Source organism: Orcinus orca, chromosome 4 (assembly GCF_937001465.1).
Source record: "Orcinus orca chromosome 4, mOrcOrc1.1, whole genome shotgun sequence".
NCBI lineage: Eukaryota > Metazoa > Chordata > Mammalia > Artiodactyla > Delphinidae > Orcinus > Orcinus orca.
The window spans coordinates 63,973,629-64,045,717 of NC_064562.1; positions in this window are offsets into that span (position 1 = coordinate 63,973,629).

Genomic DNA, 72,089 nt, shown 5'->3' on the forward strand with positions numbered 1-72,089 from the left:
CCAAGCAAGCTTGCAAAGCAAATCTGCACTACAATGAAGTCTCACTGCCCCCTGGTCAAAAGGGCCACCTGAAAAAGTGTAAAATCCAGAAAGGCAGCACAGGCCAAGGAGAACTGGGAGCCTTGTTATGCTGATGGGCGGGATGTAAATTGCCAGCAGCCACTCTGGAGAAGTGTATGGTGTTTCCTGAAACATCTAAAAAACAAAGCAACATAGCCTAGGGCACTTCCACTTATGGTCCTATAGCTTAGGGAAATTAAAATCAAAAAGACACAGCCACCCCAAAGTTTGGGACGGCTCTGTTTACAAGAACCTCGTTTACTGTACAAGTTCAATATCACAGAAAGCAAAAAATGGATAAAGAAGTTGTGGTACTTACGTACAATGCAATATCACTCAGCAATGAAATCTATGTCAACAGGCCCATAGCAGCATAATGAGTGGAATCATGTACGATGATTCTAAGTGAAATAAGTCACACAGAAAAAGAAACATCATAAGATATCACTAATACACGGAATGTAAACTTGGCTACACAGGAATTGAATTACAAAACAGAACAGGGTCTCCAATGTAGAAAACCAACTTATGCTTGCTTAAGGGGAAAGGTGAGTTGGGGTGCTGCATAAACCCAGAGATTGAAATTAGCACAGATACTGTTCAATAAGCCAAATATATAATACACAAGAGCTACTCCTTGCTCAACGAAGTGGAGTCAACACCTCATATTAAACCCCTAAGAATATACCTGACTAGTAAGAATCTTAAAACCTATGGATTTATATGTCACCGAAAGAGAATCAAGCGTGTGTACAGCGACATAAACGCAGCAGTGATAGGATTGGTGAGATTCGGTGAGCAAAAGCAGACCCTTTGAAGTCATATTGCATGGTACCCATTCCATGGGTCTCAACTTTCCAGGTTTATGGGATTCTTCCTTCAGCTAAAACATGCATGTGGGACCCAGAGTATGATCCACCGTGTGATCGGGAAACGTGTTCAAATGTGTCTCAGTTTTCGTCCCCTGGTACTCGGGTGCAACATTCCAGACGCTTTACTAACACTCTCCCCGCCTGGAGAGTCAGGGCCTTTAAACTCCTGTTTGGCCCAGTTTGCAATTTCTGCGGAACATGAACAGGAATAGGGAGAACCAATGAGAGACTAGCTGGAGGTATCTGGACGGGTAAATTTAACTCTCATTTCCCACCAGGAAGAGGAATTAACCAAAGGCTCAGCGTCCCATGCCAGAACCACACTAGGGCCTGAAGCAATCCTGCGGTGTTGCGGCCAGCTCACAAGAAAGCGAGTTGAAGAAAGGAGCTCAGGGGCACTGTCATTCACAAACCTGCAGAGTTATAAATGACAGCTACCATCCAAAAATATATTGAAGTAGGGCTGCCAAGAGGACTTGAAAGTGGGGCAGAATTGCAGGAAACCGATTTCAGGAGGTGGACTGGAATTGCATGTAAAGCATAGGAAAAGAGGCAGAACGTCCACAATGATGCACTTGGCCAAAAAGGGCGTATGCGTTTTTTCCTGAATATATTCAGGAAAAAACGCATACGCCCTTTTTGGCCAACCAAGCAAGCTTGCAAAGGAAATCTGCACTACAATGAAGTCTCACTGCCCCCTGGTCAAAAGGGCCATCTGAAACAAGTGTAAAATCCAGAAAGGCAGGACAGGCCATGGAGAACTGGGAGCCTTGTTATGCTGATGGGCGGGATGTAAATTGCCAACAGCCACTCTGGAGAAGTGTATGGTGTTTCCTGAAACATCCAAAAAACAAAGCAACAGAGCCTAGGGCACTTCCACTTATGGTCCTATAGCATAGGGAATTTAAAATCAAAAAGACACAGCCACCCCAAAATTTGGGACGGCTCTGTTTACAAGAACCTCGTTACGGTACAAGTTCAATATCACAGAAAGCGAAAAATGGATAAAGAAGTTGTGGTACTTACGTACAATGCAATATCACTCAGCAATGAAATCTATGTCATCAGGCCCATAGCAGCATAATGTGTGGATTCAGGTACGATGATTCTAAGTGAAATAAGTCACACAGAAAAAGAAACACCATAAGATATCACTAATACATGGAATGTAAACTTGGCTACAGAGGAACTGAATTACAAAACAGAACAGGGTCTCAAATGCAGAAAACCAACTTATGCTTGCTTAAGGGGAAAGGTGAGTTGGGGTGCTGCATAAAACCAGAGATTGAAATTAGCACAGATACCGTTCCATAAGCCAAATATGTAATAGACAAGAGCTACTCCTTGCTCAACGAAGTGGACTCAACACCCCATATTAAAAGCCTAAGAATATACCTGACTAGTAAGAATCTTAAAACCTATGGATTTATATGTCTCCGAAAGAGAATCAAGCGTGTGTACAGCGTCATAAATGCAGCAGTGATAGGCTTGGTGAGGTTCGGTGAGAAAATGCAGACACTTTGAAGTCATATTGCATGGTACCCATTCCATGGGTCTCAACTCTCCAAGTTTAAGGGATTCTTCCTTCAGCTAAAACATGCATGTGGAACCCAGAGTATGATCCACCGTGTGATCGGGAAACGTGTTCAAATGTGTCTCAGTTTTCATCCCCTGGTGCTCGGGTGCAACATTCCAGACGCTTTACTAACACTCTCCCCACTTGGAGAGTCAGTGCCTTTAACCTCCTGTTTGGCCCAGTTTGCAATTTCTGCGGAAAATGAACAGGAATAGGGAGAACCAATGAGAGACTAGCTGGAGGTGTCTGGACGGGCAAATGTAACTCTACTTTCCCACCAGGAAGAGGAATTAACCAAAGGCTCAGCGTGCCATGCCGGAACCACACTAGGGCCTGAAGAAATCCTGCGGTCTTGCGGCCAGCTCACAAGAAAGCGAGTTGAACAAAGGAGCTCAGGGGCACTGTAAATCACAAACGTGCAGAGTTATAACTGACAGCTATCGTCCAAAAATATATTGAAGTAAGGCTGCCAAGAGGACTTGAATGCGGGGCAGAATTGCAGGAAACCGATTTCAGGAGGTAGAGTGGAATTGCATGTAAAGCATAGGAAAAGAGGCAGAACGTCCACAATTATGCACTTGGGGAAAAAGGGCGTATGCGTTTTTTCCTGAATATATTCAGGAAAAAACACATACGCCCTTTTTGGCTTACGAAGCAAGCTTGCAAAGGAAATCTGCACTACAATGAAGTCTCACTGCCCCCCGTTCAAAAGGGCCATCTGAAAAAAGTGTAAAATCCAGAAAGGCAGGACAGGCCATGGAGAACTGGGAGCCTTGTTATGCTGATGGGCAGGATGTAAATTGCCAACTGCCACTCTGGAGAAGTGTATGGTGTTTCCTGAAACATCCAAAAAACAAAGCAACAGAGCCTAGGGCAGTTCCACCTATGGTCCTATAGCTTAGGGAATTTAAAATCAAAAAGACACAGCCACCCCAAAATTTGGGACGGCTCTGTTTACAAGAACCTCGTTTACGGTACAAGTTCAATATCACAGAAAGCGAAAAATGGATAAAGAATTTGTGGTACTTACGTACAATGCAATATCACTCAGCAATGAAATCTATGTCATCAGGCCCGTAGCAACATAATGAGTGGATTCAGGTACGATGATTCTAAGTGAAATAAGTCACACAGAAAAAGAAACACCATAAGATATCACTAATACACGGAATGTAAACTTGGCTAGACAGGAATTGAATTACAAACAGAAGTGTGTCTCAAATGCAGAAAACAAACTTATGCTTGCTTAAGGGGAAAGGTGACTTTGGGTGCTGCATAAAACCAGAGATTGAAATTAGCATAGATACCGTTCCATAAGCCAAATATGTAATAGACAAGAGCTACTCCTTGCTCAAAGAAGTGGACTCAACACCCCATATTAAACGCCTAAGTATATACCTGACTAGTAAGAATCTTAAAACCTATGGATTTATATGTCTCCGAAAGAGAATCAAGCGTGTGTACAGCGGCATAAACGCAGCAGTGATAGGATTGGTGAGGTTCGGTGGGCAAATGCAGACACTTTGAAGTCATATTGCGTGGTACCCATTCCATGGGTCTCAACTCTCCAGGTTTAAGGGATTCTTCCTTCAGCTAAAACATGCATGTGGAACCCAGAGTATGATCCACCGTGTGATCGGGAAACGTGTTCAAATGTGTCTCAGTTTTCGTCCCCTGGTACTCGGGTGCAACATTACAGACGCTTTACTAACACTCTCCCCACTTGGAGAGTCAGTGCCTTTAACCTCCTGTTTGGCCCAGTTTGCAATTTCTGCGGAAAATGAACAGGAATAGGGAGAACCAATGAGAGACTAGCTGGAGGTGTCAGGACGGGCAAATTTAACTCTCATTTCCCACCAGGAAGAGGAATTAACCAAAGGGTCAGCATGCCATGCCGGAACCACACTAGGGCCTGAATCAATCCTGCGGTGTTGCGGCCAGCTCACAAGAAAGCGAGTTGAAGAAAGGAGCTCAGGGGCACTGTAATTCACAAACCTGCAGAGTTATAAATGACAGCTATCGTCCAAAAATATATTGAAGTAAGGCTGCCAAGAGGACTTGAAAGCGGGGCAGAATTGCAGGAAACCGATTTCAGGAGGTAGACTGGAATTGCATGTAAAGCACAGGAAAAGAGGCAGAACGTCCACAGTGATGCACTTGGCCAAAAAGGGCGTATGCATTTTTTCCTGAATATATTCAGGAAAAATTGCATACGCCCTTTTTGGCCAACCAAGCAAGCTTGCAAATGAAATCTGCACTACAATGAAGTCTCACTGCCCCCCTGTCAAAAGGGACATCTGAAAAAAGTGTAAAATTCAGAAAGGCAGGACAGGCCATGGAGAACTGGGAGCCTTGTTATGCTGATGAGTGGGATGTAAATTGCCAACAGCCACTCTGGAGAAGTGTATGGTGTTTCCTGAATCATCTAAAAAGCAAAGCAACAGAGCCTAGGGCACTTCCACTTATGGTCCTTAGGGAAATTAAAATCAAAAACACACAGCCACCCCAAAGTTTGGGACGGCTCTGTTTACAAGAACTTCGTTTATGGGAAAAGTTCAATATCGCAGAAAGCGAAAAATGGATAAAGAAGTTGTGGTACTTACATACAATGCAATATCACTCAGCAATGAAATCTATGTCATCAGACCCATAGCAGCATAATGAGTGGATTCAGGTACGATGATTCTAAGTGAAATAAGTCACACAGAAAAAGAAACATCATACGATATCACTAATACACGGAATGTAAACTTGGCTACACAGGAACTGAATTACAAAACAGAACAGTGTCTCAATTGTAGAAAACCAACTTATGCTTGCTTAAGGGGAAAGGTGAGTTGGGGTGCTGCATAAAACCAGAGATTGAAATTAGCACAGATACCGTTCCATAAGCCAAATATGTAACAGACAAGAGCTACTCCTTGCTCAACGAAATGGACTCAAAACCCCATATTAAACGCCTAATAATATATCTGGCTAGTAAGAATCTTAAAACCTATGGATTTATATGTCTCCGAAAGAGAATCAAGCGTGTGTACAGCGACATAAATGCAGCAGTGATAGGATTGGTGAGGTTCGGTGAGCAAATGCAGACCCTTTGAAGTCATGTTGCATGGTACCCATTCCATGGGTCTCAACTCTCCAGGTTTAAGGGATTCTTCCTTCAGCTAAAACTTGCATGTGGAACCCAGAGTATGATCTACCATGTGATCGGGAAACGTGTTCAAATGTGTCCCAGTTTTCGTCCCCTGGTACTCGGGTGCAACATTCCAGATGCTTTACTAACACTCTCCCCACTTGGAGAGTCAGTGCCTTTAACCTCCTGTTTGGCCCAGTTTGCAATTTCTGCGGAAAATGAACAGGAATAGGGAGAACCCATGAGAGACTATCTGGAGGTGTATGGACGTGCAAATTTAACTCTCATTTCCCACCAGAAAGAGGAATTAACCAAAGGCTCAGAATGCCATTCCGGAACCACACTAGGGCCTGAAGCAGTCCTGTGGTGTTGCGGCCAGCTCACAAGAAACAGAGTTGAAGAAAGGAGCTCAGGAGCACTGTAATTCACAAACCTGCAGAGTTATAAATGACAGCTATCGTCCAAAAATATATTGAAGTAAGGCTTCCAAGAGGGCTTGAAAGTGGGGCAGAATTGCAGGAAACCGATTTCAGGAGGTAGACTGGAATTGCATGTAAAGCATAGGAAAAGAGGCAGAAAGTCCACAATGATGCACTTGGCCAAAAAGGGCGTATGCGTTTATTCCTGAATATATTCAGGAAAAAACGCATACGCCCTTTTTGGACAACCAAGCAAGCTTGCAAAGGAAATCTGCACTAAAATGAAGTCTCACTGCCCCCCGGTCAAAAGGGCCATCTGAAAAAAGTGTAAAATCCAGAAAGACAGGACAGGCCATGGAGAACTGGGAGCCTTGTTATGCTGATGGGCGGGATGTAAATTGCCAACAGCCACTCTGGAGAAGTGTATGGTGTTTCCTGAAACATCCAAAAAACAAAGCAACAGAGCCTAGGGCACTTCCACTTATGGTCCTATAGCTTAGGGAAATTAAAATCAAAAAGACACAGCCACCCCAAAGTTTGGGCCAGCTCTGTTTACAAGAACATCGTTTACGGTACAAGTTCAATATCGCAGAAAGCGAAAAATGGATAAAGACGTTGTGGTACTTACGTACAATGCAATATCACTCAGCAATGAAATCTATGTCATCAGGCCCGTAGCAGCATAATGAGTGGATTCAGGTATGATGATTCTAAGTGAAATAAGTCACACAGAAAAAGAAACATCATAAGATATCACTACTACACGGAATGTTAACTTGGCTACACAGGAACTGAATTACAAAACAGAACAGGGTCTCAAATGTAGAAAAGCAACTTATGCTTGCTTAAAGGGAAAGGTGAGTTGGGGTGCTGCATAAAACCAGAGATTGAAATTAGCACAGATACCGTTCCATAAGCCAAATATGTAATAGACAAGAGCTACTCCTTGCTCAACGAAGTGGACTCAACACCCCATATTAAACGCCTAATAATATACCGGACTAGTAAGAATCTTAAAACCTATGGATTTATATGTCTCCGAAAGAGAATTAAGTGTGTGTACAGCGGCATAAACGCAGCAGTGATAGGATTGGTGAGGTTCGGTGAGCAAATGCAGACCCTTTGAAGTCATATTGCATGGTACCCATTCCATGGGTCTCAACTCTCCAGGTTTAAGGGATTCTTCCTTCAGCTAAAACATGCATGTGGAACCCAGAGTATGATCCACCGTGTGATCGGGAAACGTGTTCAAATGTATCTCATTTTTCGTCCCCTGCTACTCGGTGCAACATTCCAGACGCTTTACTAACACTCTCTCCACTTGGAGAGTCAGTGCCTTTAATCTCCTGTTTGGCCCAGTTTGCAATTTCTTAGGAAGATGAACAGGAATAAGGAGAAGCAATGGGAGACTATCTGTAGGTGCCTGGACGGGCAAATTTAACTCTCATTTCCCACCAGGAAGATGAATGAACCTAAGGCTCCGCGTGCCGTGCTGGAACTAGATTATGGCCTGAAGAGATCCTGTGGTTTTGCGGCCAGCTCATAAGAAAGCGAGTTGAAGAAAGGAGCTCAGGGTCACTGTAATTCACAAAGCTGCGGAGTTATAAATGACAGCTGTCATCCAAAATTATACTGAAGTATGGCTGCGAAGAGGAGTTGAATGCGAGGCGGAATTTTTGGAAACCGATTTCAGAAGGTACACGGGAGTCGCTCTTAAAGCATAGGAAAAGAGACCGAACTTGGAAAATAATGCACTTGGCAAAAATGGGCATATGTGTTTTATACAGAGCTCTCATAACTGAGGGGAGGAGATTCCCAGCAGGCTCCAACTGCCACCTGAGGGTTCACATTGCCAAGGCAACGTGAGCAAGCCAGGCAGGAGTTACCTCACAGCAGAGGTCCCACCTCACAGAAGGGTGAGAAACCCAGCCAACATCAGACTCTCACCAGAGGGCCCACATCACCAAGGAGATGGGAAACAGGCAGGAGTGTCTTCACACCAGTGGGGCCACATCATCGAAAGGTGAGGTACTCAGCACATGTGTCCTCAAACCAGAGGACCCACATCACCAAGGGCCTCGGAGTGAGGCAGGCAGGAGTAGCCTCACAACACTGGGCCCATAGAATAAAAAAGTGAGGAATCCAGCAGTTGGAACCTCCCAGCAGGCGGCCCAGAGCACTGAGGCTATGGGATCCAGGCCACAGTGAACTCACAGAAGAGGGCCCATGTCATGAAACTGAGCAACCCAGCCATTGGGACCTCAGAGCAGGAGGCCCACATCCCCATGGGGATGGAAATCTGGTAGGAGTGTCCTCGCACCACTGAGAACGTATCAGAAAATTTTGGGCGACCAGCAGTTAGGGCCTGATGCCAGAGGACCCTCATCATCAAGGGAAGGAGGCTCCCAGCAGGCTCCAACTGCCACCAGAGGGCTGACGTCGCCAAGGCGATGTGTGCCAACCAGGCACGAATGACCTCACAGCAGAGGGCCCACCTCAGAGAAGTGTGACGAACCCAGTCAGGATCAGACTCGCACCAGAGGACCCACATCACCAAATGGATTGGAACCAGGCAGGAGTGTCCTCACATGAGTAGGGCCACATCATCTAAAAGTGAGGAACCCAGAACATGTGGCTTCAAACCATAGGACACCCATCACCAAGGGGCTGGGAGTGAGGCAGGCAGGAGGAGCCTCATAACAGAGGGCCCAAAAATAAGAAAGGTGAGGAATCCAGCAGTTGGAACCTCCCAGCAGGCGGCCCAGAGCACAGAGGCTAGGGGATCCAGGCCGGAGTGAACTAACACCAGACAGCTCACATCATGAAACTGTGAGCAACCCAGACATTGGGACCTCAGAGCAGAAGGCCCACATCCCCATGGTGATGGGAACATGACAGGAGTGTCCTGGCATTACTGGGCTCACATCAGAAAACGTGGGGTGCTCAGAAGTTAGGGCCTGACGCTAGAGGGCACTCATCACTGAGAGGAGGAGGCTCCCAGCAGGCTCCAGCTGCCACCAGAGGGCCAACGTCGCCAAGGCGATGTGTGCCAGCCCGGCAGGAGTGACCTCACAGCAGAGGGCCCACCTCACAGAAGGGTGAGGAACACAGCCAGGATCAGACTCTCACCAGAGGGCCCACATCACCAAGGGGATGGGAACCAGGCAGGAGTGTCCCCACACCAGTGGGAGAACATCATCGAAAGGTGAGGATCCCAGCACATGTAGCCTCAAACCACAGGAAACACATCACCAAGGGGTTCAGAATGAGGCTGGCAGGACCGGCCTCACAACACAGGGTCCATAGAATATAAAAGTTGAGGAATCCAGCAGTTGGAACCTCCCAGCAAGTGGCCCAGAGCACCGAGGCTATGGGATCCAGGCCGCAGTGAACTCACAGCAGAGGGCCCACATCATGAACCTGTGAGCAGCCCAGCCGTTGGGACCTCAGAACAGAAGGCCCACATCCCCATTGGGATGGGAACCTGGCAGGAGTGGCTTCGCACCACTTAGCACATATCAGAAAATGTTAGGAGCCCAGCAGTTAGGGCCTGACGCCAGGGGGCCCTCATAACTGAGGGGAGGAGACTCCCAGCAGGTTCCAACTGCCAACAGAGGGCCCACGTCTACAAGGTGGCATGTGCCAGCCAGGCAGTAGTGACCTCACAGCAGAGGGCCTATCTCACAGAAGGGTGAGGAACCGAGGCAGGATGAGACTCTCACCAGAGGGCCCACAACACCAAGGGGATGGGAACCAGTCAGGACTGTCCTCCCACCAGTGGGGCCACATCATCGAAAGGTGAGGAACCCAGCACATGTGGCCTCATATCAGAAGACATACATCACAAAGGGGATGGGAGTGAGGCAGGTAGGAGTAGCCTAAAAACAGAGGTCCCAAAGAATAAAAAAGGTGAGGAATCCAGCATTTGGAACCTCCCAGCAGGCGGCCGAGAGCACAGAAGCTATGGGATGCAGGCAGGAGTGAACTAACACCAGAGAGCCCACATCATGAAACTGTGAGCAACCCAGGCATTGGGACCTCAGAGCAGAAAGCCCACATCCCCATGGGGATGGGAACGTGACAGGAGTGTCCTGGCATCACTGGGCTCACATCAGAAAACGTGGGGAGCCCAGCAGTTAGAGCCTGATGCCAGAGGGCCGTCATCACCGAGGGCAGCAGGCTCCCAGCAGGTTCCATGTGCCAACAGAGGGCCCACGTCGCCAAGGTGATGTGTGCAAGTCAGGCAGGATTGACCTCACAGCAGAGGGCCTACCTCACAGAAGAGTGAGGAACCCAGCCAGGATAAGACTGTCACCAGAAGGCCCACATCACCAAGGGGATGGGAACCAGGCAGGAGTGTCCTCACACCAGTGGGGCCACATCATTGAAAGTTGCGGAACCCAGCACATGTGGCCTCAAACCAGAAGACCCACATCACGAAGGGGTTGCGAGTGAGGCAGGCAGGAGGAGCATCACAACACAGGACCCATAGAATACAAAAGTTGAGGAATCGAGCAGTTGGAACCTCCCAGCAGGCGGCCAAGAGCACAGAGGCTATGGGATCCAGGCCACAGTGAACTAACACCAGAGAGCCCACATCATGAAATTGTGATCAACCCAGCCGTTGGAACCTCAGAGCAGAAGGCCCACATCCCCGTGGAGATGGGAACCTAAGAGGAGTGCCCGAGCATCACTGGGCTCACTAAGAAAAGTTGGGGAGCCCAGCAGTTAGGGCCTGACGTCAGAGGGCCCTCACCACAGAGGTGAGGAGGCTCCCAGCAGGGTCCAAGTGCCAGCAGAGGGCTCATGTCAACAAGGCGAGGTGAGCAAGCCAGGCAAGAGTTACCTGATAGTAGAGGGCCCACCTCACAGATGGGTGAGGAACCCAGCCAGGATCAGACTCTCACCAGAGGGCCCACATCACAAAGGGGATGGGAACCAGTCAGGATTATCCTCACACCAGTGGGGCCTCATCATCTTAAGGTGAGGAACCCAGCACATGTGTCCTCAAACCAGAGGACCCACATCACCAAGGGCCTTGGAGTGAGGCAGGCAGGAGTAGCCTCACAACACAGGGCACATAATATAAAAAACGTGAGGATTCCAGCATTGAGACCTTCCAGCAGGCGGCCCAGAACACCGAGGCTATGGGATCCAGGCCACAGTGAACTCACAGCAGAGGGCCCACATCATAAAACTGTGAGCAACCCAGGCGTTGGGACCTCAGCGCAGAAGGCCCACATCCCCATGGGAATGGGAACCTGGCTGGAGTGTCTTCGCACCACTGGGCACACATCAGAAAATGTGGGGAGCCCACCATTTAGGGCCTGAGGCCAGAGGGCCGTCATCACCGAGAGGACGAGGCACCCTGCACGCTCCAACTGCCACCAGAGGGCTCACGTCTCCAAGGTGACGTGTGCCAGCCAGGCAGGAGTGACCTCACAGCAGAGGGCCTACCTCACAGAACGTTGAGGAACCCAGCCAGGATTAGACTCTCGCCAGAGGGCCCACCTCACCAAGGGGATGGGAACCAGGCAGGAGTGTCCTCACACGAGTGGGGCCACATCATCAAAAGGTGAGGAACGCAGCACATGTGGCCTCAAGCCATAGGACAGTCATCACCAAGGGGCTGGCAGTGAGGCAGGCAGGAGGAGCCTCACAACAGAGGGCACATAGAATAAAAAAGTTGAGGAATCCAGCAGTTGGAACCTCCCAGCAGGCAGCTCAGAGCACCGATGATAAGGGATCCTTGCCGGAGTGAACTCACAGCAGAGGGCCCACATCATGGTACTGTGAGCAAGCCAGCCGTTTTGACCTCAGAGCAGAAGGCCCATATCCCCATGGGGATGGGAACCTGGCAAGAGTGTCCTCACTCACTTGGCGCACATCAGAAAATGTGGGGAGCCCAGCAGTTATGGCCTAAGGCAAGAGGGCCCTCATCACCAAGGGGAGGAGGATCCCAGCACACTCCAACTGCCACCAGAGGGCCCACGTCGCCAAGGTGACGTGTGCCAGACAGGCATGATTGACCTCACAGCAGAGGGCCCACCTCACAGAAGGGTGAGGAACCCAGCCAGGATCAGACGCTCACCTGAGGGCCCACATCAGCAAGGGGATGGGAACCAGTCAGGACTGTCTTCCCTCCAGTGGGGACACATCATCGAAAGGTGTGGAACCCAGCACATGTGGCCTCAAATCAGAGGACACATATCACAAAGGGAATGGGAGTGAGGCAGGCAGGAGTAGCCTAAAAACAGAGGGCCCAAAGAATAAGAAAGGTGAGGAATCCAGCAGTTGGAACCTCCCAGCAGGCGGCCGAGAGCACAGAAGCTATGGGATACAGACAGGAGTGAACTAACAGCAGAGAGCCCACATCATGAAACTGTGAGCAACCCAGGCGTTGGGACCTCAGAGCAGAAGGCCCACATCCCAATGGGGATGTGAACCTGGCTGGAGTGTCCTCGCACCACTGGGCGCACATCACAAAATGTGGGGAGCCCAGCAGTTAGGGCCTGACGCCAGAGGGCCCTCATCACCGAGGGGAGGAGGCTCCCAGCAGGCTCCAAGTGCCACCAGAGGGCTCATGTCCACAAGGCGAGGTGAGCAAGCCAGGCAGGAGTGACCTCACAGCAGACGGCCCACCTCACAGATGGGTGAGGAACCCAGCCAGGATCAGACTCTCAACAGAGGGCCCACATCACCAAGGGGATGTGAACCAGGCAGGAGTCTCCTAAGACCATTGGTCCCACATCATTGAAAGGTGAGGAACCCAGCACATGTAGCCTGAAACCAGACGACACACATCACGAAGGGGCTGGGAGTGAGGCAGGCAGGAGGATCCTCACAACAGAGGGCCCAAAAAATTAAAAAAGTGAGGAATCCGGCAGTTGGAACCTCCCAGCAGGCGGCCAAGAGCACAGAGGTTATGGGATCCAGGCCTCTGTGAACTAACACCAGAGAGCCCACATCATGAAAATGTGAACAACCCAGCCGTTGGGACCTCAGAGCAGAAGGCCCACATCCCCATGGAGATGGGATCCTAAGAAGGGTGCCAAAGCATCACTGGGCTCACTAAGAAAAGTTGGTGAGCCCAGCAGTTAGGGCCTGACGCAAGAGGGCCCTCATCACCGGGGGGAGGAGATTCCCAGCACGCTCCAACTGCCACCACACGGCTGACTTCACCAAGGCAATGTGTGCCAGCCATGCAGGAGTGACCTATCAGCAGAGGGTCTCCCTCACAGAAGGGTGAGGAACACAGCCAGGAACAGACTCTCACCAGGGGGTCCACATAACCACGTGGATGAGAACCAGGCAGGAGTGTCCTCACACTAGTGGGGCCACATCATCGAAAGGTGAGGAACCCAGCAAAGGTGGCCACAAACCAGAGGACCCACATCACCAAGGGGTTGAGAGTGAGGTAGGTGTCTGGACGGGCATATTTAACACTCATTTCCCACCAGGAAGAGGAATTAACCAAAGGCTCAGCGTGCCCTGCCAGAAGCAGATTAAGGCCTGAAGCAGTCTTGCGGGTTTGCGGCCAGCTCACAAGAAAGCGAGTTGAAGAAAGGAGCTCAGGGGCCCTGTAATTCACAAACGTGCAGAGTTATAAATGACAGATAACGTCCAAAAATATATTGAAGTAAGGCTGCGAAGAGGACTTGAAAGCGGGGCAGAATTTCAGGAAACCGATTTCAGGAGGTAGACTGGATTTGCATTTAAAGCATAGGAAAAGAGGCAGAACATCGACAATGATGCACTTGGCAAAAAAGGGCGTATGAGTTTGTTCCTGAATATATTCAGGAAAAAACACATACGCCCTTTTTGGCAAACCAAGCAAGCTTGCAATGGAAATCCGAACTACTATGAAGTGTCAGTTCCCCCCGGTCTAAAGGGCCATCTGAGAAAAGTGTAAAATCCAGAAAGGCAAGACAGGCCATGGGGAAAAAGGAGCCTTGTTATGCTGATGGGCGGGATGTCAATTGCCAACAGCCACTCTGGAGAAGTGTATGGTGTTTCCTGGTACATCTGAAAAACAAAGCAACAGAGTCTAGGGCATTTCCACTTATGGTCCTATAGCTTAGGGAAATTAAAATCAAAAAGACACAGCCACCCCAAAATTTGGGACGGCTCTGTTTACAGGAACCTCTTCTACAGTACAAGTTAAATATCCCAGAGAACAAATAATTGATAAAGAAGTTGTGGTACTTACGTACAACAGAATACCACTCAGCAATGAAATCTGTGTCACCAGGCCTGTACCAGCATAATGAGTGGATTGAGGCACGATTATTCTAAGTGTAATAAGTCACACAAAAAAGAAACATCATAAGGTATCACTAATGCACGGAATGTAAACTTGGCTACACAGGAACTGAATTACAAAACAGAACAGGGTCTCAAGTTTAGAAAACCAACTTATGCTTGCTTAAGGGGAAAGGTGAGTTGGGGTGCTGCATAAAACCAGAGTTTGAAATTAGCACAGATACCGTTCCATAAGCCAAATATGTAATAGACAAGACCTACCCCTTGCTCAACGAAATGGACTCAACAATGAGGTATCACCTCACACCTGTTAGAATGGGCATCATCTGAAAATCTACAAACAACAAATGCTGGAAAGGGTGTGGAGAAAAGGAAGCCTCTTCCACTATTGTTGGGAATATAAATTTTACAGTCACTGTGGAGAATATGGAGTTTCTTAAGAAACTAATAATAGAATTACCATATGATACAGCAATCCCAGTACTGGACATATACCCAGACAAAACCATAAATCAAAAAGAGACATTCACCGCAATGTTCATTGCATCACTATTTACAATATCGAGGTAATGGAAGCAACCTAAATGCCCACAGACAGACGAATGCATAAAGATGTGGTACATATATAAAATGGAATATTACTAAGCCATGAAAGGAATGAAATTGGGTCATTTGTAGAGACGTCGATGGATCTAGAGACTGTCATACAGAGTGAAGTAAGTCAGAAAGAGAAAAACAAATCTTGTATATTCATGCATATATGTGGAACCTAGAAAAACTGTACAGATTAACCGTTTTGCAAGACATAAATAGAGCAACAGATGCAGACAACAATCGTATGGACAAGGGGGGAAAGCTCTTGGGGGGGTGGTGGTGGGAGGAGTTGAGAGATTGGGATTGGCATGTAAACATTTATATGTATAAAATAGATAACCAATAAGAACCTGCTGTATAAAAATATAAAATAAAATTCAAAATTAAAAAGAAATAAAATTTAAAAAATAAAACGGAAAAAACAATTATTCCCTTCACATACATGTATTTATATGAATAAATTATTTCCATGCTTATATCTGTAAATGCAAAAAAGAGGAATAAAATCTTCCTTGAACCAAAAACGAAAAAGAGAAAAAAAGAACAGAACCCACCAGTTACACAGAGGAAAACCGTATCAGGGCACTTGCTCCAGTTGTAAACAATTCTGAAGTTGGCCAGTGGTGGGGAATCGTCTCCCATTCAGCCAGCAGCCCCCACACAACAAGCGTCCTCATTGCAAAGCTGGGGCACCGTGCCGAGGCATCTGTGAGTAAACGTGAGCTGAGCCCCAGGCCAGTTGCTGCTGAACTGTTCCCACCCTTCCCAGGTAAAACACCTGAATATATACAAGGACTTGAAAGCCTAGAGGAAGGGCCATGGAGCCACACGAGTGACAGCATGCCAGCTGACTTGGTGCCTGCAGGCCAGCCAGGATGGTCCTGGCCCTGGGTGCTCTTCTGGAAGATTTCCATTTCCCTGCCTGAGATACCCGTCCTGTCCCTGCCCCCACTGCTTTTTTCCTTCCTCACCTCTGCCCAGGGAGAAATTCCAGCAGCAGGTATGGGTGACACATCCTCTTCTTTAGCAGGTGGCAGCCTGGCAACTGCTGCAGAAAGTCCAGCAGAGCCCCACTCACACTGGGCCACCCACAAAGCCGTGGCCTCTCACTCCCTCCCACCAGCCCAGGCCCGAGACTGCTGACAGGGCAGAGAAAATGGCGTCAGGCACAGCTGCAGGGGCTCTTGCTGCCTGGAGTGGTATTTATATTGATCTCAACCCAGGCACACCTGGGGAGGGCTGGCCGGCACGGTAAGGCTGCCCAGGTCAGCCAATCATCACCCCTCAGGGGCTCACAGTTGCAGAAAAGGGAACTTGCTGAACCGGCCAGGTCCAAGGAACAGGTGTGGGCTCCTGAGAGTCAGGATAGACAAGGGGCTGCAGCTTTGGCTTGTTTTCTAATCATTTTATCTGGCCCATGAGTGGGAGACAACTTCAAGAAAACCCTCTCCTAATGAGAGGAACCCAGGAGTCAGGGAGAGGAGGGGTGGGTGGTGGTTGGAGACAGAGGCCTGGTGCCCTGGGTGCAGTGGAAGTCTCTGGAAGACCAGGTGGAGGGAGGCCACACAGAGTGATGCCCAGGGTCACAGACCTGTCGGAGCTGCTGTTTGTTAGTCCAAGTCCTGCTCTGAGGTGCTCTGTGTCAGCTCTGAGCGACAGGTGAGCTGGGGGTGCTCTTCAATGAGGGCTATGTGCACGGTTCCTATGTGCCCAGCCCTGCCACGGTACCTGCAAGGGTAGCTCTGTATCCTGGGAGGGGCCTGACCATGAGAGCCCCGTGGGCTGGGTTGGGGGTGGGGTACCTGCCCAGGAGAGCTCCATATCCTGGGATTGGCCTGACCACGAGAGCCCCATGGGCTGCTGCGGACCTGGTAAAGGATGTCAGGACAGTCAGTGAAGCCACCGAGGATATACCTCCAGTTGCTCCTGATTCCTACACCCTGCTGGTCATTCTACCAACCACCAGGACATGGTATTCTGTATTAGTCTTCAATGATGCCTTCTTTTGTATTCCATTAGTCCCAGAGTCACAAGAAATTTTGGCTTGTGAGTGGCAGGACTCAACATACAACTAAAACAATACTTCCGGGCCGTCTTGCCCCAAGGGTTCAAAAATTCCCACACCATCTTTGGGGAAAGATTAGCTAAAGACTGAAAAGTTCTACCTCTGGAAAAGGAAACCCTCCTTCAATATGCAGATGACATTCTGATCACCAGCCCTACTAAGGAGGCCTCTGAACTACCAAGCCAATAAAGGATAGAAGTTGTCCAAGAAAAAGCTCAAATATCACAGACTGCGGTGACCTGCCTGGGCTTCATTCTCACACAAGGTCAGAGAAGCCCATCCCAGGAAAGGGAAGAAACCATTTGCAGCCTTACCCCTTTCTAAAACTAGAAGACAGCTTAGGGGTTCCTGGGGAGGCCAGGGTTTGCTGCTTCTGGATCCCTAACTACAGTCTACTAGCTGGGCCTCTATATGAAACACTGAAAGGAAAAGATGATGATCCTTTTGAACAGAATCCAGAAGTGGCCTTTCAAGAATGGAAAGAGCAGTCAATTCAGACCCTTGCCCTGGACCTCCCTAATTGAGCTAAACCCTTTGACCTTTCCATTCCCGGTGAAAGGTGAATCGCCATTGGAACATTAGTGCAAAAACTGGGACCACTTGAAATGGAACAACGCAAGAATGCCATCCAGGTAGGATAAACTACAGTCACCAAGGGGCTTGGCCCACTGCCACATCTGGCCAAGATACTGGCGGTATCTAAAAACCTGGAAATCAGCAGCCCAAAAGGCCACCTCCCTCCTAAGGGAAAAGGACCCCACGTGGTGATCCTAATCACCAACCATGCCCTGAAGTTGCAGGGTTCGCTCCGTGGGCACACCGACCTCGAGTGAGGAGGCCCTCCAACTCCAACATCCAGAGAGATAACCGGGGGCAACAGGGCACCATGACGACTCGTGTGAACATCACTTGACCTGGAGTTTCTCTCATAAAACAACAATAGTGTGTCCCGAAGGAGTAGACTACTGCTTGCAGGACTTACTGCACCCGGAGGGGAGCTAATAATCTTAGCGGGGGAACCGTATATCACACTGTCACCATAGAAAAGCCTACAGACACCGTGATGATGGTGGCCAATAAGACCGGCTGGACTCCTGTTTACTTCAAAAGGCTGTTGACTCAGTGGCCATCATGGTCCTTGATCACCACTGACCCTGGACTGTCTGGGAGTTGAGCGGGCAGGGCTCTGACACCTGGTGCTGTTTTTACGTTAATTCAGGGGCCTAATTGAAGAAAGAGCAGACTACTGGTCAGAGCATCTAGGCTGGCAGAAATGGTCAGCCTAAGGTGGCCGAACAAATGTGGGGCGGGTTGAAACCGGCCTCCACAGCGTCTCTGCACATCTCTTTCCTGGACCCTTAAAGGTCATTAGAATCTATAACACTTCCAATGCTGGTGCTCAGGCGGACGAGCAGGGAGGCAGGGGTCCTGGGGCCAATCAACGTCACCTGGAGGCTGCTGGGGAGAAGTTCTGACCCTCGTCCCCTGGTATGAGGGCTCCCAACTCAGCACTCAGCAGTTACAGAAGAAGGGTCTGCACCCTCAGCACTCCAAGAATGAGGAACGGGACAAAAGGCAGAGGAGGGGTTTGTCCCCAGCAAAGCCCATTAAAAATCCCTGGGAGATAAAAATAGAATCTGGGCAATAAAGTCAAGTCTGACCTTTTATATCCTTTGTGCTTTGTCTAATTTCACGTGCTCCTAGGGTCCCGCATGCAGAGGTTCCACACCCGGCACTTCAGACCAGATTTCCTAGTGCAGAATGGCTGGGTCGACACCTCAGCTCCTGGGGCCCAGTGCAGACTCCGAGATATAGAGCCTGAGCTGCAGCCAACCCGGCCCTCGAGAGCTCCGCCCCCTCCCTCCCACTGACTCTCACAGGATCTCTACACAGCAGCCCAGCCCACAGCCCACGGGGTAGTGCATGCTCTCACCTCTCCATTCTCTGATCAAAATATAAAGTTTCCTTTGCTTGTGAACCAAACTCAGTCTTGATCTGTTGGCCCCAATGACACTGGGCAGGGGGACACTTGTTGGGGTCCACTCTGGAGGATCAGTAACAGAAATTGAGACTATTGTAACTTCAATGAACAGATGTGTGAGCCAAACTGTAGTTAACATAGAACAGTGTATAAGGCTCGGGTAAAATAAGATGTTTCTAACACTTCCATTTGATATTTCCATCACTTTATTATAAGCAAGTTCAGTGAAAAGGTTTGTCTTATTTGTCAGGTCAATATTAGAGAAATGAAGTGATTTCTTTCCAAGGATGTACATCTAATAATCTTGGTTAAAGCTTCAATCTTGTTTTAAATGCTTTTCCATTGAAAATGATACCTCTCTTTCAGCTCCCCCATTTCTGAGAAGTATAAAATCTTATAATTTATTATTACCAAAGGGGAAAGGTGGGAGGAGGGATAAATTAACAGTTTGGAATTAACACATACACACTGCTATGTATAAAATAGATCATCAACAAGGAACTACTGTATAGCACAGGGAACTACACTCAATATTTTGCAATAACCTATAAGGGGAAATAATCGGAAAAAGAATAGATATTTTTATTGACATCATCTATCAATGACAGTTAAAGTGTAACCTAAGGGAAGCCGGTGGTGAGTGCTTCTGACCCTGAAGACTTCAATCATCTAAAGTTTGGACTCTGCCTACTTCCCAAGGACCTTAATGAACATATGTGTAGCCGTAGCTTAAAAAACTCCCCAGTTTGGGTTTCGGGGAGACACTGATTTTGAAAAAGCCCTGGTGTTCTCCTTACATGAATGGGACTCTTCCTACTGCTAAAACATGTCTGTCACACCCAGAGGATGGTATACCGTCTGATCGGGAAGAGTTTGGAAAAGGCATCTCATCTCCTCATCTCCTGGTGCTCGGGTTCACCCCTTCAGCGTCTTTACTAACAGTCTCCCCACTTGGAGATGTCAGCACTGTCAACATCCTGTTGCGTACAGTTTGGAATTTGTCCAGAGGATGAAGCGGAAGGATGAGGAACAATGAGAGACAAGTCCTAGGTGTTCAGACAGGCACATGTCATTCTAATTTCCAATCAGGAAGATGAATTGACCAAAGGCTAGGGCTGCCCATGGAAACAGTATAGGGCTTGAGGAAATCCCACTGCTTTGTGGCCAGTTCCCATAAACACAAGTTGAACAATGGAACTCAGGGGCAGTAAAATTCATGAAACTGCAGAGTTGAAAATATCTATCACTGAAAAATGTCTTGAGGAAAGTCAGAGAAAAGGATTGGTAAGCAAGGGAGAATGGCAGGAAAGGGATTTGAGGAGGTAGAAAGGACTCGCCATTAAGCACAAGAAAAGGGGCTGAACATTGCCAACATTGCAGTTGGCCAAAAAGGCTCTATGCGTTTTTTCCTGTATATATTCAAGAAAAGGGCATACACTTTTTTAGCCAACCAAACAGGTGGGCACTGGAAATCAATACTACAAAAGATATCACTTCGCATCAGTCAGAAGAGCCATCCTCATAAAGTGTAAACACCAGAAATGCAGGACAGGGCAAGGAGAAGAGGGAGCCCTGTGAGGCTTATAGTGGAAATGTATATTGCCAACGGCCATTCTGGAGAAGTGTATTGTGTTTACTAAAGCATCTAAAAAATGAGCTACAGAGCATAGGCACTTGCACTCATGGGCGTATATCTTGGGAAAAACAAAAATCGAGAGGACACAGGCACCCCAATGTTTACTGCCTCTCTGTTTAAAAGATCCTCGACTAGGATATAACTTAAATGTCTCTGGAGGGAAAAAATGGATAGAGATGTGGTATTTATGTAGAGTGGAATATTACTCAGCCTGGAAATCAATGAAATATGGCCAGTTGTAACAACTCCGGACGAGTTACGTATGATCATTCTAAGTGACATAATTCAAAAAGAAAAAGACAAGTATCATAAGATATCACTTAAAGGTGGAATCCAAAATGGCTACACATGAAATAAATTACAAAACAAAAACATAGTCAAATATATAGAAAACACGCATAAGGCTGCTAAACGGGAAAGGTGGGGAGGGGTGAGGCATCATCCAGGAGGTTGAAATTAGCAAGGATACCATTCCAAATACCAAACTGATAATCAACAAGGCCTACACGGTAGCTAAAAGAACTGCACTCAGCACACTCAAGTCACCGGAAAAGAATATCTATGACTGGTAAGAATCTGAAAAAGAATTTATTGATGTCTCTCTGTACGTGAATCAAGTCGATGTACAGCAGCAAGAAACAGAGCTTTGAAAATCAGCTGTAACCAATATAGTAATAAATTGAAAAAAATAAATGACAGAGAGACAGAGAAAACCTCTTACAACTTTTCCTCAGGGACGGTGATGCAACCTGGATTGAACACATCTAGACCCACAGCAGGATGAGACATAAGGCTGGAAACTGTTCGCGCTAAGAGAAATGTGAGGTTGGGTGAGGAAATGCACACCCTTTAAAGTAATACTACCTGGTACCCATTCAATGGGTCCCAAATCTGCAGGTTCAAGGAATCTTCCTACAGCTAAAACATGCATGGAAAACCCAGAGGACTGTACACCATGTGATCGGGAGATGTGTCTAAAATGCACCTCATTTATCCTCTCCTGGTGCTCCTGTTCATCATTCCAGCCACGTTACTTAGAATCTCCCCACTTAGAGAATCAGCACATTTAAACTTCTGTTTCACACATTTTGCAAATTGTGAGGAGGATGAACGGGAAGAGGGGGAACCAATGAGAGAATAGTTGTAGGGGTTTGGACGGGCACATGTCACTCTAACTTCCCATTAAGAATAAGAATTAAAAAAAGGCTCAGCCTGCCTCGCCGGAGCCAAAATAGGGCCTGAAGGAATCCTGCGGCTTTGAGGCCAGCTCACAAAAGAGCAACTTAAAAAATGGAGCTCAGGGTCACTGCAATTCACAAACCTGCAGAGTTATAAATGAAAACTAACGTCCAAAAATATGTTGAGGTAAGGCAAAGAAGAGGATCTGAATGCAAGACAGAATTGCAAGAAACAGATTTCAAGAGATAGATTGGACTCGTCTTTAAAGCACATGAAAAGCGGCAGAATTTCGACAATGATGCAGTTGGCCCAAAAGGGAGTATGCGTGTTTTCCTGAATATATCCAGGAAAAAACGCATACGCACTTTATGGGCAACCAAGCAAGCAAGCACTGCAAATGTGCACAACAAACAAGTCTCATTTCCCACCGGTCAAAAGGGCCATCCGAAAAAATTGTAAAAACCAGAAATGCAGGACAGACCATGGAGAACAGGGAGCCTTTATACGCTGATGGACAGTGTGTGAACTGCCGAGAGCCACTCCGGAGAAGTGTATGGTGGTTCCTAAATCATCTAAAAAACAGAGCTACAGAGCATAGGGCACTTCCAATCACGGGAGTATATCTAGGGAAGTCTAAAAATCAACAAGACACAAGCACACCACAGTTTAGGGCTACTCTGTTTACAAGAACCTCAACTTCAGTACACCTTAAATATCCCAGGAAAGAGAACAATGGATAAAGAAAATGTGGTACTTATGTACAATGGAATATCTCTTCACCATGAAATCAATGTAATAAGGCTAGTAGAAGGATAAAGAGTGGATTTAGGTCCAATAATACTACTTGAAATAAGTCAAACAGAAAAAGAAACATATCATAAGATATCACTTATAGAGGGAGGATAAATATGGCTGCACAAAAAATGAATTACAAAACAGAACAGTGTCTCACATTTAGAAAACACACTTATGTCAGCTTAAGGGGAAAGGAGAGGTGGGGTGATGCATAAAACCAGAGTTTGAAATTAGCACAGATACCGTTCAATAAACCAAATAGGTATTAGACAAGATCTACACCTTGCTCAATGAACTGGCCTCAACACACCCCATACACCGCAGAGAAATATATCTGAGTAATAAGAATCTTAAAACCCATGTATTGATATATCTCCATAAGGGAATCAAGTGTGTGCAGAGCGGCACAAACACAGCAGTGAAAATGAGCTAAACCCCATTATAGAAATAAATTTTAAAACCAAAACGCAGAAACAATGAAAGAGAGAAAAATTCTTACAAAATTCGCTCAGGGGCTGTGATGCAACCTGGAATGACCACATATAAACCCACAGCTGGATAAGACATAAGGCTGGACACTTGGGGCTGAGAGGATTGGTGAGCTTTGGTGAGCAACTGCCGAAAGTTTAATGCAATACTTCATGCTACTCATTCCAAGGGTCCCAACACTCCAGGTTGAAGGGAATCTTCCTACAGCTAAACCATGCATGGGAAATCCAGCAGATGGTATACCATATGATCGGGAAAGGTTTCTAAAACGCACCTCATTTTCCTCTCCTGGGGCTCCGGATCAATATTCCAGCCACTTTACTAACAACATCCCCACATGGAGAGTCAAAGCCTTTAAGTTCCGGTATCGCACAGTCTGCAGTTAGTGCGGAGGATGAATGGGAATAGGGGGAACCAGTGAGAAAATAGCTGTAGTGGTTTCAATGGCCCCATGTCACTCTAATTTCACATAGGAAGAAGAATTAACCAAAGGCACAGCAAGGTACCCCAGAAGAAGAATAGGGCCTGAAGAAATCCTGTGGATATGAGGAAAGATCACAAAAATAAGAGCTGAAAAATGGAACTAAGGGCAACTGCAATTCAAAAACCTACAGAGTTATAAAGGCCAACTATTTTCCAAAAGTATATTGAGGTAAGGCTATGAAGAGGCACTAACAGCAAGGCAGAATTGCAGGAAACCGATTTCAGGAGGTAGACTGGAATTGCATTGAAAACATATGAAAAGACTCAGAACATCGAAAATCATGCACTTGGCCAAAAAGGGCATATGCGTTTTCTCCTGAATATATTCAGGAAAAAACGCATACGGCCTTTCTGGCAACCAAGCAAGCTTGCAAAGGAACTCTGCACTACAATGATGTCTCACTTCCCCCCAGTCAAAAGGGCCATCTGAAAAAAGTGTAAAATCCAGAAAGGCAGGACAGGCCATGGAGAACTGGGAGCCTTGTTATGCTGATGGGCGGGATGTAAATTGCAAAAAGCCACTCTGGAGAAGTGTATGGTGTTTCCTGAAACATCCAAAAAACAAAGCAACAGAGCCTAGGGCACTTCCACTTATGGTCCTATAGCTTAGGGAAATTAAAATCAAAAAGACACAGTCACCCCAAAGTTTGGGACGGCTCTGATTACAGGAACCTCATTTACGGTACAAGTTCAATATCGCAGAAAGCGAAAAATGGATAAAGAAGTTGTGGTACTTACGTACAATCCAATATCACTCAGCAATGAAATCTATGTCATCAGGCCTGTAGCAGCATAAAGAGTGGATTCAGGTACGATGATTCTAAGTGAAATAAGTCACACAGAAAAAGAAACATCATAAGATATCACTACTACACAGAATGTAAACTTGGCTACACAGGAACTGATTTACAAAACAGAACAGGGTCTCAAATGAAGAAAACCAACTTATGCTTGCTTAAGAGGAAAGGTGAGTTGGGGTGCTGCATAAAACCAGAGATTGAAATTAGCACAGATACCATTCCATAAGCCAAATATGTAATAGACAAGAGCTACTCCTTGCTCAACGAAGTGGACAAAACACCCCATATTAAACGCCAAAGAATATACCTGACTAGTAAGAATCTTAAAACCTATGGATTGATATGTCTCCAAAAGAGAATCAAGCGTGCATACAGTGGCATAAACGCAGCAGTGATAGGATTGGTGAGGTTCGGTGAGCAAATGCAGACCCTTTGAAGTCATATTGCATGGTACCCATTCCATGGGTCTCAACTCTCCAGGTTTAAGGGATTCTTCCTTCAGCTAAAACATGCATGTGGAACCCAGAGTATGATCCACCATGTGACCGGGAAACGTGTTCAAACGTGTCTCACTTTTCGTCCCCTGGTACTCGGGTGCAACATTCCAGACGCTTTACTAACACTCTGCCCACTTGGAGAGTCAGTGCCTTTAACCTCCTGTTTGGCCCAGTTTGCAATTTCTGCGGAAGATGAACAGGAATAGGGAGAAACAATGAGAGACTAGCTGGAGGTGTCTGGACTGGCAAATTTAACTCTCATTCCCCACCGGGAAGAGGAATTAACCAAAGGCTCAGCATGCCCTGCTGTAACCACACTAGGGCCTGAAGCAATCCTGCGGTGTTGCAGTCAGCTCACAATAAAGCTAGTTGAAGAAAGTAGCTCAGGGGCACTGTAATTCACAAACCTGCAGAGTTATAAATGACAGCTATCGTCCAAAAATATATTGAAGTAAGGCTGCCAAGAGGACTTGAAATTGGGGAAGAATTGCAGGAAACTGATTTCAGGAGGTAGACTGGTATTTCATTTAAAGCATAGGAAAAGAGGCAGAACGTCCACAATGATGCACTTGGCCAAAAAGGGCGTATGCGTTTTTTCCTGAATATATTCAGGAAAAAACGCATACGCCCCTTTTGGCCAACCAAGCTAGCTTGCAAAGGATATCTGCACTACAATGAAGTCTCACTTCCCCCCGGTCAAAAGGGCCATCTGAAAAAAGTGTAAAATGCATAAAGGCAGGCCAGGCCATGGAGAACAGGGAGCCTTGTTATGCTGATGGGCGGGATGTAAACTGCCAACAGCCACTCTGGAGATGTGTATGGTGTTTCCTGAAACATATGAAAAACAAAGCAACAGAGCCTAGGGCACTTCCACTTATGGTCCTATAGCTTAGGGAAATTAAAATCAAAAAGACACAGCCACCCCAAAGTTTGGGACGGCTCTGTTTACAAGAACCTCCTTTATGGTACAAGATCAATATCACAGAAAGCGAAAAATGGATAAAGAAGTTGTGGTATTTACGTAAAATGCAATATCACTCAGCAATGAAATCTATGTCATCAGGCCCGTAGCAGCATAATGAGTGGATTCAGGTACGATGATTCTAAGTGAAATAAGTCACACAGAAAAAGAAACATCATAAGATATCACTAATACAAGGAATGTAAACTTGGCTACACAGGAACTGAATTACAAAACAGAACAGGGTTTCAAATGTAGAAAAACAACTTATGCTTGCTTAAGGGGAATGGTGAGTTGGGGTGCTGAATGAAACCAGAGATTGAAATTGGCAAAGATACCGTTTCATAAGCCAAATATGTAATAGACAATAGCTACTCCTTGCTCAACGAAGTGGACTCAACACCCCATATTAAACGCCTAAGAATATACCTCACTAGTAATAATCTTAAAACCTATGGATTTATATGTCTCCTAAAGAGAATCAAGCGTGTGTACAGCGCCATAAGCGCAGCAGTGATAGGATTGGTGAGGTTCAGTGAGCAAATGCAGACCCTTTGAAGTCATATTGCATGGTACCCATTCCATGGGTCTCAACTCTCCAGGTTTAAGGGATTCTTCCTTCAGTTAAAACATGCATGTGGAACCCAGAGTATGATCCACCGTGTGATCGGGAAACGTGTTCAAATGTGTCTCAGTTTTCATCCCCTGGTACTCGGGTGCAACATTCCAGATGCTTTACTAAAACTCTCCCCATTTGGAGACTCAGTGCCTTTAAACACCTGTTTGGCCCAGTTTGCAATTTCTGCGGAAGATGAACAGGAATAGGGAGAACCCATGAGAGACTAGCTGGAGGTGTCTGGACGGGCAAATTTAACTCTCATTTCCCACCAGGAAGAGGAATTAACCAAAGGCTCAGGGTGCGGTGCCGGAACAACACTAGGGCCTAAAGCAATGCAGCGTTGTTGCGGCCAGCTCAGAAGAAAGCGAGTTGAAGAAAGGAGCTCAGGGGCACTGTAATTCACAAACCTGCAGAGTTATAAATGACAGCTATCGTCCAAAAACATACTGAAGTAAGGCTGCCAAGAGGACTTGAAAGCGGGGCAGAATTGCAGGAAACCGATTTCAGGAGGTAGAGGGGAATTGCATGTAAAGCATAGGAAAAGAGGCAAAACGTCCACAATGATGCACTTGGCCAAAAAGTGCGTATGCGTTTTTTCCTGAATATATTCAGGAAAAAACGCATATGCACTTTTTGGCCAACCAAGCAAGCTTGCAAAGGAAATCTGCACTACAATGAAGTCTCACTGCCCCCGGGTCAAAGGGGACATCTGAAAAAAGTGTAAAATCCAGAAAGGCAGGACAGTCCATGGAGAACTGGGAGCCTTGTTATGCTGATTGGCAGGATGTAAATTGACAACAGCCACACTGGAGAAGTGTATCCTGTTTCCTGAAACATCTAAGAAACAAAGCAACAGAGCCTAGGGCACTTCCACTTATGGTCCTATAGCTTAGGGAAATTAAAATAAAAAAGACACAGCCACCGCAAAGTTTGGGACGGCTCTGTTTACAAGAACCTCATTTACGATACAAGTTGAATATCACAGAATGCGAAAAATGGATAAAGAAATTGTGGTACTTACGTACAATGCAATATCACTCAGCAATGAAATCTATGTCATCAGGCCCGTAGCAGCATAACGAGTGGATTGAGGTAGGATGATTCTAAGTGAAATAAGTCACACAGAAAAAGAAACATCATAAGATATCACTAATACATGGAATGTAAACTTGGCTACACAGGAACTGAATTACAAAACAGAACAGGGTCTCAAATGTAGAAAACCATCTTATGCTTGCTTAAGGGGAAATGTGAGTTGGGGTGCTTCATAAAACCAGAGATTGAAATTAGCACAGATACCGTTCCATAAGCCAAATATGTAAGAGACAAGAGCTACACCTTGCTCAACGAAGTGGACTCAACACCCCATATTAAACGCCTAAGAATATACCTGACTAGTAAGAATCTGAAATCCTTGGATTTATATGTCACCGAAAGAGAATCAAGCGTGTGTACAGCGGCAGAAATGCAGCAGTGATAGGATTGGTGAGGTTCGGTGAGCAAATGCAGACCCTTTGAAGTCATATTGCATGGTACCCATTCCATGGGTCTCAACTCTCCAGGTTTAAGGGATTCTTCCTTCAGCTAAAACATGCATGTGGAACCCAGAGTATGATCCACCGTGTGATTGCAAAACGTGCTCAAATGTGTCTCAGGTTTTGTCCCCTGGTACTCGGGTGCAACATTCCAGACGCTTTACTAACACTCTCCCCACTTGGAGAGTCAGTGCCTTTAACCTCCTGTTTGGCCCAGTTTGCAATTTCTGTGGAAAATGAACACGAATAGGGAGAACCAATGAGAGACTAGCTGGAGGTGTCTGGACGGGCAAATTTAACTCTCATTTCCCACAAGGAAGACGAAGTAACCAAAGGCTCAGCGTCCCATGCCGGAAACACACTAGGGCCTGAAGCAATCCTGCAGTGTTGTGGCCAGCTCACAAGAAAGCGAGTTGAGGAAAGGAGCTCAGGGGCACTGTAATTCACAAACCTGCAGAGTTATAAATGACAGCTATCGTCCAAAAATATATTGAAGTAGGCTGCCAAGAGGAGTTGAAAGCGGGACAGAATTGCAGGAAACCGATTTCAGGAGATAGACTGGAATTGCATTTAAAGCATAGGAAAAGAGGCAGAACGTCCACAATGATGCACTGGGCCGAAAAGGGCGTATGCATTTTTTCCTGAATATATTAAGGAAAAATCGCATACGCCCTTTTTGGCCAAACAAGCAAGCTTGCAAAGGCAATCTGCATTACAATGAAGTCTCGCTGCCCCCGGGTCAAAAGGGCCATCTGAAAAAAGTGTAAAATCCAGAAAGGCAGGACAGGCCATGGAGAACTGGGAGCCTTGTTATGCTGATGGGTGGGATGTAAATTGCCAACAGCCACTCTGGAGAAGTGTATGGTGTTTCCTGAAACATCTAAAAAACAAAGCAACAGAGCCTAGGGCACTTCCACTTATGGTCCTATAGCTTAGGGAAATTAAACTCAAAAAGACACAGCCACCCCAAAGTTTGGGATGGCTCTGTTTACAAGAACCTTGTTTACAGTACAAGTTCAATATCACAGAAAGCGAAAAATGGATAAAGAAGTTGTGGTACTTACGTACAATGCAATATCACTCAGCAATGAAATCTATGTCATCAGGCCCGTAGAAGCATAATGAGTGGATTCAGGTACGATGATTCTAAGTGAAATAAGTCACACAGAAAAAGAAACATCATAAGGTATCACTACTACACGGAATGTAAACTTGGCTACACAGGAACTGAATTACAAAACAGAACAGGGTCTCCAATGTAGAAAACCAACTTATGCTTGCTTAAGGGGAAAGGTGAGTTGGGGTGCTGCATAAAACCAGAGATTGAAATTAGCACAGATACCGCTCAATAAGCCAAATATGTAATACACAAGAGCTACTGCTTGCTCAACGAAGTGGACTCAACACCCCATATTAAACGCCTAAGAATATACCTGACTACTAAAAATCTTAAAACCTATGGATTTATAATCCTCCGAAAGAGAATCAAGCGTGTGTACAGCAGCATAAATGCAGCAGTGATAGGATTGGTGAGGTTCCGTGAGCAAATGCAGACCCTCTGAAGTCATGCTGCATGGTACCCATTCCATGGGTCTCAACTCTCCAGGTTTAAGGGATTCTTCCTTCAGCTAAAACATGCATGTGGAACCCAGAGTATGATCCACCGTGTGATCGGGAAACGTGTTCAAATGTGTCTCAGTTTTCGTCCCCTGGTACTCGGGTGCAACATTCCAGACGCTTTACTAACACTCTCCCCACTTGGAGAGTCAGTGCCTTTAACCTCCTGTTTGTCCCAGTTTGCAATTTCTGCGGCAAATGAACAGGAATAGGGAGAACCAATGAGAGACTAGCTGGAAGTGTCTGGACGGTCAAATTTAAATCTCATTTCCCACCAGGAAGAGGAATTAACCAAAGGCTCAGCGTGTCGTGCCGGAACCACACTAGGGCCTGAAGCAATCCTGCGGTGTTGCGGCCAGCTCACAAGAAAGCGAGTTGGAGAAAGGAGCTCAGGGGCACTGTAATTCACAAACCTGCATAGTTATAAATGACAGCTATCGTCCAAAAATATATTGAAGTAAGGCTGCCAAGAGGACTTGAATACGGGGCAGAATTGCACGAAACCGATTTCAGGAGGTAGACTGGAATTGCATGTAAAGCATAGGAAAAGAGGCAGAACGTCCACAATGATGCACTTGGCCAAAAAGGGCGTATGCGTTTTTTCCTGAATATATTCAGGAAAAAACGCAAACGCCCTTTTTGGCAAAGCAAGCAAGCTTGCAAAGGAAATCTGCACTACAATGAAGTCTCACTGCCCCCGGTCAAAAGGGCCATCTGAAAAAAGTGTAAAATCCAGAAAGGCAGGACAGGCCATGGAGAACTGGGAGCCTTGTTATGCTGATGGGCGGGATGTAAATTGCCAACAGCCACTCTGGAGAAGTGTATGGTGTTTCCTGAAACATCCAAAAAACAAAGCAACAGAGCCTAGGGCATTTCCACTTATGGTCCTATAGCTTAGGGAATTTAAATTAAAAAAGACACAGCCACCCCAAAATTTGGGCCGGCTCTGTTTACAAGAACCTCGTTTACGGTACAAGTTCAATATCACAGAAAGCGAAAAATGGATAAAGAAGTTGTGGTACTTACGTACAATGCAATATCACTCAGCAATGAAATCTATGTCATCAGGCCCGTCGCAGCATAATGAGTGGATTCAGGTACGATGATTCTAAGTGAAATAAGTCACACAGAAAAAGAAACATCATAATATATCACTACTACACGGAATGTAAACTTGGCTACACAGGAACTGAATTACAAAACAGAACAGGGTCTCAAATGTAGAAAACCAACTTATGCTTGCTTAAGGGGAAAGGTGAGTTGGGGTGCTGCATAAAACCAGATAGAGAAATTAGCACAGATACCGTTCCATAAGCCAAATATGTAATAGACAAGAGCTACTCCTTGCTCAACGAAGTAGACTCAACACCCCATTTTAAACGCCTAAGAATATAGCTGACTAGTAAGAATCTTAAAACCTATGGATTTATATGTCTCCGAAAGAGAATCAAGCGTGTGTACAGCGGCATAAATGCAGCAGTGATAGGATTGGTGAGGTTCGGTGAGCAAATGCAGACCCTTTGAAGTCATATTGCATGGTACCCATTCCATGGGTCTCAACTCTCCAGGTTTAAGGGATTCTTCCTTCAGCTAAAACATGCATGTGGAACCCAGAGTATGATCCACCATGTGATCGGGAAACGTGTTCAAATGTGTCTCAGTTTTCGTCCCCTGGTACTCGGGTGCAACATTCCAGACGCTTTACTAACACTCTCCCCACTTGGAGAGTCAGTGCCTTTAACCTCCTGTTTGGCCCAGTTTGCAATTTCTGCGGAAATAGAACAGGAATAGGGAGAACCAATGAGAGACTAGCTGCAGGTGTCTGGACGGGCAAATTTAACTCTCATTTCCCACCAGGAAGAGGAATTAATCAAAGGCTCAGCGTGCCGTGCCGGAACCACACTAGGGCCTGAAGCAATCCTGCGGTGTTGCGGCCAGCTCACAAGAAAGCGAGTTGGAGAAAGGAGCTCAGGGACACTGTCATTCACAAACCTGCAGAGTTATAAATGACAGCTATCGTCCAAAAATATATTGAAGTAAGGCTGCCAAGAGGACTTGAATACAGGGCAGAATTGCAGGAAACCGATTTCAGGAGGTAGACTGGAATTGCATGTAAAGCATAGGAAAAGAGGCAGAACGTCCACAATGATGCAATTGGACAAAAAGGGCGTATGCGTTTTTTCCTGAATATATTCAGGATAAAACGCATACGCACTTTTTGGCCAACCAAGCAAGCTTGCAAAGGAAATCTGCACTACAATGAAGTCTCACTGCCCCCCGGTCAAAAGGGCCATCTGAAAAAATGTAAAATCCAGAAAGGCAGGACAGGCCATGGAGAACTGGGAGCCTTGTTATGCTGATGGGCGGGATGTAAATTGCCAACAGCCACTCTGGAGAAGTGTATGGTGTTTCCTGAAACATCCAAAAAACAAAGCAACAGAGCCTAGGGCACTTCCACTTATGGTCCTATAGCTTAGGGAAATTAAAATCAAAAAGACACAGCCAACCCAAACTTTGGGACGGCTCTGATTACAAGAACCTCGTTTATGGTACAAGTTCAATATCACAGAAAGCGAAAAATGGATAAAGAAGTTGTGGTACTTACATACAATGCAATATCACTCAGCAATGAAATCTATGTAATCACGCCCGTCGCAGCATAATGAGTGGATTCAGGTACAATGATTCTAAGTGAAATAAGTCACACAGAAAAAGAAACATCATAATATATCACTACTACAGAGAATGGAAAATTGGCTACACAGGAACTGAATTACAGAACAGAACAGGGTCTCAAATGTAGAAAACCAACTTATGCGTGCTTAACGGGAAAGGTGAGTTGGGGTGCTGCATAAAACCAGAGATTGAAATTAGCACAGATACCGTTCCATAAGCCAAATATGTAATAGACAAGAGCTACTCCTTGCTCAACGAAGTGGACTCAACACCCCATATTAAACGCGTAAGAATATACCTGACTAGTAAGAATCTTAAAACCTATGGATTTATATGTCTCCGAAAGAGAATCAAGCGTTTGTACAGCGGCATAAACGCAGCAGTGAAAGGATTGGTGAGGTTCAGTGAGCAAATGCAGACCCTTTGAAGTCATATTGCATGGTATCCATTCCATGGGTCTCAAGTCTCCAGGTTTAAGGGATTCTTCCTTCAGCTAAAACATGCATGTGGAACCCAGAGTATGATCCACCGTGTGATCGGGGAAACGTGTTCAAATGTGTCTCAGTTTTCGTCCCCTGGTACTCGGGTGCAACATTCCAAACGCTTTACTAACACTCTCCCCACTTGGAGAGTCAGTGCCTTTAACCTCCTGTTAGGCGCAGTTTGCAATTTCTGCGTAAGATGAACAGGAATAGGGAGAACCAATGAGAGACTAGCTGGAGGTGTCTGGACGGGCAAATTTAAGTCTCATTTCCCACCAGGAAGAGGAATTAACCAAAGGCTCAGTGTGCCATGCCAGAACCACACTAGGGCCTGAAGCAATCCTGCCGTGTTGCGGTCAGCTCACAAGAAAGCGAGTTGAGGAAAGGAGTTCAGGGGCACTGTAATTCACAAACCTGCAGAGTTATAAATGACAGCTATTGTCCAAAAATATGTTGAAGTAAGGCTGCCAAGAGGACTTGAAAGTGGAGCAGAATTGCAGGAAACCGATTTCAGGAGGTAGACTGGAATTGCATGTAAAGCATAGGAAAAGAGGCAGAACGTCCACAATGATGCACTTGGCCAAAAAGGGCATATGCGTTTTTTCCTGAATATATTCAATAAAAAACGCATATGCCCTTTTTGGCCAACCAAGCAAGGTTGCAAACGAAATCTGCATTACAATGTAGTCTCACTGCCCCCAGGTCAAAAATGCCATCTGAAAAAAGTGTAAAATCCAGAAAGGCAGGACAGGCCATGGAGAACTGGGAGCCTTGTCATGCTGAAGGGCGGGATGAAAATTGCCAACAGCCACTCTTGAGAAGTGTATGGTGTTTCCTGAAACTTCTACAAAACAAAGCAACAGAGCCTAGGGCACTTCCACTTATGGTCCTATAGCTTAGGGAAATTAAAATCAAAAGGACACAGTCACCCCAAAGTTTGGGACGGCTCTGTTTACAAGAACCTCGTTTATGGTACAAGTTCAATATCACAGAAAGCGAAAAATGGATAAAGCAGTTGTGGTACTTACGTACAATGCAATATCACTCAGCAATGAAATCTATGTCATCAGGCCCGTAGCGGCATAATGAGTGGATTCAGGTACGTTGATTCTAAGTGAAATAAGTCACTCAGAAAAAGAAACATCATAAAATATCACTACTACACAGAATGTAAAATTGGCTACACAGGAACTGAATTACAGAACAGAACAGGGTCTCAAATGTAGAAAACCAACTTATGCGTGCTTAACAGGAAAGGTGAGTTGGGGTGCTACATAAAGCCAGAGATTGAAATTAGCACAGATACCGTTCCATAAGCCAAATATGTAATAGACAAGAGCTACTCCTTGCTCAACGAAGTGGACTCAACACCCCATATTAAACGCCTAAGAATATACCTGACTAGTAAGAATCTTAAAACCTATGGATTAATATGTCTCCGAAAGAGAATCAAGCATTTGTACAGCGGCATAAACGCAGCAGTGAAAGGATTGGTGAGGTTCAGTGAGCAAATGCAGACCCTTTGAAGTCATATTGCATGGTATCCATTCCATGGGTCTCAAGTCTCCAGGTTTAAGGGATTCTTCCATCAGCTAAAACATGCATGTGGAACCCAGAGTATGATCCACCATGTGATCGGGGAAACGTGTTCAAATGTGTCTCAGTTTTCATCCCCTGGTACTCGGGTGCAACATTCCAGTCGCTTTACTAACAATCTCCCCACTTGGAGAGTCAGTGCCTTTAACCTCCTGTTTGGCCCAGTTTGCAATTTCTGGGGAAGATGAACAGGAATAGGGAGAACCAAGGAGAGACTAGCTGGAGGTGTCTGGACGGGCAAATTTAACTCTCATTTCCCACTAGGAAGTGGAATTAACCAAAGGCTCAGCGTGCCGTTCCGTAACCACACTAGGGCCTGAAGCAATCCTGTGGTGTTGTGGCCAGCTCACAAGCAAGTGAGTTGAAGAAAGGAGCTCAGGGGCCCTGTAATTCACAAACCTGCAGAGTTATAAATGACAGCTATCGTCCAAAAATATATTGAAGTAAGCCTGCCAAGAGGACTTGAAAGAGGGGCAGAATTGCAGGAAACCGATTTCAGGAGGTAGACTGGAATTGCATGTAAAGCATAGGAAAAGAGGCAGAACGTCCACAATGATGCACTTGGCCAAAAAGAGCGTATGCGTTTTTTCCTGAATATATTCAGGAAAAAACGCATACGCACTTTTTGGCCAACCAAGCAAGCTTGCAAAGGAAATCTGCACTAAAATGAAGTCTCACTGCCCCCCGGTCAAAAGGGCCATCTGAAAAAAGTGTAAAATCCAGAAAGGCAGGACAGGCCATGGAGATCTGGGAGCCTTGTTATGCTGATGGGCGGGATGTAAATTGCCAACAGCCACTCTGGAGAAGTGTATGGTGTTTCCTGAAACATCTAAAAAACAAAGCAACAGAGCCTAGGGCACTTCCACTTATGGTCCTTTAGCTTAGGGAAATTAAAATCAAAAAGTCACAGCCACCACAAAGTTTGGGATGGCTCTGTTTAGAAGAACCTCGTTTATGGTACAAGTTCAATATCACAGAAAGCGAAAAATGGATAAAGAAGTTGTGGTACTTACGTACAATGCAATATCACTCAACAATGAAATCTATGTCATCAGGCCCATAGCAGCATAATGAGTGGATTCAGGTACGATGATTCTAAGTGAAATAAGTCACACAGAAAAAGAAACATCATAAGATATCACTACTACACGGAATGTAAACTTGGCTACACAGGAACTGAATTACAAAACAGAACAGGGTCTCAAATGTAGAAAACCAACTTATGCTTGCTTAAGGGGAAAGGTGAGTTGGGGTGCTGCATAAAACTAGAGATTGAAATTAGCACAGATACCGTTCCATAAGCCAAATATGTAATAGACAAGAGCTACTCCTTGCTCAACGAAGTGGACTCAACACCCCATATTAAATGCCTAAGAATATACCTGACTAGGAAGAATCTTAAAACCTATGGATTTCTATGTCTCCGAAAGAGAATCAAGCGTGTGTACAGTGGAATAAACGCAGCACTGATAGGATTGGTGAGGTTCGGTGAGCAAATGCCGACCCTTTGAAGTCATATTGCATGGTACCCATTCCATGAGTCTCAACTCTCCAGGTTTAAGGGATTCTTCCTTCAGCTAAAACATGCATGTGGAACCCAGAGTATGATCCACCGTGTGATCGGGAAACGTGTTCAAATGTGTCTCAGTTTTCGTCCCCTGGTACTCGGGTGCAACATTCCAGACGCTTTACTAACACTCTCCCCTCTTGGAGAGTCAGTGCCTTTAAACTCCTGTTTGGCCCAGTTTGCAATTTCTGCGGAAAATGAACAGGAATAGGGAGAACCAATGAGAGACAAGCTGGAGGTGTCTAGACGGGCAAATTTAACTCTCATTTCCCAACAGGAAGAGGAATTAACCAAAGGCTCAGCGTGCCATGCCGGAACCGCACTAGGGTCTGAAGCAATCCTGCTGTGTTGCGGCCAGCTCACAAGAAAGCGAGTTGAAGAAAGGAGCTCAGGGGCACTGTCATTCACAAACCTGCAGAGTTATAAATGACAGCTATCGTCCAAAAATATATTGAAGTAAGGCTGCCAAGAGGACTTGAAAGTGGAGCAGATTTGCAGGAAACCGATTTCAGGAGGTAGACTGGAATTGCATGTAAAGTATAGGAAAAGAGGCAGAACGTCCACAATGATGCACTTGGCGAAAAAGGGCGTATGCGTTTTTTCCTGAATATATTCAGGAAAAAATGCATACGCACTTTTTGGCCAACCAAGCAAGCTTGCAAAGGAAATCTGCACTACAATGAAGTCTCACTGCCCCTCGGTCAAAAGGGGCATCTGAAAAAAGTGTAAAATCCAGAAAGGCAGGACAGGCCATGGAGAACTGGGAGCCTTGTTATGCTGATGGGCGGGATGTAAATTGCCAACAGCCACTCTGGAGAAGTGTATGGTGTTTCCTGAAACATCTAAAAAACAAAGCAACAGAGCCTAAGGCACTTCCACTTATGTTCCTATAGCTTAGGGAAATTAAAATCAAAAAGACACAGCCACCCCAAAGTTTGGGACGGCTCTGTTTATAAGATCCTCGTTTACGGTACAAGTTCAATATCAGAGAAAGCAAAAAATGGATAAAGAAATTGTGGTAATTACGTACAATGCAATATCACACAGCAACGAAATCTTTGTCATCAGGCCCATAGCAGCATAATGAGTGTATTCAGGTACGATGATTCTAAGTGAAATAAGTCACACAGAAAAAGAAACATCATAAGATATCACTACTACACGGAATGTGAACTTGACTACTAAGGAACTGAATTACAAAACAGAACAGGGTCTCAAATGTAGAAAACCAACTTATGCTTGCTTAAGGGGAAAGGTGAGTTGGGGTGCTGCATAAAACCAGAGATTGAAATTAGCACAGATACCGTTCCATAAGCCAAATATGTAATAGACAAGAGCTACTCCTTGCTCAACGAAGTGGACTCAACACCCCATATTAAACGCCTAAGAATATACCTGACTAGTAAGAATCGTAAAACCTATGGATTTATATGTCTCCGAAAGAGAATCAAGCATGTGTACAGCGGCATAAACGCAGCAGTGATAGGATTGGTGAGGATCGATGAGCAAATGCAGACCCTTTGAAGTCATATTGCATGGTACCCATTCCATGGGTCTCAAATCTGCAGGTTTAAGGGATTCTTCCTTCAGCTAAAACATGCATGTGGAACACAGAGTATGATCCACCGTGCGTTCGGGAAACGTGTTCAAATGTGTCTCAGTTTTCGTCCCCTGGTACTCGGGTGCAACATTCCAGACGCTTTACTAACACTCTCCCCACTTGGAGAGTCAGTGCCTTTATCCTCCTGTTTGGCCCAGTTTGCAACTTCTGGGGAAGATGAACAGGAATAGGGAGAACCAAGGAGAGACTAGCTGGAGGTGTCTGGACGGGCAAATGTAACTCTCATTTCCCACTAGGAAGTGGAATTAAACAAAGGCTCAGCATGCCGTTCCGTAACCACACTAGGGCCTGAAGCAATCCTGTGGTGTTGCGGCCAGCTCACAAGAAAGCGAGTTGAAGAAAGGAGCTCAGGGGCACTGTCATTCACAAATTTGCAGAGGTATAAATGACAGCTATCGTCCAAAAATATATTGATGTAAGGCTGCCAAGAGGACTTGAAAGCGAGGCAGAATTGCAGGACACCGATTTCAGGAGGTAGACTGGAATTGCATGTAAACCATAGGAAAAGAGGCAGAACGTCCACAATGATGCACTTGGCCAAAAAGTGCATATGCTTTTTTTCCTGAATGTATTCGGGAAAAAAATCATACACACTTTTTGGCCAACCAAGCAAGCTTGCAAAGGAAATCTGCACTACAATGAAGTCTCACTGCCCCCCGGTCAAAACGGCCATCTGAAAAAAGTGTAATATCCAGAAAGGCAGGACAGGCCATGGAGAACTGGGAGCCTTGTTATGCTGATGGGCGGGATGTAAATTGCCAACAGCCACTCTGCAGAAGTGTATGGTGTTTCCTGAAACATATAAAAAACAAAGCAACAGAGCCTAGGGCACTTCCACTTATGGTCCTATAGCTTAGGGAAATTAAAATCAAAAAGACACAGCCACCCCAAAGTTTGGGACGGCTCTGTTTACAAGAACCTCGTTTACGGTACAAGTTCAATATCACAGAAAGCGAAAAATGGATAAAGAAGTTGTTGTACTTATGTACAATGCAATATCACTCAGCAATGAAATCTATGTCATCAGGCCCGTAGCAGCATAATGAGTGGATTCAGGTACGATGATTCTAAGGGAAATAAGTCACACAGAAAAAGAAACATCATAGGATATCACTACTACACGGAATGTAAACTTGGCTAAACAGGAATTGAATTACAAAACAGAACAGGGTCTCAAATGTAGAAAACCAACTTATGCTTGCTTAAGGGGAAAGGTGAGTCGGGGTGCTGCATAAAACCAGAGATTGAAATTAGCACAGATACCGTTCCATAAGCCAAATATGTAATAGACAAGAGCTACTCCTTGCTCAAGGAAGTGGCTTCCACACCCCATATTAAACACCTAAGAATATACCTGACTAGTAAGAATCTTAAAACCTATGGATTTATATGTCTCCAAAAGAGAATCAAGCGAGTGTACAGCGGCATACACGCAGCAGTGATAGGATTGGTGAGGTTTGGTGAGCAAATGCCGACCCTTTGAAGTCATATTGCATGGTACCCATTCCATGGGTCTCATCTCTCCAGTTTACGGGATTCTTCCTTCAGCTAAAACATGCATGTTGGACCCAGAGTATGATCCACCGTGTGATCGGGAAACGTGTTCAAATGTGTCTCAGTTTTCGTCCCCTGGTACTCGGGTGCAACATTCCAGACGCTTTACTAACACTCTCCCCACTTGGAGAGTCAGTGCCTTTAACCTCCTATTTGGCCCAGTTTGCAATTTCTGCGGAAATAGAACAGGAATAGGGAGAACCAATGAGAGACTAGCTGGAGGTGTCTGGACGGGCAAATTTAACTCTCATTTCCCACCAGGAAGCGGAATTAACCAAAGGTTCAGCGTGCCGTGCTGTAACCACACTAGGGCCTGAAGCAATCCTGCGGTGTTGCGGCCAGCTCACAAGCAAGCGAGTTGAAGAAAGGAGCTCAGGGGCACTGTAATTCACAAACCTGCAGAGTTATAAATGACAGCTATCGTCCAAAAGTATACTGAAGTAAGGCTGCCAAGAGGACTTGAAAGCGGGGCAGAATTGCAGGAAACCGATTTCAGGAGGTAGACTGGAATTGCATGTAAAGCATAGGAAAAGAGGCAGAACGTCCACAATGATGCACTTGGCCAAAAAGGGCGTATGCGTTTTTTCCTGAATATATTCAGGAAAAAACGCATACGCCCTTTTTGGCCAACCAAGCAAGCTGGCAAAGGATATCTGCACTACAATGAAGTCTCACTGCCCCACGGTCAAAAGGGTCATCTGAAAAAAGTGTAAAATCCAGAAAGGCAGGACAGGCCATGGAGAACTGGGAGCCTTGTTATGCTGATGGGCGGGATGTAAATTGCCAACAGCCACTCTGGAGAAGTGTATGGTGTTTCCTGAAACATCTAAAAAACAAAGGAACAGAGCCTAGGGCACTTCCACTTATGGTCCTATAGCTTAGGGAAAGTAAAATCAAAAAGACACAGCCACCCCAAAGTTTGGGACAGCTCTGTTTACAAGAACCTCGTTTACAGTACAAGTTCAATATAACAGAAAGCGAAAAATGGATAAAGAAGTTGTGGTACTTACGTACAATGCAATATCACTCAGCAATGAAATCTAAGTCATCAGGCCCGTAGCAGCATAATGAGTGGATTCAGGTACGATGATTCTAAGTGAAATAAGTCACACAGAAAAAGAAACATCATAAGATATCACTACTAAACGGAATGTAAACTTGGCTACACAGGAACTGAAATACAAAACAGAACAGGGTCTCAAATGTAGAACACGAACTTATGCGTGCTTAAGGGGAAAGGTGAGTTGGGGTGCTACATAAAACCAGAGATTGAAATTAGCACAGATACTCTTCCATAAGCCAAATACGTAATAGACAAGAGCTACTCCTTGCTCAACGAAGTGGACTCAACACCCTATATTAAACCCCTAAGAATATACCTGTCTAGTAAGAATCTTAAAACCTATGGATTTATATGTCTCCGAAAGAGAATCAAGCGTGTGTACAGCGGCATAAACGCAGCAGTGATAGGACTGGTGCGGTTCGGAGAGCAAATGCAGACCCTTTGAAGTCATATTGCATGGTACCCATTCCATGGGTCTCAACTCTCCAGGTTTAAGGGATTCTTCCTTCAGCTAAAACATGCATGTGGAACCCAGAGTATGATCCACCGTGTTATCGGGAAACGTGTTCAAATGTGTCTCAGTTTTCGTCCCCTGATACTCGGGTGCAACATTCCAGACACTTTACTAACACTCTCCCCACTTGGAGACTCAGTGCCTTTAACCTCCTGTTTGGCCCAGTTTGCAATTTCTGCGGAAAATGAACAGGAATAGGGAGAACCCATGAGAGACTAGCTGGAGGTGTCTGGACGGGCAAATTTAACTCTCATTTCCCACCAGGAAGAGGAATTAACCAAAGGCTCAGTGTGCCATGCCGGAACGACACTGGGGCCTGAAGAAATCCTGCGGTGTTGCGGCCAGCTCACAAGAAAGCGAGTTGAAGAAAGGAGCTCAGGGGCACTGTCATTCACAAACCTGCAGAGTTATAAATGACAGCTATCGTCCAAAAATATATTGAAGTAAGGCTGCCAAGAGGACTTGAATGCGGGGCAGAATTGTAGGAAACCGATTTCAGGAGGTAGACTGGAATTGCATGTAAAGCATAGGAAAAGAGGCAGAACGTCCACAATGATGCAATTGGCCAAAAAGGGCGTATGCGTTTTTTCCTGAATATATTCAGGAAAAAACGCATACGCCCTTTTTGGCCAACCAAGGAAGCTTGCAAAGGAAATATGCACTACAATGAAGTCTCACTGCCCCCCGGTCAAAAGGGCCATCTGAAAAAAGTGTAAAATCCAGAAAGGCAGGACAGGCCATGGAGAACTGGGAGCCTTGTTATGCTGATGGGCAGTATGTAAATTGCCAACAGCCACTCTGGAGAAGTGTATGGTGTTTCCTGAAACATCTAAAAAACAAAGCAACAGAGCGTAGGGCACTTCCACTTATGGTCCTATAGCTTAGGGAAATTAAAATCAAAAAGACACAGCCACCCCAAAGTTTGGGACTTCTCTGTTTACAAGAACCTTGTTTATGGTACAAGTTCAATATCACAGAAAGTGAAAAATGGATAAAGAAGTTGTGGTACTTACGTACAATGCAATATCACTCAGCAATGAAATCTATGTCATCAGGCCCATAGCAGCATAATGAGTGGATTCAGGTACGATGATTCTAAGTGAAATAAGTCACACAGAAAGAGAAACATCATAAGATATCACTACTACACGGAATGTAAACTTGGCTAAAAAGGAACTGAATTACAAAACAGAACAGGGTCTCAAATGTAGAAAACCAACTTATGCTTGCTTAAACGGAAAGGTGAGTTGGGGTGCTGTATAAAACCAGAAATTGAAATTAGCACTGATACCGTTCCATAAGCCAAATATGTAATAGACAAGAGCTACTCCTTGCTCAACGATGTGGACTCAACACCCCATATTAAACGCCTAGGAATATACCTGACTAGTAAGAATCTTAAAACCTATGGATTTATATGTCTCCGAAAGAGAATCACGCATGTGTACAGCGGCATAAACGCAGCAGTGATAGGATTGGTGAGGTTCGGTGAGCAAATGCAGACCCTTTGAAGTCATATTGCATGGTACCCATTCCATGGGTCTCAATTCTGCAGGTTTAAGGGATTCTTCCTTCAGCTAAAACACGCATCTGGAACCCAGAGTATGATCCACCGTGTGATCGGGAAACGTGTTCAAATGTGTCTCAGTTTTCGTCCCCTGGTACTCGGGTGCAACATTCCAGAAGCTTTACTAACACTCTCCCCGCTTGGAGAGTCAGTGCCTTTAACCTCCTGTTTGGCCCCGTTTGCAATTCCTTCGGAAAATCAACAGGAATAGGGAGAACCGATGAGAGACTAGCTGGAGGTGTCTGGATAGGCAAAGTTGACTCTCATTTCCCACCAGGAAGAGGAATTAACCAAAGGCTCAGCGTGCCATGCCAGAACCACACTAGGGCCTGAAGCAATCCTACAGTGTTGCGGCCAGCTGACAAGAAAGCAAGTTGAAGAAAGGAGCTCAGGGGCACTGTAATTCACAAACCTGCAGAGTTATAAATGACAGCTATCGTCCAAAAATATGTTGAAGTAAGGCTGCCAAGAGGACTTGCAAGTGGAGCTGAATTGCAGGAAACTGATTTCAGGAGGTAGACTGGAATTGCATGTAAAGCATAGGAAAAGAGGCAGAACGTCCACAATGATACACTTGGCCAAAAAGGGCGTATGCGTTTTTTCCTGAATATATTCAGGAAAAAACGCATACGCCCTTTTTGGCCAACCAAGCAAGCCTGCAAAGGAAATCTGCACTACAATGAAGTCTCACTTCCCCCCGGTCAAAAGGGCCATCTGAAAAAAGTGTAAAATCCAGAAAGGCAGGACAGGCCATGGAGAACTGGGAGCCTTGTTATGCTGATGGGCGGGATGTAAATTGCCAACAGCCACTCTGGAGAAGTGTATGGTGTTTCCTGAAACATCTAAAAAACAAAGCAACAGAGCCTAGGGCACTTCCACTTATGGTCCTATACCTTAGGGAAGTTAAAATCAAAAAGACACAGCCAACCCAAAGTTTGGGACATCTCTGTTTACAAGAACCTCGTTTACGGTACAAGTTCAATATCACAGAAAGCGAAAAATGGATAAAGAAGTTGTGGTACTTACGTACAATGCAATATCACTCAGCAATGAAATCTATGTCATCAGGCCCAGAGCAGCATAAAGAGTGGATTCAGGTACGATGATTCTAAGTGAAATAAGTCACACAGAAAAAGAAACATCATAAGATATCACTAATACACGGAATGTAAACTTGGCTACACAGGAACTGAATTACAAAACAGAACAGGGTCTCAAATGTAGAAAACCAACTTACGCTTGCTTAAAGGGAAAGGTGAGTTGGCGTGCTGCATAAAACCAGAGATTGAAATGAGCACAGATACCGTTCCATAAGCCAAATATGTAATAGACAAGAGCTACTCCTTGCTCAACGAAGTGGACTCAACACCCCATATTGAACGCCTAAGAATATACCTGACTAGTAAGAATCTTAAAACCTATGGATTTATATGTCTCCGAAAGAGAATCAAGTGTGTGTACAGCGGCATAAATGCAGCAGTGATAGGATTGGTGAGGTTCGGTGAGCAAATGCAGACCCTTTGAAGTCATATTGCATGGTACCCATTCCATGGGTCTCAACTCTCCAGGTTTAAGGGATTCTACCTTCAGCTAAAACATGCATGTGGAACCCAGAGTATGATCCATCGTGTGATCGGGAAACGTGTTCAAATGTGTCTCAGTTTTCGTCCCCTGGTACTCGGGTGCAACATTCCAGACACTTTACTAACACTCTCCCCACTTGGAGAGTCAGTGCCTTTAACCTCCTGTTTGGCCCAGTTTGCAATTTTGTGGAAGATGAACAGGAATTGGGAGAACCAATGAGAGACTAGCTGGAGGTGTCTGGACGGGCAAATTTAACTCTCATTTCCCACCAGGAAGAGGAATTAACCAAAGGCTCAGCGTGCCGTGCCGGAACCACACTAGGGCCTGAAGCAATCCTGCGGTGTTGCGGCCAGCTCACAAGAAAGCGAGTTGAAGAAAGGAGCTCAGGGGCACTGTCATTCACAAATCTGCAGAGTTATAAATGACAGCTATCGAAAAAAAAATATATTGAAGTAAGGCTACCAAGAGGAATTGAAATCGGGGCAGAATTGCAGGAAACCGATTTCGTGAGGTAGACTGGAATTGCATGTAAAGCATAGGAAAAGAGGCAGAACGTCCACAATGATGCACTTGGCCAAAAAGGGCGTATGCGTTTTTTCCTGAATATATTCAGGAAAAAATGCATACGCCCTTTTTGGCCAATCAAGCAAGCTTGCAAAGGAAATCTGCACTACAATGAAGTCTCACTGCCCCCCGGTCAAAAGGGCCATCTGAAAAAAGTGTAAAATACAGAAAGGCAGGACAGGCCATGGAGAACTGGGAGCCTTGTTATGCTGATGGGGGGGATGTAATTGCCAACAGCCACTCTGGAGAAGTGTTTGGTGTTTCCTGAAACATCTAAAAAACAAAGCAACAAAGCCTAGGGCACTTCCACTTATGGTCCTATAGCTTAGGGAAATTAAAATCAAAAAGACACAGCCACCCCAAAGTTTGGGACGGCTCTGTTTACAAGAACCTCGTTTACGGTACAAGTTCAATATCACAGAAAGCGAAAAATGGATAAAGAAGTTGTGGTACTTATGTACAATGCAGTATCACTCAGCAATGAAATCTACGTCATCAGGCCCGTAGCAGCATAATGAGTGCATTCAGGTATGATGATTCTAAGTGAAATAAATCAAAGAGAAAAAGAAACATCATAAGATGTCACTACTACACGGAATGTAAACTTGGCTACACAGGAACTGAATTACAAAACAGAACAGGGTCTCAAATGTAGAACCAACTTATGTTTGCTTAAGGGGAAAGGTGAGTTGGGGTGTTGCATAAAACCAGAGATTGAAATTAGCACAGATACCATTCCATAAGCCAAATATGTAATAGATAAGAGCTACTCCTTGCTCAACGAAGTGGACTCAACACCCCATTTTAAACGCCTAAGAATATACCTGACTAGTAAGAATCTTAAAACCTATGGATTTATATGTCTCCGAAAGAGAAACAAGCGTGTGTACAGCGGCATAAACGCAGCAGTGATAGGATTGGTGAGGTTCGGGGAGCAAATGCAGACCCTTTGAAGTCATATTGCATGGTACCCATTCCATGGGTCTCAACTCTCCCGGTTTAAGGGATTCTTCCTTCAGCTAAAACATGCATGTGGAACCCAGAGTATGATCCACCGTGTGATCGGGAAACGTGTTCAAATGTGTCTCAGTTTTCATCCCCTGGTACTCGGGTGCAACATTCCAGATGCTTTACTAACACTCTCCCCACTTGGAGAGTCAGTGCCTTTAACCTCCTGTTTGGCCCAGTTTGCAATTTCTGCGGAAAATGAACAGGAATAGGGAGAACCAATGAGAGACTAGCTGGAGGTGTCTGGACGGGCAAATTTAACTCTCATTTCCCAACAGGAAGAGGAATTAACCAAAGGCTCAGCGTGCCGTGCGGGAACCACACTAGGGCCAGAGGCAATCCTGCGGTGTTGCGGCCAGCTCACAAGAAAGCGAGTTGAAGAAAGGAGCTCAGGGGCACTGTCATTCACAAATCTGCAGAGTTATAAATGACAGCTATCGTCCAAAAATATATTGAAGTAAGGCTGCCAAGAGGACTTGAAAGCGGGGCAGAATTGCAGGAAACCGATTTAAGGAGGTTGAATGGAATTGCATGTAAAGCATAGGAAAAGAGGCAGAACGTCCACAATGATGCACTTGGCCAAAAAGGGCGTACGCGTTTTTTCCTGAATATATTCAGGAAAAAACGCGTACGCCCTTTTTGGCCAATCAAGCAAGCTTGCAAAGGAAATCTGCACTACAATGAAGTCTCACTGCCCCCCGGTCAAAAGGGCCATCTGAAAAAAGTGTAAAATCCAGAAAGGCAGGACAGGCCATGGAGAACTGGGAGCCTTGTTATGCTGATGGGCGGGATGTAAATGGCCAACAGCCACTCTGGAGAAGTGTATGGTGTTTCCTGAAACATCCAAAAAAGAAAGCAACAGAGCCTAGGGCATTTCCACTTATGGTCCTATAGCTTAGGGAAATTAAAATCAAAAAGACAGAGCGGCTCCAATGTTTGGGACGGCTCTGTTTACAAGAACCTCGTTTACGGTACAAGTTCAATATCGCAGAAAGCGAAAAATGGATAAAGAAGTTGTGGTACTTACGTACAATGCAATATCACTCAACAATGAAATCTATGTCATCAGGCCCATAGCAGCATAATGAGTGGATTCAGGTACGATGATTCTAAGTGAAATAAGTCACACTGAAAAAGAAACATCATAAGATATCACTAATACACGGAATGTAAACTTGGCTACACAGGAACTGAATTACAAAACAGAACAGGGTCTCAAATGCAGAAAACCAACTTATGCTTGCTTAAGGGGAAAGGTGAGTTGGGGTGCTGCATAAAACCTGAGATTGAAAGTAGCACAGATACCGTTCCATAAGCCAAATATGTAATAGACAAGAGCTACTCCTTGCTCAACGATGTGGACTCAATACCCCATTTTAAACGCCTAAGAATATACCTGACTAGTAAGAATCTTAAAACCTATGGATTTATATGTCTCCGAAAGAGAATCAAGTGTGTGTACAGCGGCATAAACGCAGCAGTGATAGGATAGGTGCGGTTCGGTGAGCTAATGCAGACCCTTTGAAATCATATTGCATGGTACCCATTCCAAGGGTCTCAACTCTCCCGGTTTAAGGGATTCTTCCTTCAGCTAAAACATGCATGTGGAACCCAGAGTATGATCCACCGTGTGATCAGGAAATGTGTTCAAATGTGTCTCAGTTTTCATCCCCTGGTACTCGGGTGCGACATTGCAGTCGCTTTACTAACACTCTCCCCACTTGGAGAGTCAGTGCCTTTAACCTCCTGTTTGGCCCAGTTTGCAATTTCTGCGGAAAATGAACAGGAATAGGGAGAACCAATGAGAGACTAGCTGGAGGTGTCTGGACGGGCAAATTTAACTCTCATTTCCCACCAGGAAGAGGAATTAACCAAAGGCTCAGCGTGCCGTGCGGGAACCACACTAGGGCCTGAGGCAATCCTGCGGTGTTGCGGCCAGCTCACAAGAAAGCGAGTTGAAGAAAGGAGCTCAGGGGCACTGTCATTCACAAATCTGCAGAGTTATAAATGACAGCTATCGTCCAAAAATATATTGAAGTAAGGCTGCCAAGAGGACTTGAAAGCGGGGCAGAATTGCAGGAAACCGATTTAAGGAGGTTGACTGGAATTGCATGTAAAGCATAGGAAAAGAGGCAGAACGTCCACAATGATGCACTTGGCCAAAAAGGGCGTACGCGTTTTTTCCTGAATATATTCAGGAAAAAACGCGTACGCCCTTTTTGGCCAACCAAGCAAGCTTGCAAAGGAAATCTGCACTACAATGAAGTCTCACTGCCCCCCGGTCAAAAGGGCCATCTGAAAAAAGTGTAAAATCCAGAAAGGCAGGACAGGCCATGGAGAACTGGGAGCCTTGTTATGCTGATGGGCGGGATGTAAATGGCCAACAGCCACTCTGGAGAAGTGTATGGTGTTTCCTGAAACATCCAAAAAAGAAAGCAACAGAGCCTAGGGCATTTCCACTTATGGTCCTATAGCTTAGGGAAATTAAAGTCAAAAAGACAGAGCGGCTCCAATGTTTGGGACGGCTCTGTTTACAAGAACCTCGTTTACGGTACAAGTTCAATATCGCAGAAAGCGAAAAATGGATAAAGAAGTTGTGGTACTTACGTACAATGCAATATCACTCAGCAATGAAATCTATGTCATCAGGCCCATAGCAGCATAATGAGTGGATTCAGGTACGATGATTCTAAGTGAAATAAGTCACACAGAAAAAGAAACATCATGAGATATCACTAATACACGGAATGTAAACTTGGCTACACAGGAACTGAATTACAAAACAGAACAGGGTATCAAATGCAGAAAACCAACTTATGCTTGCTTAAGGGGAAAGGTGAGTTGGGGTGCTGCATAAAACCAGAGATTGAAATAAGCACAGATACTGTTCCATAAGCCAAATATGTAATAGACTAGAGCTACTCCTTGCTCAACAAAGTGGACTCAACACCCCATATTAAACCCCTAAGAATATACCTGACTAGTAAGAATCTTAAAACCTATGGATTTATATGTCTCCGAAAGAGAATCAAGCGTGTGTACAGCGGCATAAACGCAGCAGTAATAGGATGGGTGAGGTTCGGTGAGCAAATGCAGACCCTTTGAAGTCATATTGCATGGTACCCATTCCATGGGTCTCAACTCTCCAGGTTTAAGGGGTTCTTCCTTCAGCTAAAACATGCATGTGGAACCCAGAGTATGATCCACTGTGTGATCGGGAAACGTGTTCAAATGTGTCTAAGGTTTCATCCCCTGGTACTCGGGTGCAACATTCCAGACGCTTTACTAACACTCTCCCCACTTCGGGAGTCAGTGCCTTTAAATTTCTGTTTGGCCCAGTTTGCAATTTCTGCGGAAAATGAACAGGAATAGGGAGAACCAATGAGAGACTAGCTGGTGGTGTCTGGACGGGGAAATTTAACTCTCATTTCCCACCAGGAAGAGGAATTAACCAAAGGCTGAGCGTGCCATGCCGGAACCACACCAGGGACTGAAGCAATCCTGCGGTGTTGCGGCCAGCTCACAAGAAAGCGAGTTAAAGAAAGGAGCTCAGGGGCACAGTCATTCACAAACGTGCATAGTTATAAATGACAGCTATCGTCCAAAAATATATTGAAGTAAGGCTGCCAAGAGGACTTGAAAGCGGGGCAGAACTGCAGGAAACCGATTTCAGGAGGTAGACTGGGATTGCATGTAAAGCATAGGAAAAGAGGCAGAACGTCCACAATGATGCACTTCCCCAAAAAGGGCGTATGCGTTTTCTCCTGAATATATTCAGGAAAAAACCCATATGCCCTTTTTGGCCAACCAAGCAAGCTTGCAAAGGAAATCTGCACTACAATGAAGTCTCACTGCCCTGCAGTCAAAAGGGCCAGGAGAAAAAATGTAAAATAAGGAAAGACAGGACAGGCCATGGAGAACTGGGAGCCTTGTTATGCTGATGGGCAGGATGTAAATTGCCAACAGCCACTCTGGAGAAGTGTATGGTGTTTCCTGAAACATCTAAAAAACAAAGCAACAGAGCCTAGGGCACTTCCACTTATGGTCCTATAGCATAGGGAAATTAAAATCAAAAAGACACAGCCACCCCAAAGTTTGGGATGGCTCTGTTTACAAGAACCTCGTATACGGTACAAGTTCAATATCGCAGAAAGTGAAAAATGGATAAAGAAGTTGTGGTACTTACGTACAATGCAATATCACTCAGCAATGAAATCTATGTCATCAGGCCCGTAGCAGCATAATGAGTGTATTCAGGTATGATGCTTCTAAGTGAAATAAGTCACACAGAAAAAGAAACTTCATAAGATATCACTACTACATGGAATGTAAACGTGGCTACACAGGAACTGAATTACAAAACAGAACAGGGTCTCAAATGTAGAAAACCAACTTATGCTTGCTTAAGGGGAAAGGTGAGTTGGGGTGCTGCATAAAACCAGAGATTGAAATTAGCACAGATACCGTTCCATAAGCCAAATATGTAATACACAAGAGCTACTCCTTGCTCAACGAAGTGGACTCAACACCCCATATTAAACGCCTAAGAATATACCTGACTAGTAAGAATCTTAAAACCTATGGATTTCTATGTCTCCGAAAGACAATCAAGCGTGTGTACACTGGCATAAACGCAGCAGTGATAGGATTGGTGAGGTTCGGTGAGCAAATGCAGACCCTTTGAAGTCATATTGCATGGTACCGATTCCATGGGTCTCAACTCTCCAGGTTTAAGGGATTCTTCCTTCAGCTGAAACATGCATGTGGAACCCAGAGTATGATCCACCGTGTGATCGGGAAACGTGTTCAAATGTGTCTCAGTTTTCGTCCCCTGGTACTCGGGTGCAACATACCAGACGCTTTACTAACACTCTCCCCACTTCGGGAGTCAGTGCCTTTAACCTTCTGTTTGGCCCAGTTTGCAATTTCTGCATAAGATTAACAGGAATAGGGACAACCAATGAGGGACTAGCTGGAGGTGTCTGGACGGGCAAATTTAACTCTCATTTCCCACCAGGAAGAGGAATTAACCAAAGGCTCAGCGTACCGTACCGGAACCACACTAGGGCTTGAAGCAATCCTGCGGTGTTGCGGCCAGCTCACAAGAAAGCGAGTTGAAGAAAGGAGCTCAGGGGCACAGTAATTCACAATCCTGCAAAGTTATAAATGACAGCTATCGTCCAAAAATATATTGAAGTAAGGCTGCCAAGAGGACTTGAATGTGGGGCAGAATTGCAGAAAACCGATTTCAGGAGGTAGACTGGGATTGCATGTAAAGCATAGGAAAAGAGGCAGAACGTCCACAATGATGCACTTGGCCAAAAAGGGCGTATGCGTTTTTTCCTGAATGTATTCAGGAAAAAACGCATACACCCTTTTTGGCCAACCAAGCAAGCTTGCAAAGGAAATCTGCACTACAATGAAGTCTTACTGCCCTGCGGTCAAAAGGGCCAGGAGAAAAAAGTGTAAAATAAGGAAAGGCAGGACAGGCCATGGAGAACTGGGAGCCTTGTTATGCTGATGGCCAGGATGTAAATTGCCAACAGCCACTCTGGAGAAGTGTATGGTGTTTCCTGAAACATCTAAAAAACAAAGCAACAGAGCCTAGGGCACTTCCACTTATGGTCCTATAGCATAGGGAAATTAAAATCAAAAAGACACAGCCACCCCAAAGTTTGGGACGGCTCTGTTTACAAGAACCTCGTTTACGGTACAAGTTCAATATCGCAGAAAGTGAAAAATGGATAAAGAAGTTGTGGTACTTACGTACAATGCAATATCACTCAGCAATGAAATCTATGTCATCAGGCCCATAGCAGCATAATGAGTGTATTCAGGTACGATGCTTCTAAGTGAAATAAGTCACACAGAAAAAGAAACTTCATAAGATATCACTACTACACGGAATGTAAATGTGGCTACACAGGAACTGAATTACAAAACAGAACAGGGTCTCAAATGTAGAAAACCAACTTATGCTTGCTTAAGGGGAAAGGTGAGTTGGGGTGCTGCATAAAACCAGAGATTGAAATTAGCACAGATACTGTTCCATAAGCCAAATATGTAATACACAAGAGCTACTCCTTGCTCAACGAAGTGGACTCAACACCCCATATTAAACGCCTAAGAATATACCTGACTGGTAAGAATCTTAAAACCTATGAATTTATATGTCTCCGAAAGAGAATCAAGCGTGTGTACAGCAGCATAAACCCAGCAGTGATAGGATTGCTGAGGTTCGGTGAGCAAATGCAGACCCTTTGAAGTCATATTGCATGGCACCCATTCCATGGGTCTCAACTCTCCAGGTTTAAGGGATTCTTCCTTCAGCTAAAACATGCATGTGGAACCCAGAGTATGATCCACCGTGTGATACGGAAACGTGTTCAAATGTGTCTCAGTTTTCGTCCCCTGGTACTCGGGTGCAACATTCCAAACGCTTTACTAACACTCTCCCCACTTGGAGAGTCAGTGCCTTTAACCTCCTGTTTGGCCCAGTGTGCAATTTCTGCGGAAAATGAACAGGAATAGGGAGAACCAGTGAGACACTAGCTGGAGGTGTCTGGACGGCAAATTTAACTCTCATTTCCCACCAGGAAGAGGAATTAACCAAAGGCTCAGCGTGCCATGCCGGAACCACACCAGGGCCTGAAGCAATCCTGCGGTGTTGCCGCCAGCTCACAGGAAAGCAAGTTAAAGAAAGGAGCTCAGGGGCACAGTAATTCACAATCCTGCAGAGTTATAAATGACAGCTATCGTCCAAAAATATATTGAAGTAAGGCTGCCAAGGGGACTTGAAAGTGGGGCAGAATTGCAGGAAACCGATTTCAGAAGGTAGACTGGGATTGCATGTAAAGCATAGGAAAAGAGGCAGAACGTCCACAATGATGCACTTGGCCAAAAAGGGCATATGCGTTTTTTCCTGAATGTATTCAGGAAAAAACGCATACGCTCTTTTTGGCAAACCAAGCAAGCTTGCAAAGGAAATCTGTACTACAATGAAGTCTCACTGCCCTGCGGTCAAAAGGGCCAGGAGAAAAAAGTGTAAAATAAGGAAAGGCAGGACAGGCCATGGAGAACTGGGAGCCTTGTTATGCTGATGGGCAGGATGTAAATTGCCAACAGCCACTCTGGAGAAGTGTATGGTGTTTCCTGAAACATCTAAAAAACAAAGCAACAGAGCCTAGGGCACTTCCACTTATGGTCCTATAGCATAGGGAAATTAAAATCAAAAAGACACAGCCACCCCAAAGTTTGGGATGGCTCTGTTTACAAGAACCTCGTTTACGGTACAAGTTCAATATCGCAGAAAGTGAAAAATGGATAAAGAAGTTGTGGTACTTACGTACAATGCAATATCACTCAGCAATGAAATCTATGTCATCAGGCCCGTAGCAGCATAATGAGTGTATTCAGGTACGATGCTTCTAAGTGAAATAAGTCACACAGAAAAAGAAACTTCATAAGATATCACTACTACACGGAATGTAAACGTGGCTACACAGGAACTGAATTACAAAATAGAACAGGGTCTCAAATGTAGAAAACCAACTTATGCTTGCTTAAGGGGAAAGGTGAGTTGGGGTGCTGCATAAAACCAGAGATTGAAATTAGCACAGATACCGTTCCATAAGCCAAATATGTAATACACAAGAGCTACTCCTTGCTCAACGAAGTGGACTCAACACCCCATATTAAACGCCTAAGAATATACCTGACTGGCAAGAATCTTAAAACCTATGGATTTATATGTCTCCGAAAGAGAATCAAGCGTGTGTACAGTGGCATAAACGCAGCAGTGATAGGATTGGTGAGGTTCGGTGAGCAAATGCAGACCCTTTGAAGTCATATTGCATGGTACCCATTCCATGGGTCTCAACTCTCCAGGTTTAAGGGATTCTTCCTTCAGCTAAAACATGCATGTGGAACCCAGATTATGATCCACCGTGTGATTGGGAAACGTGTTCAAATGTGTCTCACTTTTTGTCCCCTGGTACTCGGGTGCAACATTCCAGACACTTTACTAACACTCTCCCCACTTGGAGACTCAGTGCCTTTAACCTCCTGTTTGGCCCAGTTTGCAATTTCTACGGAAAATGAACAGGAATAGGGAGAACCAATGAGAGACTACCTGGAGGTGTCTGGACGGGCAAATTTAACTCTCATTTCCCACCAGGAAGAGGAATTAACCAAAGGCTCAGCATGCCGTGCCTGAACCTCACTAAGGCGTGAAGCCATCCTGTGGTGTTGCGGCAGGCTCACAAGAAAGCCAGTTGAAGAAAGGAGCTCAGGGGCACTGTCATTCACAAACCTGCTGAGGTATAAAGGACAGCTATTGTCCAAAAATATATTGAAGTAAGGCTGCCAAGAGGACTTGAAAGCGGGGCAGAATTGCAGGAAACCGATTTCAGGAGGTAGACTGGAATTGCATGTAAAGCATAGGAAAATAGGCAGAACGTCCACAATGATGCACTTGGCCAAAAAGAGCGTATGCGTTTTTTCCTGAATATTCAGGAAAAAACGCATACGCACTTTTTGGACAACCAAGCAAGCTTGCAAAGGAAATCTGCACTACAATGAAATATCACTGACCCCCGGTCAAAAGGGCCATCTGAAAAAAGTGTAAAATCCAGAAAGGCAGGACAGGATATGGAGAACTGGGAGCCTTGTTATGCTGATGGGCGGGATGTAAATTGCCAACAGCCACTCTGGACAAGTGTATGGGGTTTCCTGAAACATCTAAAAAACAAAGCAACAGAGCCTAGGGCACTTCCACTTATGGTCCTATAGCTTAGGGAAATTAAAATCAAAAAGACAGGGCCACCCCAAAGATTGGGAAGGCTCTGTTTACAAGAACCTCCTTTACGGTACAAGTTCAATATCACAGAAAGCGAAAAACGGATAAAGAAGTTGTGGTACTTACGTACAATGCAATATCACTCAGCAATGAAATCTATGTCATCAGGCCCGTAGCAGCATAATGAGTGGATTCCGGTACGATGATTCTAAGTGAAATAAGTCACACAGAAAAAGAAACATCATAAGATACCAATAATACAAGGAATGTAAACTTGGCTACACAGGAACTGAATTACAAAACAGAACAAGGTCTCAAATGTAGAAAACCAACTTATGCTTGCTTAAGGGAAAAGGTGAGTTGGGGTGCTGCATACAACCAGAGATTGATATTAGCACAGATACCCTTCCATAAGCCAAATATGTAATAGACAAGAGCTACTCCTTGCTCAACGAAGTGGACTCAACACCCCATATTAAACGCCTAAGAATATACCTGACTAGTAAGAATCTTAAAACCTATGGATTTCTATGTCTCCGAAAGAGAATCAAGCGTGTGTACACTGGCATAAACGCAGCAGTGATAGGATTGGTGAGGTTCGGTGAGCAAATGCAGACCCTTTGAAGTCATATTGCATGGTACCCATTCCATGGGTCTCAACTCTCCAGGTTTAAGGGAATCTTCCTTCAGCTGAAACATGCATGTGGAACCCAGAGTATGATCCACCGTGTGATCGGGAAACGTGTTCAAATGTGTCTCAGTTTTCGTCCCCTGGTACTCGGGTGCAACATACCAGACGCTTTACTAACACTCTCCACACTTCGGGAGTCAGTGCCTTTAACCTTCTGTTTGGCCCAGTTTGCAATTTCTGCATAAGATTAACAGGAATAGGGACAACCAATGAAGGACTAGCTGGAGGTGTCTGGACGGGCAAATTTAACTCTCATTTGCCACCAGGAAGAGGAATTAACCAAAGGCTCAGCGTACCGTACCGGAACCACACTAGGGCCTGAAGCAATCCTGCGGTGTTGCGGCCAGCTCACAAGAAAGCGAGTTGAAGAAAGGAGCTCAGGGGCACAGTAATTCACAATCCTGCAGAGTTATAAATGATAGCTATCGTCCAAAAATATATTGAAGTAAGGCTGCCAAGAAGACTTGAATGTGGGGCAGAATTGCAGGAAACCGATTTCAGGAGATAGACTGGGATTGCATGTAAAGCATAGGAAAAGAGGCAGAACGTCCACAATGATGCACTTGGCCAAAAAGGGCGTATGCATTTTTTCCTGAATGTATTCAGGAAAAAACGCATACGCCCTTTTTGGCCAACCAAGCAAGCTTGCAAAGGAAATCTGCACTACAATGAAGTCTCACTGCCCTGCGTTCAAAAGGGCCAGGAGAAAAAAGTGTAAAATAAGGAAAGGCAGGACAGGCCATGGAGAACTGGGAGCCTTGTTATGCTGATGGGCAGGATGTAAATTGCCAACAGCCACTCTGGAGAAGTGTATGGTGTTTCCTGAAACATCTATAAAACAAAGCAACAGAGCCTAGGGCACTTCCACTTATGGTCCTATAGCATAGGGAAATTAAAATCAAAAAGACACAGCCACCCCAAAGTTTGGGACGATTCTGTTTACAAGAACCTCGTTTACGGTACAAGTTCAATATCACAGAAAGTGAAAAATGGATAAAGAAGTTGTGGTACTTACGTACAATGCAATATCACTCAGTAATGAAATCTATGTCATCAGGCCCGTAGCAGCATAATGAGTGTATTCAGGTACGATGCTTCTAAGTGAAATAAGTCACACAGAAAAAGAAACTTCATAAGATATCACTACTACACGGAATGTAAATGTGGCTACACTGGAACTGAATTACAAAACAGAACAGGGTCTCAAATGTAGAAAACCAACTTATGCTTGCTTAAGGGGAAAGGTGAGTTGGGGTGCTGCATAAAACCAGAGATTGAAATTAGCACAGATACCGTTCCATAAGCCAAATATGTAATACACAAGAGCTACTCCTTGCTCAACGAAGTGGACTCAACACACCATATTAAACGCCTAAGAATATACCTGACTGGTAAGAATCTTAAAACCTATGGATTTATATGTCTCCGAAAGAGAATCAAGCGTGTGTACAGTGGCATAAACGCAGCAGTGATAGGATTGGTGAGGTTTGGTGAGCAAATGCAGACCCTTTGAAGTCATATTGCATGGTACCCATTCCATGGGTCTCAACTCTCCAGGTTTAAGGGATTCTTCCTTCAGCTAAAACATGCATGTGGAACCCAGATTATGATCCACCGTGTGATTGGGAAACGTGTTCAAATGTGTCTCAGTTTTTGTCCCCTGGTACTCGGGTGCAACATTCCAGACACTTTACTAACACTCTCCCCACTTGGAGACTCAGTGCCTTTAACCTCCTGTTTGGCCCAGTTTGCAATTTCTACGGAAAATGAACAGGAATAGGGAGAACCAATGAGAGACTACCTGGAGGTGTCTGGACGGGCAAATTTAACTCTCATTTCCCACCAGGAAGACGAATGAACCAAAGGCTCCGCATGCCGTGCTGGAACTAGATTAGGGCCTGAAGAGATCCTGCGGTTTTGTGGCCAGCTCACAAGAAAGCAAATTGAAGAAAGGAGCTGAGGTGCACTGTAGTTCACAAACCTGCGGAGTTATAAATGACAGCTATCATCCAAAATTATACTGAAGTAAGGCTGCGAAGACGACTTAAATTCAGGGCAGAATTGCTGGAAACCGATTTCAGAAGGTACACGGGAGTCACTCTTAAAGCATAGCAAAAGAGACAGAACTTGGAAAATAATGCACTTGGCAAAAAAAGACATATGTGTTTTATCCAGAGCTCTCATAACTGAGGGGAGGAGATTCCCAGCAGGCTCCAACTGCCACCTGAGGGCTCACATTGCCAAGGCAACGTGAGCAAGCCAGGCAGGAGTTACCTCACAGCAGAGGTCCCACCTCACAGAAGGGTGAGAAACCCAGCCAACATCAGACTCTCACCAGAGGGCCCACATCACCAAGGGGATGGGAACCAGGCAGGAGTGTCTTCACACCAGTGGGGCCACATCATCGAAAGGTGAGGTACTCAGCACATGTGTCCTCAAACCAGAGGACCCACATCACCAAGGGCCTCGGAGTGAGGCAGGCAGGAGTAGCCTCACAACACTGGGCACATAGAATAAAAAAGTGAGGAATCCAGCAGTTGGAACCTCCCAGCAGGCGGCCCAGAGCACTGAGGCTATGGGATCCAGGCCACAGTGAACTCACAGAAGAGGGCCCATGTCATGAAACTGAGCAACCCAGCCATTGGGACCTCAGAGCAGGAGGCCCACATCCCCATGGGGATGGAAATCTGGTAGGAGTGTCCTCGCACCACTGAGAACGTATCAGAAAATTTTGGGTGACCAGCAGTTAGGGCCTGACGCCAGAGGACCCTCATCACCAAGGGAAGGAGGCTCCCAGCAGGCTCCAACTGCCACCAGAGGGCTGACGTCACCAAGGCGATGTGTGCCAACCAGGCACGAATGACCTCACAGCAGAGGGCCCACCTCAGAGAAGTGTGACGAACCCAGTCAGGATCAGACTCGCACCAGAGGGCCCACATCACCAAATGGATTGGAACCAGGCAGGAGTGTCCTCACATGAGTAGGGCCACATCATCTAAAGGTGAGGAACCCAGAACATGTGGCTTCAAACCATAGGACACCCATCACCAAGGGGCTGGGAGTGAGGCAGGCAGGAGGAGCCTCATAACAGAGGGCCCAAAAATAAGAAAGGTGAGGAATCCAGCAGTTGGTACCTCCCAGCAGGCGGCCCAGAGCACAGAGGCTAGGGGATCCAGGCCGGAGTGAACTAACACCAGACAGCGCACATCATGAAACTGTGAGCAACCCAGTCATTGGGACCTCAGAGCAGAAGGCCCACATCCCCATGGTGATGGGAACATGACAGGAGTGTCCTGGCATCACTAGGCTCACATCAGAAACCGTGGGGTGCTCAGAAGTTAGGGCCTGACGCTAGAGGGCACTCATCACCGAGAGGAGGAGGCTCCCAGCAGGCTCCAGCTGCCACCAGAGGGCCAACGTCGCCAAGGCGATGTGTGCCAGCCCGGCAGGAGTGACCTCACAGCAGAGGGCCCACCTCACAGAAGGGTGAGGAACACAACCAGGATCAGACTCTCACCAGAGGGCCCACATCACCAAGGGGATGGGAACCAGGCAGGAGTGTCCCCACACCAGTGGGACAACATCATCGAAAGGTGAGGATCCCAGCACATGTAGCCTCAAACCACAGGAACCACATCACCAAGGGGTTCGGAATGAGGCTGGCAGGACCGGCCTCACAACACAGGGTCCATAGAATATAAAAGTTGAGGAATCCAGCAGTTGGAACCTGCCAGCAAGTGGCCCAGAGCACCGAGGCTATGGGATCCAGGCCGTAGTGAACTCACAGCAGAGGGCCCACATCATGAACCTGTGAGCAGCCCAGCCGTTGGGACCTCAGAACAGAAGGCCCACATCCCCATTGGGATGGGAACCTGGCAGGAGTGGCTTCGCACCACTTAGCACATATCAGAAAATGTTAGGAGCCCAGCAGTTAGGGCCTGACGCCAGGGGGCCCTCATAACTGAGGGGAGTAGGCTCCCAGCAGGTTCCAACTGTCAACAGAGGGCCAACGTCTACAAGGTGGCATGCGCCAGCCAGGCAGTAGTGACCTCACAGCAGAGGGCCTATCTCACAGAAGGGTGAGGAACCGAGGCAGGATGAGACTCTCGCCAGAGGGCCCACAACACCAAGGGGATGGGAACCAGTCAGGACTGTCCTCCCACCAGTGGGGCCATATCATTGAAAGGTGAGGAACCCAGCACATGTGGCCTCATATCAGAGGACATACATCACAAAGGGGATGGGAGTGAGGCAGGTAGGAGTAGCCTAAAAACAGAGGGCCCAAAGAATAAAAAAGGTGAGGAATCCAGCATTTGGAACCTCCCAGCAGGCGGCCGAGAGCACAGAAGCTATGGGATGCAGGCAGGAGTGAACTAACACCAGAGAGCCCACATCATGAAACTGTGAGCAACTCAGGCGTTGGGACCTCAGAGCAGAAAGCCCACATCCCCATGGGGATGGGAACCTGACAGGAGTGTCCTGGCATCACTGGGCTCACATCAGAAAACGTGGGGAGCCCAGCAGTTAGGGCCTGATGCTAGAGGGCCGTCATCACCAAGGGCAGGAGGCTCCTAGCAGGTTCCATGTGCCAACAGAGGGCCCACATTGCCAAGGTGATGTGTGCAAGTCAGGCAGGATTGACCTCACAGCAGAGGGCCTACCTCACAGAAGAGTGAGGAACCCAGCCAGGATAAGACTGTCACCAGAAGGCCCACATCACCAAGGGGATGGGAACCAGGCAGGAGTGTCCTCACACCAGTGGGGCCACATCATTGTAAGTTGCGGAACCCAGCACGTGGCCTCAAACCAGAAGACCCACATCACGAAGGGGTTGCGAGTGAGGCAGGCAGGAGGAGCATCACAACACAGGACCCATAGAATACAAAAGTTGAGGACTCGAGCAGTTGGAACCTCCCAGCAGGCGGCCAAGAGCACAGAGGCTATGGGATCCAGGCCACAGTGAACTAACACCAGAGAGCCGACATCATGAAATTGTGATCAACCCAGCCGTTGGAACCTCAGAGAAGAAGGCCCACATCCCCATGGAGATGGGAACCTAAGAGGAGTGCCCGAGCATCACTGGGCTCACTAAGAAAAGTTGGTGAGCCCAGCAGTTAGGGCCTGACGTCAGAGGGCCCTCACCACAGAGGTGAGGAGGCTCCCAGCAGGGTCCAAGTGCCACCAGAGGCCTCATGTCAACAAGGCGAGGTGAGCAAGCCAGGCAAGAGTTACCTGATAGTAGAGGGCCCACCTCACAGATGGGTGAGGAACCCAGCCAGGATCAGTCTCTCACCAGAGGGCCCACATCACAAAGGGGATGGGAACCAGTCAGGATTATCCTCACACCAGTGGGGCCTCATCATCTTAAGGTGAGGAACCCAGCACATGTGTCCTCAAACCAGAGGACCCACATCACCAAGGGCCTTGGAGTGAAGCAGGCAGGAGTAGCCTCACAACACAGGGCACATAATATAAAAAACGTGAGGATTCCAGCATTTAGACCTTCCAGCAGGCGGCCCAGAACACCGAGGCTATGGGATCCAGGCCACAGTGAACTCACAGCAGAGGGCCCACATCATAAAACTGTGAGCAACCCAGGCGTTGGGACCTCAGCGCAGAAGGCCCACATCCCCATGGGAATGGGAACCTGGCTGGAGTGTCCTCGCACCACTGGGTGCACATCAGAAAATGTGGGGAGCCCACCATTTAGGGCCTGACGCCAGAGGGCCGTCATCACCGAGAGGAGGAGGCACCCTGCATGCTCCAACTGCCACCAGAAGGCTCACGTCTCCAAGGTGACGTGTGCCAGCCAGGCAGGAGTGACCTCACAGCAGAGGGCCTACCTCACAGAACGTTGAGGAACCCAGCCAGGATTAGACTCTCGCCAGAGGGCCCACCTCACCAAGGGGATGGGAACAAGGCAGGAGTGTCCTCACACGAGTGGGGCCACATCATCGAAAGGTGAGGAACGCAGCACATGTGGCCTCAAGCCATAGGACAGTCATCACCAAGGGGCTGGCAGTGAGGCAGGCAGGAGGAGCCTCACAACAGAGGGCACATAGAATAAAAAAGTTGAGGAATCCAGCAGTTGGAACCTCCCAGCAGGTGGCTCAGAGCACCGATGATAAGGGATCCTTGCCGGAGTGAACTCACAGCAGAGGGCCCACATCATGGTACTGTGAGCAAGCCAGCCGTTTTGACCTCAGAGCAGAAGGCCCATATCCGCATGGGGATGGGAACCTGGCAAGAGTGTCCTCACTCACTTGGCGCACATCAGAAAATGTGGGGAGCCCAGCAGTTATGGCCTAAGGCAAGAGGGCCCTCATAACCGAGGGGAGGAGGATCCCAGCACACTCCAACTGCCACCAGAGGGCCCACGTCGCCAAGGTGACATGTGCCAGACAGGCATGATTGACCTCACAGCAGAGGGCCCACCTCACAGAAGGGTGAGGAACGCAGCCAGGATCAGACGCTCACCTGAGGGCCCACATCAGCAAGGGGATGGGAACCAGTCAGGACTGTCTTCCCTCCAGTGGGGCCACATCATCGAAAGGTGCGGAACCCAACACATGTGGCCTCAAATCAGAGGACACATATCACAAAGGGAATGGGAGTGAGGCAGGCAGGAGTAGCCTTAAAATAGAGGGCCCAAAGAATAAGAAAGGTGAGGAATCCAGCAGTTGGAACCTCCCAGCAGGCGGCCGAGAGCACAGAAGCTATGGGATGCAGGCAGGAGTGAACTAACAGCAGAGAGCCCACATCATGAAACTGTGAGCAACCCAGGCGTTGGGACCTCAGAGCAGAAGGCCCACATCCCAATGGGGATGTGAACCTGGCTGGAGTGTCCTCGCACCACTGGGTGCACATCACAAAACGTGGGGAGCCCAGCAGTTAGGGCCTGACGCCAGAGGGCCCTCATCACCGAGGGGAGGAGGCTCCCAGCAGGCTCCAAGTGCCACCAGAGGGCTCATGTCCACAAGGCGAGGTGAGCAAGCCAGGCAGGAGTGACCTCACAGCAGACGGCCCACCTCACAGATGGGTGAGGAACCCAGCCAGGATCAGACTCTCAACAGAGGGCCCACATCACCAAGGGGATGTGAACCAGGCAGGAGTCTCCTAAGACCATTGGTCCCACATCATCGAAAGGTGAGGAACCCAGCACATGTGGCCTCAAACCAGATGACACACATCACGAAGGGGCTGGGAGTGAGGCAGGCAGGAGGATCCTCACAACAGAGGGCCCAAAAAATTAAAAAAGTGAGGAATCCAGCAGTTGGAACCTCCCAGCAGGCGGCCAAGAGCACAGAGGCTATGGGATCCAGGCCTCTGTGAACTAACACCAGAGAGCCCACATCATGAAAATGTGAACAACCCAGCCGTTGGGACCTCAGAGCAGAAGGCCCACATCCCCATGGAGATGGGATCCTAAGAGGAGTGCCAAAGCATCACTGGGCTCACTAAGAAAAGTTGGTGAGCCCAGCAGTTAGGGCCTGACCCAAGAGGGCCCTCATCACCGGGGGGAGCAGATTCCCAGCACGCTCCAACTGCCACCACATGGCTGACTTCACCAAGGCAATGTGTGCCAGCCATGCAGGAGTGACCTATCAGCAGAGGGTCTCCCTCACAGGTGGGTGAGGAACACAGCCAGGAAGAGACTCTCACCAGGGGGTCCACATAACCACGTGGATGAGAACCAGGCAGGAGTGTCCTCACACTAGTGGGGCCACATCATCGAAAGGTGAGGAACCCAGCAAAGGTGGCCACAAATCAGAGGACCCACATCACCAAGGGGTTGAGAGTGAGGTAGGTGTCTGGACGGGCATATTTAACACTCATTTCCCACAAGGAAGAGGAATTAACCAAAGGCTCAGCATGCCCTGCCAGAAGCAGATTAGGGCCTGAAGCAGTCTTGCGGGTTTGCGGCCAGCTCACAAGAAAGTGAGTTGAAGAAAGGAGCTCAGGGGCCCTGTAATTCACAAACCTGCAGAGTTATAAATGACAGCTATCGTCCAAAAATATATTGAAGTAAGGCTGCGAAGAGGACTTGAAAGCGGGGCAGAATTGCAGGAAACCGATTTCAGGAGGTAGACTGGATTTGCATTTAAAGCATAGGAAAAGAGGCAGAACATCGACAATGATGCACTTGGCAAAAAAGGGCGTATGAGTTTGTTCCTGAATATATTCAGGAAAAAACACATACGCCCTTTTTGGCAAACCAAGCAAGCTTGCAATGGAAATCCGAACTACTATGAAGTGTCAGTTCCCCCCGGTCTAAAGGGCCATCTGAGAAAAGTGTAAAATCCAGAAAGGCAAGACAGGCCATGGGGAAAAAGGAGCCTTGTTATGCTGATGGGCGGGATGTAAATTGCCAACAGCCACTCTGGAGAAGTGTATGGTGTTTCCTGATACATCTGAAAAACAAAGCAACAGAGTCTAGGGCATTTCCACTTATGGTCCTATAGCTTAGGGAAATTAATATCAAAAAGACACAGCCACCCCAAAATTTGGGACGGCTCTGTTTACAGGAACCTCTTCTATAGTACAAGTTAAATATCCCAGAGAACAAATAATTGATAAAGAAGTTGCGGTACTTACGGACAACAGAATACCACTCAGCAATGAAATATGTGTCACCAGGCCTGTACCAGGATAATGAGTGGATTGAGGCACGATGATTCTAAGTGAAATAAGTCACACAGAAAAAGAAACATCATAAGGTATCACTAATGCATGGAATGTAAACTTGGCTACACATGAACTGAATTACAAAACAGAACAGGGTCTCAAGTTTAGAAAACCAACTTATGCTTGCTTAAGGGGAAAGGTGAGTTGGGGTGCTGCATAAAACCAGAGTTTGAAATTAGCACAGATACCGTTCCATAAGCCAAATATGTAATAGACAAGACCTACCCCTTGCTCAACGAAATGGACTCAACAATGAGGTATCACCTCACACCTGTTAGAATGGGCATCATCTGAAAATCTACAAACAACAAATGCTGGAAAGGGTATGGAGAAACGGAAGCCTCTTCCACTATTTTTGGGAATATAAATTGATACAGTCACTATGGGGAACAATATGGAGTTTCTTAAGAAACTAATAATAGAATTACCATATGATACAGCAATCCCAGTACTGGACATATACCCAGACAAAACCATAAATCAAAAAGAGACATTCACAGCAATGTTCATTACATCACTATTTACAATATCGAGGTAATGGAAGCAACCTAAATGCCCACAGACAGACGAATGCATAAAGATGTGGTACATATATAAAATGGAATATTACTAAGCCATGAAAGGAATGAAATTGGGTCATTTGTAGAGACGTCAATGGATCTAGAGACTGTCATACAGAGTGAAGTAAGTCAGAAAGAGAAAAACAAATCTTGTATATTCATGCATATATGTGGAACCTAGAAAAACTGTACAGATTAACCGTTTTGCAAGGCATAAATAGAGCAACAGATGTAGACAACAATCGTATGGACAACAACGGCGGAAAGCTCTTGGGGGGGTGGTGGTGGGAGGAGTTGAGAGATTGGGATTGGCATGTAAACATTTATATGCATAAAATAGATAACCAATAAGAACCTGCTGTATAAAAATATAAAATAAAATTCAAAATTAAAAAGAAATAAAATTTAAAAAATAAAACAGAAAAAGCAATTATTCCCTTCACATACATGTATCTATATGAATAAATTATTTCCATGCTTATATCTGTAAATACAAAAAAGAGGAATAAAATCTACCTTGAACCAAAAACGAAAAAGAGAAAAAAAAAAAAAACAGAACCCACCAGTTCCTCAGAGGAAAACCGTATCAGGGCACTTGCTCCAGTTGTAAACAATTCTGAAGTTGGTCAGTGGTGGGGAATCGTCTCCCATTCAGCCAGCAGCCCCCACACAACAAGCGTCCTCATTGCAAAGCTGGGGCACCGTCCCGAGGCATCTGTGAGTAAACGTGAGCTGAGCCCCAGGCCAGTTGCTGCTGAACTGTTCCCACCCTTCCCAGGTAAAACACCTGAATATATACAAGGACTTGAAAGCCTAGAGGAAGGGCCATGGAGCCACACGAGTGACAGCATGCCAGCTGACTTGGTGCCTGCAGGCCAGCCAGGATGGTCCTGGCCCTGGGTGCCCTTCTGGAAGATTTCCATTTCCCTGCCTGAGATACCCATCCTGTCCCTGCCCCCACAGCTTTTTTCCTTCCTCACCTCTGCCCAGGGAGAAATTCCAGCAGCAGGTATGGGTGACACATCCTCTTCTTTAGCAGGTGGCAGCCTGGCAACTGCTGCAGAAAGTCCAGCAGAGCCCCACTCACACTGGGCCACCCACAAAGCCGTGGCCTCTCACTCCCTCCCACCAGCCCAGCCCCGAGACTGCTGACAGGGCAGAGAAAATGGCTTCAGGCACAGCTGCAGGGGCTCTTGCTGCCTGGAGTGGTATTTATATTGATCTCAACCCAGGCACACCTGGGGAGGGCTGGCCGGCACGGTAAGGCTGCCCAGGTCAGCCAATCATCACCCCTCAGGGGCTCACAGTTGCAGAAAATGGAACTTGCTGAACCGGCCAGGTCCAAGGAACAGGTGTGGGCTCCTGAGAGTCAGGATAGACAAGGGGCTGCAGCTTTGGCCTGTTTTCTAATCATTTTATCTGGCCCATGAGTGGGAGACAACTTCAAGAAAACCCTCTCCTAATGAGAGGAACCCAGGAGTCAGGGAGAGGAGGGGTGGGTGGTGGTTGGAGACAGAGGCCTGGTGCCCTGGGTGCAGTGGAAGTCTCTGGAAGACCAGGTGGAGGGAGGCCACACAGAGTGATGCCCAGGGTCACAGACCTGTCGGAGCTGCTGTTTGTTAGTACAAGTCCTGCTCTGAGGTGCTCTGTGTCAGCTCTGAGCGACAGGTGAGCTGGGGGTGCTCTTCAATGAGGGCTATGTGCATGGTTCCTGTGTGCCCAGCCCTGCCACGGTACCTGCAAGGGTAGCTCTGTATCCTGGGAGGGGCCTGACCATGAGAGCCCCGTGGGCTGGGTTGGGGGTGGGGTACCTGCCCAGGAGAGCTCCATATCCTGGGATTGGCCTGACCACGAGAGCCCCATGGGCTGCTGGGGACCTGGTAAAGGATGTCAGGACAGTCAGTGAAGCCACCGAGGACATACCTCCAGTTGCTCCTGATTCCTACACCCTGCTGGTCATTCTACCAACCACCAGGACATGGTATTCTGTATTAGTCTTCAATGATGCCTTCTTTTGTATTCCATTAGTCCCAGAGTCACAAGAAATTTTGGCTTGTGAGTGGCAGGACTCAACATACAACTAAAACAATACTTCCGGGCCGTCTTGCCCCAAGGGTTCAAAAATTCCCACACCATCTTTGGGGAAAGCTTAGCTAAAGACCGAAAAGTTCTACCTCTGGAAAAGGAAACCCTCCTTCAATATGCAGATGACATTCTGATCACCAGCCCTACTAAGGAGGCCTCTGAACTACTAAGCCAATAAAGGATAGAAGTTGTCCAAGAATAAGCTCAAATATCACAGACTGCGGTGACCTGCCTGGGCTTCATTCTCACACAAGGTCAGAGAAGCCCATCCCAGGAAAGGGAAGAAACCATTTGCAGCCTTACCCCTTTCTAAAACTAGAAGACAGCTTAGGGGTTCCTGGGGAGGCTAGGGCTTGCTGCTTCTGGATCCCTAACTACAGTCTACTAGCTGGGCCTCTATATGAAACACTGAAAGGAAAAGATGATGATCCTTTTGAACAGAATCCAGAAGTGGCCTTTCAAGAATGGAAAGAGCAGTCAATTCAGACCCTTGCCCTGGACCTCCCTAATTGAGCTAAACCCTTTGACCTTTCCATTCCCGGTGAAAGGTGAATCGCCATTGGAGAATTAGTGCAAAAACTGGGACCACTTGAAATGGAACAACGCAAGAATGCCATCCAGGTAGGATAAACTACAGTCACCAAGGGGCTTGGCCCACTGCCACATCTGGCCAAGATACTGGCGGTATCTAAAAACCTGGAAATCAGCAGCCCAAAAGGCCACCTCCCTCCTAAGGGAAAAGGACCCCACGTGGTGATCCTAATCACCAGCCATGCCCTGAAGTTGCAGGGTTCGCTCCGTGGGCACACCGACCTCGAGTGAGGAGGCCCTCCAACTCCAACATCCAGAGAGATAACCGGGGGCAACAGGGCACCATGACGACTCGTGTGAACATCACTTGACCTGGAGTTTCTCTCATAAAACAACAATAGTGTGTCCCGAAGGAGTAGACTACTGCTTGCAGGACTTACTGCACCCGGAGGGGAGCTAATAATCTTGGCGGGGGAACCGTATATCACACTGTCACCATAGAAAAGCCTACAGACACCGTGATGATGGTGGCCAATAAGACCGGCTGGACTCCTGTTTACTTCAAAAGGCTGTTGACTCAGTGGCCATCATGGTCCTTGATCACCACTGACCCTGGACTGTCTGGGAGTTGAGCGGGCAGGGCTCTGACACCTGGTGCTGTTTTTACGTTAATTCAGGGGCCTAATTGAAGAAAGAGCAGACTACTGGTCAGAGCATCTGGGCTGGCAGAAACGGTCAGCCTAAGGTGACCAAATAAATGTGGGGCGGGGTGAAATCGGCCCCCACAGCGTCTCTGCACATCTCTTTCCTGGACCCTTAAAGGTCATTAGAATCTATAACACTTCCAATGCTGGTGCTCAGGCGGACGAGCAGGGAGGCAGGGGTCCTGGGGCCAATCAACGTCACCTGGAGGCTGCTGGGGAGAAGTTCTGACCCTCGTCCCCTGGTATGAGGGCTCCCAACTCAGCACTCAGCAGTTACAGAAGAAGGGTCTGCACCCTCAGCACTCCAAGAATGAGGAACGGGACAGAAGGCAGAGGAGGGGTTTGTCCCCAGCAAAGCCCATTTAAAATCCCTGGGAGATAAAAATAGAATCCGGGCAATAAAGTCAAGTCTGACCTTTTTTATCCTTTGTGCTTTGTCTAATTTCACGTGCTCCTAGGGTCCCGCATGCAGAGGTTCCACACCCGGCACTTCAGACCAGATTTCCTAGTGCAGAATGGCTGGGTCGACACCTCAGCTCCTGGGGCCCAGTGCAGACTCCGAGATATAGAGCCTGAGCTGCAGCCAACCTGGCCCTCGAGAGCTCCGCCCCCTCCCTCCCACTGACTCTCACAGGATCTCTACACAGCAGCCCAGCCCACAGCCCACGGGGTAGTGCATGCTCTCACCTCTCCATTCTCTGATCAAAATATAAAGTTTCCTTTGCTTGTGAACCAAACTCAGTCTCGATCTGTTGGCCCCAATGACACTGGGCAGGGGGACACTTGTTGGGGTCCACTCTGGAGGATCAGTTACAGAAATTGAGACTATTGTAACTTCAATGAACAGATGTGTGAGCCAAACTGTAGTTAACATAGAACAGTGTATAAGGCTCGGGTAAAATAAGATGTTTCTAACACTTCCATTTGATATTTCCATCACTTTATTATAAGCAAGTTCAGTGAAAAGGTTTGTCTTATTTGTCAGGTCAATATTAGAGAAATGAAGTGATTTCTTTCCAAGGATGTACATCTAATAATCTTGGTTAAAGCTTCAATCTTGTTTTAAATGCTTTTCCATTGAAAATGATACCTCTCTTTCAGCTCCCCCATTTCTGAGAAGTATAAAATCTTATAATTTATTATTACCAAAGGGGAAAGGTGGGAGGAGGGATAAATTAACAGTTTGGAATTAACACATACACACTGCTATGTATAAAATAGATCATCAACAGGGAACTACTGTATAGCACAGGGAACTACACTCAATATTTTGCAATAACCTATAAGGGGAAATAATCGGGAAAAGAATAGATATTTTTATTGACATCATCTATCAATGACAGTTAAAGTGTAACCTAAGGGAAGCCGGTGGTGAGTGCTTCTGACCCTGAAGACTTCAATCATCTAAAGTTTGGACTCTGCCTACTTCCCAAGGCCCTTAATGAACATATGTGTAGCCGTAGCTTAAAAAACTCCCCAGTTTGGGTTTCGGGGAGACACTGATTTTGAAAAAGCCCTGGTGTTCTCCTTACATGAATGGGACTCTTCCTACTGCTAAAACATGTCTGTCACACCCAGAGGATGGTATACCGTCTGATCGGGAAGAGTTTGGAAAAGGCATCTCATCTCCTCATCTCCTGGTGCTCGGGTTCACCCCTCCAGCGTCTTTACTAACAGTCTCCCCACTTGGAGATGTCAGCACTGTCAACATCCTGTTGCGTACAGTTTGGAATTTGTCCAGAGGATGAAGCGGAAGGATGAGGAACAATGAGAGACAAGTCCTAGGTGTTCAGACAGGCACATGTCACTCGAATTTCCAATCAGGAAGATGAATTGACCAAAGGCTAGGGTTGCCCATGGAAAGAGTATAGGGCTTGAGGAAATCCCACTGCTTTGTGGCCAGTTCCCATAAACACAAGTTAAACAATGGAACTCAGGGGCAGTAAAATTCACGAAACTGCAGAGTTGAAAATATCTATCACTGAAAAATGTCTTGAGGAAAGTCAGAGAAAAGGATTGGTAAGCAAGGGAGAATGGCAGGAAAGGGATTTGAGGAGGTAGAAAGGACTCGCCATTAAGCACAAGAAAAGGGGCTGAACATTGCCAACATTGCAGTTGGCCAAAAAGGCTGTATGCGTTTTTTTCTGTATATATTCAAGAAAAGGGCATACACTTTTTTAGCCAACCAAACAGGTGGGCACTGGAAATCAATACTACAAAAGATATCACTTCGCATCAGTCAGAAGAGCCATCCTCATAAAGTGTAAACACCAGAAATGCAGGACAGGGCAAGGAGAAGAGGGAGCCCTGTGAGGCTTATAGTGGAAATGTATATTGCCAACGGCCATTCTGGAGAAGTGTATTGTGTTTACTAAAGCATCTAAAAAATGAGCTATAGAGCATAGGGCACTTGCACTCATGGGCGTATATCTTGGGAAAAACAAAAATCGAGAGGACACAGGCACCCTAATGTTTACTGCCTCTCTGTTTAAAAGATCCTCGACTAGGATATAACTTAAATGTCTCTGGAGGGAAAAAGTGGATAGAGATGTGGTACTTATGTAGAGTGGAATATTACTCAGCCTGGAAATCAATGAAATATGGCCAGTTGTAACAACTCCGGAGGAGTTACGTATGATCATTCTAAGTGACATAATTCAAAAAGAAAAAGACACATATCATAAGATATCACTTAAAGGTGGAATCCAAAATGGCTACACATGAAATAAATTACAAAACAAAAACATAGTCAAATATGTAGAAATCACGCGTAAGGCTGCTAAACGGGAAAGGTGGGGAGGGGTGAGGCATCATCCAGGAGGTTGAAATTAGCAAAGATACCATTCCAAATACCAAACTGATAATCAACAAGGCCTACACGGTAGCTAAAAGAACTGCACTCAGCACACTCAAGTCACTGGAAAAGAATATATACGACTGGTAAGAATCTGAAAAAGAATTTATTGATGTCTCTCTGTACGTGAATCAAGTGGATGTACAGCAGCAAGAAACAGAGCTTTGAAAATCAGCTGTAACCAATATAGTAATAAATTGAAAAAAATAAACGACAGAGTGACAGAGAAAACCTCTTACAACTTTTCCTCAGGGACGGTGATGCAACATGGATTGAACACATCTAGACCCACAGCAGGATGAGACATAAGGCTGGAAACTGTTCGTGCTAAGAGAAATGTGAGGTTGGGTGAGGAAATGCACACCCTTTAAAGTAATACTACCTGGTACCCATTCAATGGGTCCCAAATCTGCAGGTTCAAGGAATCTTCCTACAGCTAAAACATGCATGGAAAACCCAGAGGACTGTACACCATGTGATCGGGAGATGTGTCTAAAATGCACCTCATTTATCCTCTCCTGGTGCTCCTGTTGATCATTCCAGCCACGTTACTTAGAATCTCCCCACTTAGAGAATCAGCACATTTAAACTTCTGTTTCACACATTTTGCAAATTGTGAGGAGGATGAACGGGAAGAGGGGGAACCAATGAGAGAATAGTTGTAGGGGTTTGGACGGGCACATGTCACTCTAATTTCCCATTAAGAATAAGAATTAAAAAAAGGCTCAGCCTGCCTCGCCGGAGCCAAAATAGGGCCTGAAGCAATCCTGCGGCTTTGAGGCCAGCTCACAAAAGAGCAACTTAAAAAATGGAGCTCAGGGTCACTGCAATTCACAAACCTGCAGAGTTATAAATGAAAACTAACGTCCAAAAATATGTTGAGGTAAGGCAAAGAAGAGGATCTGAATGCAAGACAGAATTGCAAGAAACAGATTTCAAGAGATAGATTGGACTCGTCTTTAAAGCACATGAAAAGCGGCAGAATTTCGACAATGATGCAGTTGGCCCAAAAGGGAGTATGCGTTTTTTCCTGAATATATCCAGGAAAAAACGCATACGCACTTTATGGGCAACCAAGCAAGCAAGCAATGCAAATGTGCACAACAAAGAAGTCTCATTTCCCACCGGTCAAAAGGGCCATCCGAAAAAATTGTAAAAACCAGAACTGCAGGACAGGCCATGGAGAACAGGGAGCCTTTATACGCTGATGGACAGTGTGTGAACTGCCGAGAGCCACTCTGGAGAAGTGTATGGTGGTTCCTAAATCATCTAAAAAACAGAGCTACAGAGCATAGGGCACTTCCAATACCGGGAGTATATCTAGGGAAGTCTAAAAATCAACAAGACACAAGCACACCACAGTTTAGGGCTACTCTGTTTACAAGAACCTCAACTTCAGTACACCTTAAATATCCCAGGAAAGAGAACAATGGATAAAGAAAATGTGGTACTTATGTACAATGGAATATCTCTTCACCATGAAATCAATGTAATAAGGCTAGTAGAAGGATAAAGAGTGGATTTAGGTCCGATAATACTACTTGAAATAAGTCAAACAGAAAAAGAAACATATCATAAGATATCACTTATAGAGGGAGGATAAATATGGCTGCACAAAAAATGAATTACAAAACAGAACAGTGTCTCACATTTAGAAAACATACTTATGTCAGCTTAAGGGGAAAGGAGAGGTGGGGTGATGCATAAAACCAGAGTTTGAAATTAGCACAGATACCGTTCAATAAACCAAATAGGTATTAGACAAGATCTACACCTTGCTCAATGAACTGGCCTCAACACACCCTATACA